The sequence below is a fragment of the Chrysemys picta genome, chromosome 15, assembly GCF_011386835.1.
Source record: "Chrysemys picta bellii isolate R12L10 chromosome 15, ASM1138683v2, whole genome shotgun sequence".
NCBI lineage: Eukaryota > Metazoa > Chordata > Testudines > Emydidae > Chrysemys > Chrysemys picta.
Window position 1 is genome coordinate 4,274,527 of NC_088805.1, and position 68,266 is coordinate 4,342,792.

The 68,266-nt window shown below is 58.7% G+C and overlaps 3 protein-coding genes and 1 long non-coding RNA gene across 6 annotated transcripts in view; 3 read left to right on the forward strand and 1 right to left on the reverse strand.

The window, feature by feature from the left end:
* The first annotated feature begins 6,373 nt into the window (after positions 1-6,373).
* On the forward strand, positions 6,374-26,738 carry LOC101945210 (2'-5'-oligoadenylate synthase 3-like). Its single transcript, XM_065568508.1, has 12 exons — positions 6,374-6,709; positions 9,725-10,094; positions 10,644-10,930; positions 11,281-11,531; positions 14,013-14,160; positions 14,944-15,081; positions 19,358-19,567; positions 21,165-21,453; positions 22,920-23,095; positions 23,359-23,609; positions 24,225-24,372; positions 25,121-26,738. The coding sequence occupies exons 1-12, from the start codon at positions 6,524-6,526 to the stop codon at positions 25,289-25,291; spliced, it is 2,625 nt and encodes an 874-aa protein (XP_065424580.1). The 5' UTR covers positions 6,374-6,523; the 3' UTR covers positions 25,292-26,738.
* A 4,038-nt stretch (positions 26,739-30,776) lies between these two features.
* On the reverse strand, positions 30,777-36,409 carry LOC135975858 (uncharacterized). Its single transcript, XR_010592900.1, has 2 exons — positions 35,999-36,409; positions 30,777-32,793 (listed from the first exon to the last, which is right to left on the reverse strand). It is a non-coding gene; the product is annotated as an uncharacterized LOC135975858 (long non-coding RNA).
* A 7,403-nt stretch (positions 36,410-43,812) lies between these two features.
* On the forward strand, positions 43,813-46,143 carry ISG15 (ISG15 ubiquitin like modifier). The gene is made up of 2 exons (XM_005314509.4): positions 43,813-44,001; positions 44,770-46,143. Exons 1-2 carry the CDS (start codon positions 43,999-44,001, stop codon positions 45,238-45,240), a joined length of 474 nt encoding a protein of 157 aa, XP_005314566.1. The 5' UTR covers positions 43,813-43,998; the 3' UTR covers positions 45,241-46,143.
* Positions 46,144-55,156: 9,013 nt separating this feature from the next.
* The window catches only part of P2RX2 (purinergic receptor P2X 2), an 18,735-nt gene continuing 5,625 nt past the window's right edge, over positions 55,157-68,266 (forward strand). For 2 of the 3 annotated variants that reach the window (XM_042847918.2, XM_065568661.1), the window contains exons 1-7: positions 55,157-55,921; positions 62,501-62,636; positions 63,667-63,738; positions 64,435-64,510; positions 64,663-64,759; positions 65,195-65,275; positions 68,120-68,258. In XM_042847918.2, coding sequence (XP_042703852.2) covers positions 55,284-55,921; positions 62,501-62,636; positions 63,667-63,738; positions 64,435-64,510; positions 64,663-64,759; positions 65,195-65,275; positions 68,120-68,258 — 1,239 coding nt within the window. In that variant the 5' untranslated portion in view covers positions 55,157-55,283. The remainder of the gene's footprint in view (positions 55,922-62,500; positions 62,637-63,666; positions 63,739-64,434; positions 64,511-64,662; positions 64,760-65,194; positions 65,276-68,119; positions 68,259-68,266) is intronic. The other variant, XM_005314510.4, reaches the window with a different exon arrangement.

Sequence of the window (68,266 nt, forward strand, 5' to 3'; positions counted from 1 at the left end):
GGACGAGGTGGCCGGAAAAGGTTCCTGTGGGAGAAGGGGTTCCTGTACCGAGAATGGGCTCCCCCAGGGAAAATGGAGTCAGGGGGGATCAGGAGGCAGCTGGTGGTACCCCAGAAGTATCGCCGCCAGCTGCTGTGCCGGGCCCATGACATTCCCCTCTCAGGGCACCAGGGAACCTGGCGTACCCAGCAGAGGCTGCTACGGAGCTTTTACTGGCCTGGGGTCTTTGTTACTGTCCGACAGTACTGCGGATCCTGTGACCCCTGTCAGAGGGGGAGGAAGGCCTGGGACAAGGGGAAAAGAGCTTTAGGACCCTTGCCCAGCATAAAGGATCCTTTCCAGAGGGTGGCCAAGGTTAAAAGGGCGGCTCTAAACCAAGAGAGCCCAAAGCACAGACCTCCAGACTGGAGCGCTGGGAGAAGACCACAGCCCAGTTGGAACCCCAGAGGTATGGGGGTGGGGAAAGGGCACAGGCCGCATAAACCTTCCCACATGCGAACTGCGAGTGCCATCAAGCACCCCCGACCTAAGGGGGGGCGTGGAACGGAAGGGGCCTGGTGTAATTCTCACCAAGGAACTGGAGGGATGCGGGGGCATCCATGGGAACGGGGGTAGGTTCGAACTTCCCCGGGTCACTGGCTAAAGTGACCCTGCTCAGTTCGGTCTCGAAGGGGGGAGAGATGTGACGAACTGGGACTGTTCTTGCTGGGGTGTGTGAATGCTGACAGGGGAGTGTGACTAGGATGGTCTGCATCGGGGGATGGGAGCCGGCCCAAGGGAACATACCTGAGCTTGTAACATGAGAACCCAGGAGGGGGTTGGAGGTCAGATGACTCCGGGGCCCGGGAAACTGAACAAAGGCTGTGGGAGGGGTCGCTGAAGGCAGAGTGCTGGAAGCAGGCTGGAAGGAGGCGGGAGAGATGGCTGGGAGGCAGAGATGGCTCTGACCCCCCAAGGGGGTGGGCTGGCATGCCCTGGGACCCCAAGCTGGACCTAACTGAGGGGGGCCCTGTTGTCTGTGCCTGCAAGACCTGTCTTGGACTGTATTCCTGTCATCCAAATAAACCTTCTGCTTTACTGGCTGGCTGAGAGTCATGGTGAATCGCAGGAAGCCGGGGGTGCAGGGCCCTGAGTTCCCCAATACTCCGTGACAGACTGCAGCCGCCTCAGCCTCAGGATGTGGACGTCCACTGGTCAGCTGCCTCCCTGCCATTAACTCAGCTCTCGCCCCCAGCCCCACGGGGGTTAGGAATCGGTGACCTGGTTTGAGAACTGCGGAAACTGAGGCACAGAGCAGTGGGGCTCGCACAGCAAGGCAGTGTCAGGGCGAGGGGCGGGAGCCGGGGCTCGTGCAGCGAGGCGGCGTCGGGGCGAGGGGCGGGAGCCGGGGCTCGCGCGGCGTCGGGGCGGGAGCCGGGGCGAGGCGGCGTCGGGGCGGGAGCCGGGGCTCGCGCGGCGAGGGGTGGGAGGCTCCCCCAGCCTGCGCCCGGCCTGCTGCATCTTGTGTCCTACAGCGCTGCCCAGCTGGGAGGTGGCAGCACAACTTGCAGCTTGTTCCTACTGACCCTGGGGGTCGGGTTGCAGGGCCAGTGGGGGCTCAGATGGGGCTGTGCATGAACTGGGAGCTAGTCCCTGGCCACCGGGGCAGCAGCACCTGGCACAAGCCACGTTCGAAGGGCAGCCAGCGACTCGCTCTGCGGAGACTGCTCTCCCTGCATCAAGAAAACAGAGCCTGCCGGGGAGCAACAGCAAAACAACTGCTGCCCCGTTCCCTGGAGATGACGGCTCGGCGAGGAGCTGCCAGGGAGACTGCTATTAGCCCCAGCGCGGCAGCTCAACCCCCGGGCGCTTGCAGATTGATCAGCCTGGGAGTCAGGGCGTCAGCAGCCACAGGCTCCCTGGAGTTCAGCTCCCCAAGGCACTATGGGAGGGGGACCACCCTCCACCTGGGGCATCTTTTCCAGCTAATGCCGTCTGAGTGACTGGGGCTGGGCGTTCGCCCAGAGGCAGCTCTTCAGGCAGGCCCGAGAATGTAGGGCTCAAAGAGGGTCATTTAAACAGAAGCTGAGATGGTGCCAAGGCCTGGGTGAGCTGCATTTCCCCAAGAGGGTCCCTGTAATCTCAATGCCCCGGCACCAAGCCTTGTTCGAGGGGGGCTGGGGCTGCACGGCAGTGCCCCGCACCCTCCACAACACGGGGCTGGCAGCCCAAGCCTGGCACCCCTGGGAAGCAGGAAATACACGTGACAAACCAGGATGTAAAGGTTAGAAAGCCAGGACGTGCCTCCCCCGCCCCCATCCTTCACTCTGCGCCCTTTGAGCAAAACCTAAACCTCTGCAAAAGAGGAAAGGCAGGGCCAAGGGACTGGCTCCCCCAGCGCCCTGCCCCCCAAACATACAGGGGTATCTCTGGGGCTGGGGATCTCTCTGGGGCTGGGATGCAGGGACAATTAGTGTAGGGTTACCATATCTCATAAATAAAAAAAGAGGACCCTCCACGGGCCCTGGCCCCACCCATTTCCCCACCCTAGCCCCGCCCCAACTCTGCCCCTTCCCTGCCCTAACTCCATCCCCTCCTCCCTCCCACTCCCAGCCAGGGGGAAAGGGCTGCCCCAGCGCTACCGGCTTCAGGATTTGCCGGGCAGCCCCCAGACCCTGTGCCCCCAGCCGGCGCTTCCCCAGCGCAGCTGGAGCCCGGGAGGGGAAGTGCCCAGCCTGGGGCGCAGGGTCTGGAGGCTGCCCAGCAAACCGTGAAGCTGGTAGCGCTCGGGCTTCGGGCAGCCCCTATGCCTCCGGACCCTGCGCCCCCGGCCGGGCACTTCCCCTCCCGGGCTTCGGTGGCGCAGGGTCCGGAGGTATGGGGGCTGCCCAAAGCCCGTAGCGCTCGGCTCTTAAACAGAGCCGAAGAGTCGGGGAGGAGCAGAGCCGCCGCGGCCGGAGGCTCTGCTTCTCCCGACTCTTCGGCTCTGTTTAAGAGCCGAGCTGCCCCAGCGCTACCGGCTTCGGGCAGCCCCCATGCCTCCAGACCCTGCGCCGCCAGAGCCCGGGAGGGGAAGTGCCCGGCCGGCATTTTCCCGGACATGTTCGGCTTTTTGGCAATTCCCCCTGTACGGGGGTTTGATTGCCGAAAAGCCGGACATGTCCGGGAAAAAACGGACGTATGGTAACCCTATGCATGGCAGAGGCCTGTAACCAGAGCTCCCCACCAGCGTCCATGGAGCTGCACAAGCTCCGGGTCACTCGGGGATTCTGCACCAAGGGGCTGACTGTGAGCTGCACCCCAGCAAAGCCCTGGCTGGGCTGGGGAGGGGGTGTGCCCACCACCCCTGTGATAAGTGAGGGAGGGTCCCCAAAGCCCTGGTGAGCAGATCTTCCCTTCTCTCGCTCCGCTCTCGAGGAGCCGCCTGCCCAAAGCATTGCTCCAAAGCACTGGTTCTCAACCGATTTCCCATTGTGGGCAGCACACGCGGCTTTCTGGGGGTTCTATGGGCTGCAGCCACACAAGATACGCGCTCCCTGTATGGCCCTGAGGATGGCACATGGGCTGCAGCCGGGTGCTGATTGGGCTGCAAGCGGCCGGCGGGCTGAGAATCACTGCTCTAAAGAGCCACAGCGTGCTCGCTCCACGTGGGGCTGAGTTAGCTGCCCCTACAGCACCCTGCCAGAAGAGGGCAGTCATGACCCGATTGCACCCTCCTGCCCCTTCTTCAACCACACAAACGTTGGGGTGGATTTGGAGTTGAACTGAGAGGCTAGGCAAGCTTCGCCCACAGCAATGCCATGCCCCTCGTGGCTGGCTTGCAGCACCCCTGCCACACCAGCCTGATCCCCAGCCCTGCCATGCAGCACGCCCTGCTCTGCCAGCCCCCCCAACGCACCACACACCTGCTCTGCAGCACCCCGTGCTCCACCAGCCCCATCGCCTCTGGCCTGCGCTACACGGCCCCTGCTCTGCCAGCCCAGGACCCCCACCCTAGTGCTGGCTCTCAGCTCCCACAGGATTTGAAGTGGCTGGTATGTGAAGCCCAGCACCTGACCTAGCCCATGGCATCCCTCAGTGGCACTAGCATGTTTGCATCAATCTCCTGTCTGCAGACAGACTCCCCCTCCCCCGTTACAGATTCCCCCCCCCCCCCCACGTGCCCCAGGCCGGGCTGAGCCCCGGTGGGGTCCCTGTCCCTTTAAGAGCGGGGCTGGGCTGAGCCGAGCCGAGCCGGTGGAGGGTGGCTCTGCTCCCGGCTGCAGCCTGATGCCGGAGCCTGGGCTGAGAGCCAGGCTCGTCTCCTGCACCAGCTCCGGGAAGGGGCTTTTCTGCGGCTCCCCCAGTCCGAGCCGCCACACGGTAGGGGCGGGTTGCATGCGGGCAGGACCCGGTGGGGCCGAGGGCTGAACAGGCCCGGCAGGGCGGTGCGGGGGCTGCTGGAGGGAAGCTGGGGAAGGGGTGGCACGGCCTCAACCCCCTGGGGCTGCCTGCCCGCGGAGGAGGCAGAGGGGCACAAGCCGCAGCAGGACCCCAGCCCCCGGGGGAGGGGATCTGGGGCCAGCCCAGGGAGGCAGGAGCAGTCCCGGGGGTGCTGGGCGTGTGCAGGGCAGAGCCCGGGAGAGCCCCAGCCCCGCGGCGGGCAGCGCTGCAGAGCAGGAGCCCGCGCTCCCCGGAGGGCGAGGGGAGCCCCAGGCAGGGGGAGCCGGGCCGCCCGCACCCACCGCTCGGGGCTGCTCCCACTACCGCTTTCAGCCGGCGCGGCTGCCCTATCAGCGGCTTTTGGGTCTTTAAAGAGCCGTCCGGGGGGAATCCCGGACCCTAAATCAGTGGGGCCGGGGGTCTCTCTGGGGCTGGGGTGCAGTGACAGTGGGGCCAGGGGTCTCTCTGGGGCTGGGGTGCAGTGACAGTCAGTAGGGCCAGGGGTCTCTCTGGGGCTGGGGTGCAGTGACAGTCAGTGGGGCCAGGGGTCTCTCTGGGGCTGGGGTGCAGTGACAGTCAGTGGGGTCAGGGGTCTCTCTGGGGCTGGGGTGCAGTGACAGTCAGTGGGGTCAGGGGTCTCTCTGGGGCTGGGGTGCAGTGACAGTCAGTAGGGCCAGGGGTCTCTCTGGGGCTGGGGTGCAGTGACAGTCAGTGGGGCCAGGGGTCTCTCTCAGGGTGGGGTGCAGTGACAGTGGGGCCAGGGGTCTCTCTGGGGCTGAGGTGCAGTGACAGTCAGTAGGGCCAGGGGTCTCTCTGGGGCTGGGGTGCAGTGACAGTCAGTGGGGCAGGGGGTCTCTCTGGGGCTGGGGTGCAGTGACAGTCAGTGGGGCCAGGGGGTCTCTCTGGGGCTGGGGTGCAGTGACAGTCAGTAGGGCCAGGGGTCTCTCTGGGGCTGGGGTCTCTCTGGGGCTGGGGTCTCTCTGGGGCTGGGGTGCAGTGACAGTCAGTAGGGCCAGGGGTCTCTCTGGGGCTGGGGTGCAGTGACAGTCAGTGGGGCAGGGGGTCTCTCTGGGGCTGGGGTGCAGTGACAGTCAGTGGGGCCAGGGGTCTCTCTGGGGCTGGGGTGCAGTGACAGTGGGGCCAGGGGTCTCTCTGGGGCTGGGGTGCAGTGACAGTGGGGCCAGGGGTCTCTCTGGGGCTGGGGTGCAGTGACAGTGGAGCCAGGGGTCTCTCTGGGGCTGGGGTGCAGTGACAGTCAGTGGGGCCAGGGGTCTCTCTGGGACTGGCGGCGGTATGGAGTCAGCACCTGGGCCCAGCTGTTTCCCCAGGGCAGTGACACCTCCCCCTGGCTGCTTGGTGGGAACGTCGCTTTGAGCAGCCAGAACAGGAGGGTGTTTTCTTGCCCAGCTGAACATGCTGCGGGGCCCCAGCCACCGTGGCTCTGCCATGCTCCTCCTCGGGCTGCTCCTGCCCCCCACCGCCTCCCGCGCCCACTGCCCAGGACGCCAGCAGCTGCCTGCAGCTCCCAGAACCGAGCCCCTGGAGATGACGCGAGTCCAGGCTCTTCGAACGCTCGGAGGCGGCAAAGGCCTCGGACTCCTGCCCCGGCCCTGGGGGTCGCACCCTGGCTCCACTGCTGTCAAACCCAGGCGCCCGTGGATGGGGATGGACCTGCTGGAGTTTTAGCTGAGTGAGGACAGGATCAGGCCCTCCAAGGACGATCCAGACGGTGCCCTGTGTGATCAGGGCCCAGGCGCTGGGGGAAAGGGTCATTTACAGGGCTTGGCTTGGAGAGGTTCACTAAGCGATGGGACTTCTCCCCCAGGCACGCTGAAGTCCACATTGCCTTGCGTCATCTGCCTCCGGAGAGCAGCTCTCAGCGGCCAGTCTGCACTGAGCCGCAGCGGGAAACGAAACCGACCGGGGAGCCAGGAATCACAAGCAGGGCGTGCCAGGGCAAAGAGCCAGCTGGAGCTGCCGTGAAGCGACGGGGCCCTGCAAACGCCTGCAGCCGGGGCCACGCTCACACTGCCCTCCCCACTGCTCCTGCTGTAGACGTTGGCTGCAGCCCAGGCTCCCGCAAGGGGCTCTAAGCGGCGAGGGCCGGGCTAGGCCGGCTCCCATGGCTCCGGATCTCTACGAGACGCCCGCTCGGAAGCTGGATAAGTTCATTTTCGACGCTCTGCAGCCCGACAGCACGTTCCTGCGCCAGGCTGGCCAAGCCATCGACACGATCTGTGAGTTCCTGAAAAGAAACTGCTTCGCCGACCGGCCCCCGCCCCGCATCAAGGTGCTGAAGGTTGTGAAGGTGAGTGGTGGGGCCTGTTCCAACTGCTCCTGGCACGACGGCTGGGGGGGGGGGTGCATCAGGTGGTTGCTTCGCACAGGGTGCAGGCCAGTGCCAGGCAGGGGTGACATGTCCCGAGTGGCGAGGCCCAAGGATCCCTGCTATTGTGTGTGCACGTCTGGGACGCAGGAGAGGGACAAGCCACCGAGCCACCAGGTGACCAGATGGCTCGGCCCTTTCCTTCAGGACACCCCAGAGTGAGGCCAGGCCAGGATGTGGGGCTCGGGGACTGGCCTTTGGGGCCCCAGAGGCAGGGAACCATGCTCAAGTCAAGGTGGAGAATGGGCCAGGGTGCGTCTGGGCAGGGCGCTCCGGAGCCCCCGTGGGTGCTCTGCTGAGTGGCACTGACCCCACCGGGGATGCTGAGGATCTGGGTGCCTGCAGAGGGACTGCTGGGGCTTGCTGCCAGGGCGTGTGCAGCAAGGAGCAGAATGTTATGTGGTTACATGGCAAGGAGCGGGCAGCGTCCGGGCCAGGCTGAGCACCAGGACGGCCCCTCCAGCGGCTGAGAGCAGGATGGCCGTGCTGAAGGGAAGGGCAGGCCTTCCCCGGGCAGCCCACAACATGCCTGGGTTACCAGCTGGGGGCCACTTCCCCTGCCAAGAGCACAGGGTGGGGGGAGAGGGAGGCTTGCCCAGGTGGGAGAGAGCTGGTGGGGACCTCGCTGGGGACTGGAGCAAGGAGCAGTGAAGGGGGGTTCTGTGGCCAGAATCTCTGGGGAGAAGATGGGGAAGGGGGTAGGGTGGCATCTGCATCATAGAAACCATTACCTGCTTTATTGCTAGTGACAGTCCAGAGGAACAGGACCTGGGATGCACCCGGATCTGTGTTCTAACTGATCAATCCCAAGGCAGGTAGTGTGCATTCTGCTACAGTCAAAATCAGATGAAGGCACAGGGTGAGCAGCTCCTTGAACAGCTATCTAGAATGTGTAGAAAGAGTTGCTTTATCATGGGGGGTTTTGATCCGGGGGGGGAGGGGCACATGCTGCAGGGCTCATGCTGCCATGGGAAAAACATCCTTGGAGTTGCTAATCATTATAGCTGAGAACTTTCTAATGCAAAAAGCATCACAGTCAGCTCAGGGGGATTCTATATTACACTTCGTTCAGTGATAATTCATCTTTATTCTTCAGAACTAAAACCTGATGGTTACCTAGGTGTGACGAACTGGGACTGTTCTTATTGTGGTCTGTGAATGCTGATGGGGAGAGTGGCTAGGATAGTCTGCACTGGGGGATGGGAGACTGACCGACTGAGAATACCTGAGCATGTAACATGAGAACCCAGGAAGGGGTTGGAGGCCAGGTGACACCTTTGCCCCGGAAACTGAACAAAGGCTGTGGGAGGGGTTGCTGAGGGGAGAGTTTCAGAAGCTGGCTGGTGACATGGCTGGGAGGTAGACGGGGCTTTGACCTCCCAAGGGGGCTAGGGTGCCCTGAGACCTCAAGATGGACCTAACTGAGGGGGTCCTGTTCTCTGTGCCTGCAAGACCTGCCTTGGACTGTATTCCTGTCGTCTAAATAAACCTTCTGCTTTACTGGCTGGCTGAGAGTCATGGTGAATCGCAGGAAGTCGGAGGTGCAGGGCCTTGTGTCCCCCCACACTTTGTGACACTAGGTGCAAGTGATCATGATCAAATTTAATTTGCTCTGTGCAAACAAAAGATAGTCCCAACCAGTATATAGACTTGGTGCTTTAAGAGGGCCAGTTTCCTAGAGCTGAAAACAGTACTGAGCAAAATTGAATAGGAGGAAAAACGTAAACATAAAAATATGAATGATAATTAGGAGCTGTTTAAGGATGCTTTATTACATGCCCAAGGGATCTGCAATTATGTTCAAAGCCTTCTTTGGTTAAAAAACCATCATAGTTGAGAGGGAAGGTAAAAGGAGCAATTATATATATTATATATATAAAATAGCAATCAGTACAAACTTGTAGTTAGGAATTGCAGACAATTGATAAGGGAAGCTAAAGGTACCAGTGAAAACTCTATGGCCAATAGGGTTAAGGACAATGAGAAGGAATTCTTTAAATATTTCAGAAACAAATCAAATCCTAGCATATGACATAGGTCCAATACTAGATAAGGACAGTAAAGCTGTCAGTCATGATGCCTGACATCAGTCCCAGACAAAATCAGGGAAAGATTGGTATGGAGCACAATCAGTAAGGAATTAAGGAATGGCAGAATATATAATGCCAGTCAACATGATTTTATGGCCAATGGATCTTGTGAAACAAATCATGGCTAGATCCACAACGGGATTTAGGCATCTAGCTGCTGCGTTAGGCACCTAAATACCAAATTTAGATCCTCAAAACTGCTGCTGAGTTACTGCCTAACCCTGTAGGTACCTGCATTCCCAGGAGGGACTGAGAGTCTCACCGCAGAATACCCTAGAGCCAGTGATTTGGGCTCCCAGGGGGATCCCTAGGTGCAAGGCCCTGCCCTGAATTAAGCAGCGTGGGGATCTGAAACAGGCTCTCCCACTCTGGGGGAGTGCTCCTCCTCCTCCAGGGGGGTTTTGAGTGGGCCCCGTTCTAAGAGATGGGTAGGCGGAGACATGATCATGGGCTACACGTTCCTCCCTGGGAAGAGATTTCTTATAGCAGATGGCTCTTGAATCTAGCAGAAAAAGGCAGAACCAGATCCAGTGTCTGGAAGCTGCAGCTGGATAAATTTGGACTAGAAAGAAGATACCATTTTTTTAACGGGGGGGGGGGGAGGAGGTGTCATTAACCAAAGGGACAGCTTAGCCTAGGACATGGTGGCTTCTCCGTCACTTGAAGTCTTTCAGTCAAGACTGGGTGTAGCTCAGCCAGACGTGATGGGCTGGATGCAGGAGTCCCCGGGTGCAGGTCTGGGGCTGCGTTCTGCGGGGCTCAGACGAGCTGCGCAGTGGACGCTGCAGGAGGGGCAGGGGAGGCAGGCCCAGCAGGTGACGTGGGACTAACTCCCCTCTCCCGGCAGGGTGGCTCCTTGGGCAAAGGCACGTCCCTGAAAAGCAGTTCCGATGCCGACCTCGTGGTGTTCCTCAGCTGCTTCAAAGGGTACGACGACCAGGAGACGAACCGGGCCGGGATCATCAAGGAGATCGAGAGGATGCTGGAGAAGTGCCAGCAGCAGAGGCACTTCGAGGTGTTCATTGAGCAGTCCCGGTGGCCGAACCCCCGTGTGCTGAGCTTCATGATGAGTTCCAAGACGCTCAATGAATCCATCGAGTTTGACGTGCTGCCAGCCTACAACGCCCTGTGTACGTCCTGCTGCCCCTACTCCGCTAGCTGCCTGCTCTCTGAGCGTCTCCAAAGGCAGGGATTGTCCTTGGGGGGAGAGTCTGGGTCCTGAGCCCTGGAGAGCCGCGTTTGCTGGGTCACGAGTGTCACAGTCGCTCCACAGATCCCTAGATCTGTGCTACCCCGCTCCCTGCAATGTACAACGCCTGGAAACGGGTGTGCAGGGGAATAAAAATTTGGCCGCTTTTGGAGGGGCACTTTCTGTGCCTCCCACGGCCAGAGGAGCTGGCTCTCCACCCCCCACCCCTGCAGCTCCTTGGGCTGGCGGAGCCGGCTTCTCCCCACTGTGGCTGGTAGAGCTGGCACACACACCCCGGTGGCCCCAGGGCCGGTGGAGCTCGCTCTCCCTGCCCCGGAAGAGTTCTATACCCCCGCTGATTGGGGGGGGGGCGTGCCCCTGCTTGCCCCCCTGCACACCCCCCCACCCTGAAATGAATGCAGATGCCCTCCCCCAGGCGCTGTGCCTATTCCCAACAGCTCAGGTGTCACGCGAACTCCTGCAGGGGTTGGACGGGCACTCGTGCTGCACCGGGTGGCATGAGAGATAGTGGCAGACCAGGCCTCTGCCCCCTCACCCTGGTCCTTCTGCTAAATAGCCCCAGGAGTGGTCCCCCTGCATTACCAGGGTCCAGCTTTGCACTGCAGGTGCCACGCTGAGGTTAAACAGAGATGGAGCCCAGCCTGGCATGCACCTGTGTGTTTATGTTCTCTGCCAGCCTCGGGTGCCAAGCCTTCCTCCCAGGTGTACGAGGAGCTGATCCAAAGCTGCTCCCGGGGGGGCGAGTTCTCCACCTGCTTCACCGAGCTGCAGCGGGATTTCGTGGTGGATCGCCGCACCAAAGTGAAAAGCCTGATCCGCCTGGTGAAATACTGGTACAAGCAGGTACAGCAGCCAGGCCAGGCTTCCCAGAGCCCCTGGGGCGGAGGGGGGTGGGGGGGTCACGCTTTCCTCTCCCAGCACCCTCCACTTGCCCTAACTGGCACAGCAAAGCCCCTTCTCTAAATGCTTTTCCTTCTGAGTCTGAGACGGGTGAATGGTGCCCGGACGGAGCTGGCACTGACAGGGCACTGTGGTGAGGAAGCTCACTGTGCCTGAGCCCCGGCTGGCACTGACAGGGCCCAGCTGCGGGGAGCTCCCCCTGCCCCAGCCCCGGTGCCGTTTGCTGTGTGGATTTAGGGGCACGAACTGGGCACTGAATCAAGGCTCATCTCTGTTCCTCTTGTCAATGCCAGCACATCCGTCCATACAAAGAGTACCTGGGAAAGGGGGAATCCCTGCCCCCCCAGTACGCGCTGGAGCTCCTGTCTGTCTACGCATGGGAGCAGGGCAGCAGGGATCGAGCTTTCGACATGGCCGAGGGCTTCCGGACGGTGCTGGAGCTGATCCGGCAGTACAAGCAGCTCTGTGTCTATTGGACCATCAACTACAACTTTGCAGATGAGGTCCTGGGAGGGTTCCTGCACCACCAGCTCCAGAAAGCCAGGTCAGCTTCCCTCCCAGGCCGATGGTTTCCCTCCACATCCTGCCCCATGGCTATTCCCACCCATCTCTGTGCCCCCACCCGCCCCACTCCTGCTCCGGGCCCCCAGGGTGGTCCTGTCCAGGTCTGCGCTGGGAGCGGCCGGTGGGACCATGAAACCCCCAGCACGGTGCGTGGACGTGACTAGCGTGCTCCCACGTCTAGGCTGCTGGCTCCAGCTCGGGGTATGTGCTGCAGGCGAGCCGTGCGGTCCCAGGCACAGGGAGGAGCTGACACTGGGACTGTTCCAGGGGCACCTGCATCTCGGCTCCCCACCCTGCCAAGAAAGGCTGCCTGGCTCAGGCTACAGGGGGAGGGGCGACTGCAGCACGGCTGAGCCCAGAAGGTCAAAGATCAGGGGACTGGCCCCCAAATCAGGAGATGGGGGTGTGTTTGTTTCCTGATTTTGAAACCCCCACAGGCTGCGCTGGCAGCCCCATCCGTGCTCAGGGAGCCACCCACGACAGGAGCTCTCGCGACCACACCCACTCGTGACCAAATGACACAGATTTGTAGCCGGTGCTGCCCATGGTGCGGGGAGCTCGCAGCTCCTCCCCAGAGCAAAACCTTCCAGGCAATTCATGCTGTAACCCCCCCAACCCCCATCCCTGCAGCTGCCCCCCCCCCCCCCCCCAGCAATTCAGCCTGGCTTTTACCTGGGGCTCCTCCGATCCCAGCACGGCCAATCTCAAAACTCCTGAGTCAGATCCCCAAAAAAACCATGATTTTTTTTTTTTTAAAAAAGATGCGACTGTGATTTTCGATCTGTCTTCTGAGTGTCGCCCTCGGCCCGCCCGCCCTCCCTCCCCGTGTGGGTCTGTAGAGAGGTTAGCTGGGCCTTGCCTCTCTCTGGGGCGGCGGGGACCCCCACCGCCTCACTACGTTCGGGAAGAGCTCTAGCAGGGTCTAGTCTTTCTCCGCAGCCTTCGTGAGGGCAGCAACGACACAGCGAGTCGTCAGCCCAGGCCCTAGGCAGGGCAGGGCAAGGGTGAGTCGGGCGTTCAGGCAGGGGCTGAGCAAGAACAGGATAGACACAGTGGGCCCAGGCCCTGGCTCCGAAGGCCTGAGAGGGGGAGAGGGGCACCCGCGAGGTGGGTGGCAGGGGGGACGCAGGCCCTCCCACTCCACTGCGTCCCAGCCCAGGCCCTAGCACGGCAGAAGACCCGCTGCTGCGTCAGTGGGGATCCCGGCTGCAAGACACGGACAGGGGCTCTGGGTGTGCTGCAGCCAGACTTGGGTCGGCTGCCCCCGGGCTACTTCCTGACTCCCCCTCTAGAGGTATCTGGGTCGGGGCAGTGTCCTCATGGGGGTCCAGCACCAGGGGTTCCTCGGGATCGCTGGTGCAGGGTAGGCCCAGCCAGCCCTTGGGTCCACCCCAGGTTACTGGGGGTTCCCAAGCGGGAGCTAGGCCAGAGGCGTCTGGTCTCCCCAGCGCCTGCCCTCGCAGTGAGCTCTGGGGTCGGGCCTTTATACTTCCTGCGCCACGCCTGACCTCTGGGGGGCGGGCTCAGAGCTCCCTGGCTCCGCCCACTGTGGTGTCTGGAGGGGCTCGTCTCTCTCTGGGGCAGCGGGGACCCACACCGCCTCACTACAGGGTCCCAGGTGGATTGGGTCAGGTGAGTCTGGCCCCTGCTGCAGCTCTCACCCCACATCTGCCCATCTCCTGCCCAGCAATTGAGCCCCCAACCTCCAAATCAATCCTGTCCCCCCACCCCCACATGCGTTCTGCCCTTGCCTGCCTCCCCTCTGCTCCTCCTGGAGCTCTTCACCAGCCTCTCCCAGGCCAGGTGGGGAGCTGCAGTGGGATCCCCTGCCCCCTTCCAGGCTGTGGGGGGCTTTAGGGGCTTTTCACCCCCCTCTACCCCTGCCCAGAGAAAACAGTCTTGTCCCCACTGGGAGCAGAGAAACTGTCCTGTCCCCATTGCTCACAGGAGGGGGAGGAGGGGATGGAGCCTCCCTGAGGTGCTGGGCTCCCCCGTCCCCTCCTGTGAGAAATGTGTCGGATGCCCCCCCAGGAGGCGGGGCAGTGGGGAAGGCAGCCAATCAGAGCTGCTGGGTGGGGCTGAAGTGATGGGAGGGTGGCAGTGAGGTTGGCTGCAGCGGGGGGGTGGGTGAAATCCCATCCCTGCAGAATGGGCAGCGCGGCCGCTGGGAATGAGGCGGGCGAACGCCGCTGGGCTGGAGGAGCAGGGGGGTGAGGCCCCGATAGCCCCTGTGGGAGGGGAGAGGGCGGTGCAGAGGGCTTGCACTCGGGACCCCGGAATGGGACGGGTGGGGAGAACCTGGGGCGAGCGGAGGCCCAGCCCCTCCCTGCTGAGAGACGTGTGACCGACAGCCAACAGCGCCTAGCAGGACGGAGCCTGTGGGCCAGGGGGCAGCGCGTGCCCAGCCCCCTGCAGCCCAGCCGGTCAGCACCGCCACTCTTCGTGTCTCGCTCCATTTCAGGCCCATCATCCTGGACCCGGCGGATCCGACGGGGATCGTGGGGGAGGGGAGCCGCTGGGACCTGGTGGCACAGGAGGCTGAGTGCTGCTGTCACCAGCAATGCTGCATGGACCTCTACGGCGTTCCTGTGCAACCCTGGGACGTGTCGGTGAGCACGGCATCACCATGATGTCTCTGATTGTGTCCAAGGAGCTCACAGACCAGGCCCCCTCTGCACCCCTGTGCAGCACAGGCCCAGCCTGGGGATGCCCCCACCCCTGCAGAGTGGGGAGATCCATTCACCCTGGCCCTGTGCTTCCCCGTCTCTGCCCAGCTGGTGCCCTCCCGAGGCCCTGTCCGCTCAGTGGCATTGGCTTGGCCAGGCAGTCACTCCCTGACCGCGTTCCCTGCAGACAGGCGGTCGTCGGGCTGGGGAGCACCCGTCAGGGTGACAGCGCCATCTCGCCAGGGGAGGTTGGGTGTGAGCCTTTCCGCTCTGCCCCACACCCAGACCCAGGGCTCTGGGCACCCTGCAGGGAGGCTGCTGCAGATACAGCCTCTCTCCTGAGGTCAGCCAGGCCCTCTCCCTTCCCCGTCCCTGCCGCCCCCCACCCCCAGCAGCTCCTCCATCCCCAGAGACCTAACACGGGGGAGGGAGGAGCAGTGACCTTTTAGGACCCAGGGCCCTGCCAAATCTGGGCCCAGAACTGCCAAGTCTGGACACCTTGATCCCAGCAGGGTCTGGCCAGGAGGTGCCAGCACCCTGAGATGGCTGCTCCCCTCGAAAATCAGCTCTTCTCCCTGGCTGGCCGGGCTGCCATCTGCCCTCCGTTATCCCCAGGGTCTCCATGCTGCAGCCCTAGGGGCCCCTGCTGGCCCCTGAGACCTGGCGCAATGGGGGGCAGTCGCTGGCTCTTTACTGATCCCCAATATCTGTGTGCTCCTGTTCCAGCCTGAGCAAACCCCCAAAGGGAGCAGGGGCTTTGAGATCCACACCGGAGCGCAAGAACATCCAGTCTCAGCCCCTCCGCCTGGGCCAGCCTCCACCAGTAACGAAGCCATGGCGGTCCAGCAGCCGTCCTTCTGCACCGTCCTCTGAGACACCTCTCCAGCCCTCCCTCCGGGGACGGCTCCGGCTGGGGGGCAGAAGGAATGTGGACAGGAAGGGGGGGAATTCTGGGGGCTCGTCCATTCCTACTTGTCATGCTACCTTGAGCCATGGGAGCTGGGCTGGCCTGGTCTCATCTCCAGGAGGATGTGGCCAGTTCCCGTAGTCCCCATGTGGCATGGTCCCCCTGCCCGTGAGTGGATGGGAACACTGGAGCCTCCCTATCCCAACACCATCCTGCGCTCCTGGGCAGTCAGAGGAGAGACCTCCCCAGCTGTGGGCAGCTCTTGAGAGTGAGCCAGGCCTGGGACCATTCCACCGAGTACCCCGCCCCCATGAGCATTACGTCCTCATCCCACCCCCCCAAGGACAGGTCTCCTGTGCAGCTCCAGCCCTGGCCTGGTCTATTCCCGTATCTGTCTGCATTCACCCGGATGCTCCCCGTGAGCCTCATGCGACTCTCCCTCTGCCGAGCCCACCTGCCTGCCAGGCCCTTCCGACAACGACAGGATGGCGCGTCCTCCCCTAGCAATGGACAACAGTGCGGCCTCTCTCTGGGTTGGCAGCGAGGTGAATTATGGGATAGGTGAGGGAATCCTGGCATTAAATCCCAGACTCCCTACAATGCCAGGGGGTGTCAATACACAGCAAAACTCCCCATAAGGCAGGGAGCCAGCTGGGGTGTGGAAGATGCTGGGATGCCTACCCATAATGCACCATGCTTTAGCAATGTGGTGTGCGAGCCCCCGTAAGGTGCCCGCTGTGAGTGCACTCCACCGGAATAGCTTTTCCAGTTGCACTATGTCGACGGTCTCACCCTGGTGCGATGTGTGTAGACAAGGCCCCGGAGCGCTTCGCTCCCTGCGTTGTCACTGACACCGCGGCAGGGAGGGCGGGAAATGCTACTGACTCAGAGCGGCAGCGTTCGGACTCGCTCCACGCTGGCATGATGCCAGGGCAGGGGGGACTGGGGCCCCAGGTGCAAGCGCTGCTTCACCGGGGCTGGGGAAACAGATAAACAGGTCCAAGAGCCCGGGGACGTTATGGGGGGAGGGGGAAGAAGAATGTCAGGAAAACAAGATTCACTGGCTGCTTCTCTATTAACTTTGCACCCAGACTGGGAGTCAAATGGGAGCATCTCAAGGCCAATTGCCTCCTTTCAGAGAACAGCCCTGCCCTTCTCCCTCTGTCTCCCTGCGCCATCTCCCCGGCTGCCCAGCCTTCGTCCTCCGACTTCCACCTAAGGGCGGGGGCAATTCCACTGACTGGCTCTGTGCAGCTGGTGGGGAGGTGGCTGTGATCTCCAGGCATTTCCCTTGGCATTCAGAGGGCACTTGGGAGATTTTTCCTCCCCTCCGGTCCCTGGTGGCATCAGAGTCTATGATGCATTTTCTCTCTGTCCAGGGGTACTTCCCCTCTCTGCTGATTGCTGAGTTATTTGCCATGTTAATTGTTTACCATGTTAATTGCTTGGGGTGCGTGTGTGTGTTTGAGGGATGACTTGGGGGGGGGGGGACCATGTCCCCAGTGGGGCATATCCCTGTTTGAGTGATGTCATAATGTTTGGGTCTACTACTGTACCCTCGGAGTGCGCTGAATGGTGAGAAGTGAGTGAAAGTTCATAACATGTCACGACCTGTTGTCATCAGTGCTGGTGTTCTGGGAGCAAAGGGAGCCAGACTGAATTAGTCTAAACCAAACAGCCCCCTGACATGACTCAACTCAAGGCCGGAGTTAAGATCTTGCCTGGTAAACAAGAGAAGTGTGAGGCCAAAAATCAATCAGCCAAAATGGGTGCATCAGAAATCAGGCCTAAATAATGAGGGGCTGGGCTGTTTCACCCACCACTCCATTTGGGGGGGGCTGAAAAGAAAAGACTTTCTCTTTCCTACCCCTCGCCGTTTGCCTTCTGTTTAACAAGAGTCTGGCTTAGCCGCCCAGGACTGCACATTTTGCATCACTGCTGGGAGCCTTTGTCCAAAGAGGAGCTAAAAGCAATGCCCTAAATCGTCGGATGCTGGTACAGGTTTGCCAGGAGCGGCTGATTGGACCATGTGCTCGGTGGGTTTCTCCAGCAGTGAGGATGCAAATGAGTCAGCACCAGAGACAGAGGCTGCTATTTGTCTCTGTGCTGTGCTGTTCTCGCCCCTTGTGTGTGTTTGTCTTAAAGGAAGCAGGCTGGCACTTTAACCGCAACATCTCCCAACCAGCTCAACTCACTTTCTTCCCCCCCTCCCCAAACTGACAGTTGTTACCATCTTAGATATCATCCTAGATACATCAGACCGGGGTCTCCTAGCTACAGACTTTCTACAGCTAATGGAAAGGGAAGCAGGGACCTTGTTAAAATCAAACTGAACTTAATACTTTACATGTCAGATGCTTTAACGTTTTTCCTTCTTTTCTGGTATTCTTAATAAAAGGTGTTAACAAAACATGTACTGGTTTGTTTGCCATGGGGCTGAGCAGGCCGAGAGCCCCGAACCACACTGACCGTTTGATATTGTACAGTGACAGGCTCGTGTTCAGGGCCGGCTCCAGGTTTTCTGCCGCCCCAAACGGCGGGGGAAAAAAAAAGCGGTACTTCAGCGGCAGCTCAATCGCGCCGCTCCACTCTTCCTTCACTCCCTCTCTTCCTGTTCAGCGGCAATTCGGCGGCAGCTCAAAGAGGAAGAGAGGGAATGATGGACCTGACACCGAATTCCCAGACGTGCTGCCCCAATAGCGGACGGAGTGCTGCCCCTTTGTATTGGCCGCCCCAAGCACCTGCTTCCTAGGCTGGTGCCTGGAGCCGGCCCTGCTCGTGTTAACACCTTTGAGGCTCTGGGCACATTTATTCCATCAAAATGAATGTAACAGGGATGCCCATTTAACATGGGTCCTGCTGGGTTTCCACAGCAGAGCAGGAAAGATGAGAGGTACTTGGGGGGAGAATGTATCTGTTTTCCTGGGGGACGCTATTAGGAAGGAGTGGGCGGGGGGGGAGGGTGGCTGTATGGAGAATTTATTCCCCCTGCCAGTCTGCGGGCTTGGGGGGAGTAGGTCCTGCAGACAGCAGCACAGAGACTATGGTACTGAATGCAGCCAGCCCGTTCAGTCTGTGCTGGAGAGACGCAGGCAGCCTGTGGGGGCCAAGCCAGGAGCTCAGTGGACAAGCTGGGTGACCAGCTGGAGGCCCTGGAGAGCCTGCCCGTGCTGGGATCACCCTGACGGGCACCGAGTGGGGCAGGGACAGTGTTTGTGAGGGAGAGCTGGCAGCCTCTGGCAGCCAGAGGGGACGTAGCCCTAGGGCTGGTCCCAGCAGAAGCCATCTGGACCAGAGGGCCCCAAGACTGCCCTGCGTCTGTGAGGGCTGACTGCCAGTGTGCCCAGTAGGGCTTCCTGAACCCGGAGCCACACTAGGGTTGCCAGGTGTCCGGTTTTCGACCGGAACACCCAGTTGAAAAGAGACCCTGGTGGCTCCGGTCAGCACTGCCGACCGGGCCGTTAAAAGCCCTGCCCTGTGTTCACCCCTGAGCTGGGCCGCCCAGCCAGAGCCAGCCCCGCCGCTGCGCTGCCAGCATGGCGAGCTGAGGCTGCAAGGGAGGGGCCGGCCGGGAGCTATGGAGCCGGATGTGGCCCGCGGGCTGTAGTTTGCCCACCTCTGCTCTACTCCTGATGCACCAGCAACAGACAGATTGGGTAAATTCCCGTTCCAGGGCCCGTGAGTGAGTCCTGCGCAAGCCCTGGGAGGGGAATGCAGGAGGAGGGGAGGACAGAGTTTGGCCTGCGGACCCTGGATTACTGCTGATGATGCAGGAGGTGGAAAAACAGGGCAGGACTGTCAGAATCCAGCTGGCCTGGAACCATCTGGAACTTGCAGAGTGAAAACATGGGATCTGAAATCACTGAGACACAGTAACGGTAGAGCTGCGCGTTCACCCTGCCAGGGCCACGCGTGCCTAGCATCGAACAGGCCAGCTGAGCTCGGCACACGGGCAGCTCTGGAAGGCAGAGAGAGATTCCAGCTAACAGCCAGGAAGTGGGGCGCAGGGCGGTGGACTCCAAAGCATTCCTGAGGCAGGCAGGGAGCAGCGTGGCCCTGGGAGAAACGAAACTGATCAGAGAGCTGAGGAAATGAAAGGAGGCGAGGCCTCTGTGCAGCAACCAACCCTCTGCAGCTGCTCTTCCCCTCCCCACCCTGTGCCTGTTGCAGTCCAGAAGGGGCAAGAGACAGTCCCGCTCTGCCAGGGGCACACACAGGCTAGTCCCGGCCTAGGCAGCCCCTGTTGTCTCCTCACCACCACCAGTCATGGGGCTCTACCAGACAGCAGCTGAGGAACTCGATACATTCATCAGCAATGACCTGCAGCCCAACAGAGTTTTCAAGAACCAGATCAGCACAGCCATTCACATCATCTTCCTATTTCTGACCCAAAACTGCTTCAGAAACTCCGGCTCTGCAATGCGGGTGCTGAAGGTGGTTAAGGTGAGCGATGGAGATGGGGTGCACACAGCAGCCCGACCCTGCCTCTCCAGGCATTGGGGGGAGTGGGAAGGGGAGGGGGAACAGTCCAGAGGTGAGTCTACTCAATGGTGAGTGTACAACAGCTAGGGTGATGCTGTTGTGAATCAGGGCGCAGCGCCGGGGACCCCTCTGCCTGTGTCTGAAGAAGGGGCGAGCGAGAGGGGAGGTGGGGCTGGTTCCCAGGTGCAGGACTCCAGTGTGGGGAAATGGGGGGACAGATGGTCACTGTCAGTATTTGTGCAGGGCTGTGTCTGGGGAGAGCCAGAGGGCAGGCAAAATACCTGCAGAATTGCCCTTCCCTGAGGGAGACCCCCCCGAGCAATGGCCCCCTGGGACACGGGGCTCGGGGTCTGGCGTTTGAGGCTGCGCTGCATCAGGCAGGGATGATGCCAGGGTCAAGGGTGGAGAATGGCCGTGGCGAAAACTGAAAAACCCAGATTTGCACTAAAATCACTGTTTAGTCACTCTGGCTATGGGCTAGGCAGTGACCTCGCAGGGGCCTGGGGGAGGGGAGCAGAGACGTAGTCACTTTTAGGGTGATGGTTAGCCTCGGATGGGCCCTTGCCCCCACTCCAGCCCCCCCAGGCTGTTTTCTTTTGATCCCACAGGCCCCGTCCGGGCCCCCTAGCCATCACTCTGGCCAGCCCCCAGCCCGGCAATACGTCACATCCAGAGAATCTGTCACATTGTTTTGGAAAGTTTGCCGAGCTGCGTGCACTGAAGTTGGAAACACACAGCTCAGGCCATGTGAGCAACGCAGCGTGCGACCCGCTAGTGTAAGGAAAGTTAACAACACTAGTGACCCGTTATAAAGCTGGGGGTGGGGGGCTGTTTAGCTCACCCCTGAGTCCCCCTCCCAGCTGGGCGCACTGCTGCCCCTGCCACCCCCCTGCGGTGCTTGCACATGGTCTCCTCCAGGCTTTTAACAAGTGAGGTCGGACAAACCTCCCAGAGATATGTAGGGGTCCAAACAAAAATAACTCATTTTTGCCAGCTCCCTTCCGGGCTCAAATGGTTCTTACCCCACTGGGGACCCCTCCGCCCCTCCCCAGAAGCCCTTGCCTGGGCTCTTAAATAACAACTGGTACCAACATTGGGCCTCCGGCCCCACCCATGCTAGATCACCAGGCCCCGTCCTTTATCAGATTTCCCCTCCCAGACCACTCTGCCTCCACTGGGGAGCAGTTACTCACGTGAGTCGCCTGCTGACGTCAAATGAAGAATTGACCAAGGGCCTGACTCTGCGGGAGGGATGCGGCTGAGATCCACGGTGTAAAACCCCTGTGACTGGGACCAGAATCAGCCCTAACTCTTGGGGAAGCCCCTTTTCCCTGCTCCTCCGATGCTCAGTCCCAAGGCCAGGACTCACTTTGCCACAGCCACGGGCCAAAACCACATCCGCTCGGCCCTGATCCCACCCTGTACTCATCAGTGAGCGTGGGATGTCCCACAGGGGGTGTCTCCAGGGTGACACAGGAAGCCGCTCCTCCATGCGGGTGGGCCACAGCTGAGCGCTCTGCGGAAGGACTCAGTGGGACCTCTCTGTCTCTGTCTCCAGGCCGGCTCGTCGGGGAAGGGCACGGCCCTGAAAGACGTCTCCGATGTGGACCTCGTCGTGTTTGTCAGCTCGATTACGAATTTCCAGGCCCTGAAAGCAGAACGGAAAAAAATCATTGCTGAAATCCAGACAAGGCTGGAGGAATGCAGAGAGTCCCTGGGAAAAGACCTAGAGCTGAGCATTAAGAAAACAAAGTGGGAGAACCCCCGTGTGCTCACTTTTACCCTAAAATCGAATACCATGGATGAACATATTGATTTTGACGTGCTGCCGGCTTTCGACGCTCTAGGTAAGATGCACTGTTTTGGATTCCCAAGGCAGGAGCCGTGTTTCTCAATGACCGTCTAGTCTCTCTGGATTCCCATGGTGCGTTGCCAGAGCTGTTGCTACTTTCGAGATAGCGATGGCTCCATGTTCTCTGGGGTGTGCTGGGTTGTAAGCACGTGACACCAGGAGATTTTAAGGGGAATCCATGGCCAAACTCCCCCACTATGATTTGCAAATGTATCCCACGTGCGTAGCTTTGCAGGTGTAAATTCACGTGGATGTTTAAGCGTGTGGATGTGCCTCACCCACTGGTCAGTGTGGGTTATGGCTTCCCCTCTCTATCCACTCCACAGAGCAGAGGAGTCTGTTACCGTACGTTTTAGCTTTAGCTCACATTGTACCATGCTTGTAGTTCTGCAGGATCCCAGTTCGATCCCAGGTCAAGAAGGAGGCCATCACACATGCACACCATATGCACACCTGATCTCCTCCTTGTGCACTAGCCCTCATCAAAAGAAAGCACCATCCAGGGACTGCGTTTCCTGTACCTCCCCTAAACCGCTTCTCTTCCTCTCGCTTGTCCTGCCCAGCTGTGATTCAGAACAGAGGCACCAGCCAATAGCGGCGGAGAGCGGGGGGGTTGTTAGTCACTGTTTAAATTTACCTATTCAGGAGCAAGCAGGCAGCATTTGGAGGACACCCCCTGGCGCTCAGGGAAGGGCCTTATCTGAATGACGCCCAGGACTTTCAGAGAGTGGAGCCTGGTACAACAGGCTACTCAAAGCTTCAAGCACTGGCTCAGCTCCGTGGGAAGGAGGGGCCAAGTGTGAGGGGCAATGCATGGCCGGGGGAGGACCCGGATTACAAGCTGGACCCAGCTAAGGACTAGCACTCCCAGCCCAGCTCCCCTCGGTCCCGCTTCAAATCCTGCTCCTTTCTGGTGACAGTGCCCTCCGGTCCCCCTGCCCATCTCGCCCCCCGCCCCTCAGAGCTGCTCTGATCTGCCAACAGGCCTGAGGGGCCTCCAGAAACAATCCTCACAAGCTGCATGAATTCTCTGGGCCGGCGAGGCTGTGCCAGCCACGGGCAGTGTGCTGGGCCACGCCCCAGCCCGGCTGAGCGGGCAGGCCAAGGGTGCACCTGGCAGGAGCCCACTGTGAGGACCGGCCCCTGCCCAGGATGGAGTCTGGCCCCTTCACTTTCCCCTTCCTTTCAAAAAACCTTGGAAAAAACAATCTGAGGTGGGAGTGAGCAGGCCGAAGTGTGTCCTTCTGCCACACAAAGTAGTTCCTATGGGAAGGGGAAGAGAAAATAGCAGGGAAAGGTCAGGAGCCAATGGGCACTGGGTCTGTGATTGTAACGCCAGGCCCCACTCGGAGTAGTGGGCACAGGGAGCGGGGTGGGGAGTGGTCATGCCACCCGCAGCACTCGGGTATGTACAGTGTTTAGCTACCCTTGGCCTACACGCCTGTGTTCCTTCTCTGCTAGGCCAGCTGTACAGAGGCTATAAACCCGACCCCCAGGTGTACATCAGGCTGATGGAGAGCGATCCCGAAGGGAGCGAGTTCTCCCCCTGCTTCACCGAGCTGCAGAGGAATTTCGTCATGGCTCTCCCCACCAAACTGAAGAGTCTGATCCGCCTGGTGAAACGCTGGTACAAACAGGTACAGCAGCTGCACGGGCTCCCCACACCCCCCTGCAGCTCTCGGGGGACAGAGTCATGCTGGGAATAGCCAGCTGGAGGCCCAGCAGGCACCAAGGTACCCCAGAGAGGGCCCTGCCGCTGGGAGTTCCCACTGCCCCAGCCCTGGCTGCCCTGTCTCCCAGCCCTTCCCACCCTTTCGGAGTGGATTTCGGGGCACGGATTAGGCGTGAATGAGGGTTTGTTGCCTGTCGGTCTCACCTCTCTTCCTTTTGTCCGTCCCAGTACGTCCTTCCCCACAAAAAGAAGCTGAGGGGGAAAGAGTCCCTGCCCCCCCAGTACGCGCTGGAGCTCCTGTCTGTCTACGCCTGGGAGAGAGGGGGCAGGGATCCAGCCTTCAACATGGCCGAGGGCTTCCGGACGGTGCTGGAGCTGATCCGGCAGCACGCCAAGCTCTGTGTCTTTTGGACCATCAACTACGGCTTTGCGAATGAAACCCTGGGATCGTACCTGAAGTCTCAGCTCCGCAAATCCAGGTGTCTGCAAACACCCCCCCACCCTTGTGTGTGCATCCCGGCGCCCTGTCGCCGTGGCGATGGGGCCCTGCCCGTGATCCCCCCCTGCACAGCGGGGAGCAGGGAGCTCCCTGTGTGTGTGAAGCTGTCACTGCAGATGACCCAGACACAGCATCCTGGGGGCAAGGAGAACGAGAGAAGCCCCAGCATGAAGTGGGGCAGGGCTTTGATGCTCTGAGCGGCCAAGACACCCCGGTGCTGGGTGAATACTGGCAGTGGCAATAATGATTAACACCCAGTGTGTGGGAGAGGCTGGGGAGTGGAGCTGGTGGAGGAGGGAACAGCGGGTGGGATCCAAGAGACAGCCGGGGTCTGAGAGAGACCAGGCTTTAGAGCTCAGGGCTAGGCAAGGGCTGACAGCGAGCAGAGAGCAGCTAAAGCAAGCGAAGAACTTCTGGGCCGTCTGGCCAGGTGGCAGCAGCCACTAACTAGCCGCACCGTGGCCTAGGAAGGACCAGACGGGAGCTTAGCAGGACAGAGCCGGAGGGGTCAGGCAGCAGGGTTATGCCCAGCTGGACTCTGCCTCTGCCCGGCTGGAGTCTGCACCGTGACTCTTCGTGTCTCCCTGAATTTCAGGCCCATCATCCTGGACCCGGCGGATCCGACGGGGATCGTGGGGCAGGGGAGCCGCTGGGACCTGGTTGCAGGGGAGGCCGAGCTCTGCTGTGCCCAGCAATGCTGCCGGAAGCGCAATGGAGCCGCGGTTCAGCCCTGGAATGTGCCGGTAAGGGCAGGATGCCCTGCAGTGGCTCCTATTGTGTCTAAGGGTGGAACAGCCCAGCCCATTGGGTGTCCCCTCCCGTGCACTGGAGGGGCTAGGATAGCCCAGGGCCCTGTTCCACCTCCCCTCCGCTGCAATGCCCCCTCCCTGCAAGAGAGGCAGCAATTGCATTTGATGCCTCTGTGGCCCTCGGGGGTCTCTCCTCCCTGCGCCAGCCGTCGCTGACCTGCCCGTCTGTCCGACTCTGGGGCTGTCGGTCTCTGTCATGGGGACTTTGCTCTGTCCTACTGAGTCACACAAAGCAGTGTGCACAGAAACTGCACCGGGCTCCTTCCCTTGACTTCTCCCAGACAACCCCCTTGGCTGGGGGAGGCCAGGGGCCCCTCACTTCAGACGCCCCCAGGTCTTCCCATCTATTCAACTGCACCGTGCACCATGGTCACCTGGGTTCACTTGTGCCCCCATCTCCCTCCTTTGCCAGCTCACACAGTAGTGAGTGCTTGATGCGACCTGGACTGGTAGGGCTGGGGGCTCGGGCTTGGGCAGAGCCTTGGGGTGTGGTCAGGAGGCACCTGAAATGTCAAGATTCATTCGTCCTTGAGAAAACAATTGTGCAAATCCTTAATTGTGCCCGTATCCCACGGGCCCGTGGTGGTGGCGGCCGCGGGGACCTGGCTCTCCCAGAGCCCCCGGCTAAGGGCGATTTGTCTGGAAAGCAGTAACCCGCCAAGTCGGTTTTTCCCTATTTCAGCTGCAGCAGACACAGATTGCAGCTGAAAGTGATTTCGTGCTGCATTCTCGGACTGCGGATGAAGAATACCCCATCACTGAGAACCGGATGTTTGCACCTGGCGGCCACGCTGCCCCGGCCATGGGGCCAGCACAGCCTGCAGAGCAGGAATCCTACTGCACGCTCCTCTGACAGCTGCCTCTCAGCCCCCCACCCCGTCAGGAGCCCTCCCTGGGGCAGGGTGGGCATTACTGGGGGGGTCTCTCCCTGCTCTGCAACTTCCTCCTTTCAGAAAATGGCCCCTGGGGGCCGGTTGAGGACCAGCCCTGGTGGGACGTGACCAATCGGCTCGTGCTGCGTGCTCCCCCAGCTCCGTTCCCCCTCCCTGCTCTCTCTGGGCTTGGCTGCAGTGAGAGCCAGACCCCTGCATCCCTCCTGCCCCAGTGACAACAGGCAGCACCCCGTCCTGAGTGTGATGGAGAGCGCTCCCTGGCACAGAGGGAGCCGGGCCTATAATAACGATCCCCTGTTCTGAGCACCTGGCTCTGTCTCCGGCCAAGGGTAGATCCCCTGACGGTGACTCTGGTTCTTGCCTCGGCTGCCTGCCTGGGGCTTGGCACCCGCTCCCTGTCCGGCACTGGGTGAGAGGAGCAAGACCTGGGTGGCACTAGCGCTGCCCCAGCAGGGCCAGGTGTGGAGGGGACGTCGAGGGGTTCAGAGTCGGGGGATGGGGATGGTTCGGGAAGGGAACACGGCTCGCGTTTGCTCCTTGACACTCTGCCCCAAAGGGATGGGGCATGCGGGAGACTGGCAGCCGTAGCTGCCCCCTGCCTTCTGCTTCACTCCCAGCACGTGCCCTGGTGCCTCCCTTCTCCTTCCCCCACCTCCGGTGCAGGGGACCCGGGAAGGGGGCGGAATTGCTCTCACTGGCTCTGCGTGATGGGCACTGTGATCTCCGAGTATTTCCCTTGCCAGCCTCAGGCGACTGGTTCCTGGGGGTGTCAATCTGTGACGTGGTTTCTCCGGCCTGGGGGTATTTGCCCTTCCTGCTGCTTGCTGAGATATGTGCCGTTTTGGGGCATGTTTGAAGGACGGCTGGTGGGGAGCCACACACCCAATGGGGCAAATCCCCCTTGAGTGAAACACGGGTCTCGCTGGGTTTCTATTGGCTGGGCAGGAATGGAGGTGGGAGGGGGTTAGTCTGACACTGCCCCACAGGGACATGTTTCCGAGTGTGCTGGGGAAGGTGTTTGCAGGGAGAGTTTATCCTGGAACGTCCCCTTGGACACAGCTGGGATTTAGTGTCAAACACGTCATTTATTCCCATGAACCCAGCCGATCCGCCCCCCCCCCCCCCCCCCCCCGCAGGGAGGAGGAGCTGGGGCCTATTGCAGCTTGGGTATCGGCAACAGATTGCGAGCTACAGTCAATCCTCATTAGCGTCACTTTATTAGCGGTGACGGGGGTGAATACAGCTGTGCTTGCACCTTGAATCTCCCGGGACTGTACAGTCTCAGAACCAGGCAGCCGTTCGGCTGAGTCGGGGAGACGCACACCGTGCTCTTTCATGGAGACTTTGCCTAGGTCCTTTCTTGTATTTTTATTGTTCTCTTAACGGAAATAAAGGTCACTTGCTGTATGACGGGACAGCGGTGATGGTTTATGATCTGGCAAGAGCTCAGCTTGTCTTCCCGATACCAGGCACCTCTGGGAACGAAGCCGAGCATCTTTTTACCTGTAATTCAGCACATTTACCCAGAATCCCCAAGAGTATTGAACATGGGAAGCCATAATGCCCTTCTTACTGGTCACTTGCCCAGTGCTTAATTTGTGCCGGGGCTTGTCGGGGCTGACCCCCGGCACCGCTGGGCCTGGCAGTTCAGAGCCTCTGGCACCGCTGGACCTGGCAGTTCAGCGCCTCGGGCACCGCTGGGCCTGGCAGTTCAGAGCCCGGCACCTCTGGGCCTGGCAGTTCAGAGCCTCTGGCACCGCTGGGCCTGGCAGTTCAGAGCCTGGCACCTCTGGGCCTGGCAGTTCAGAGCCTCTGGCACCGCTGGGCCTAGCAGTTCAGAGCCCGGCACCTCTGGGCCTGGCAGTTCAGCGCCTCTGGCACCTCTGGGCCTGGCAGTTCAGAGCCCGGCACCTCTGGGCCTGGCAGTTCAGCGCCTCGGGCACCGCTGGGCCTGGCAGTTCAGAGCCTCGGGCACCTCTGGGCCTGGCAGTTCAGAGCCCGGCACCTCTGGGCCTGGCAGTTCAGAGCCTCTGGCACCTCTGGGCCTGGCAGTTCAGAGCCCCGGCACCTCTGGGCCTGGCAGTTCAGTGCCTCGGGCACCTCTGGGCCTGGCAGTTCAGAGCCCCGGCACCTCTGGGCCTGGCAGTTCAGTGCCTCGGGCACCTCTGGGCCTGGCAGTTCAGAGCCTCGGGCACCTCTGGGCCTGGCAGTTCAGCGCCTCGGGCACCTCTGGGCCTGGCAGTTCAGAGCCTCGGGCACCTCTGGGCCTGGCAGTTCAGCGCCTCGGGCACCTCTGGGCCTGGCAGTTCAGAGCCCGGCACCTCTGGGCCTGGCAGTTCAGCGCCTCGGGCACCTCTGGGCCTGGCAGTTCAGCGCCTCTGGCACCGCTGGGCCTGGCAGTTCAGAGCCTCTGGCACCGCTGGGCCTGGCAGTTCAGAGCCCGGCACCTCTGGTCCTGGCAGTTCGTAGCTTGATCCCCAGCACCTCTTTCCTTACAAATGAAGCACTGCACTGGGCGGAGCAGACCTGCCCCTCAAGGTCTGGGCTTGCCTAGCTATCTGTCTAAGGGTGCAGTGAACATTTCCTGTCCCTGCAATTTCAGGCCTGCACAATCCCATGTGATACTGTCCTTTCCGTTGATGTGATTAATTTCAGTGTGACACCCAAACCTACATTAACTCTGTGTCCAGTGAACCTGTCTATGGGCCACCTTAGGGGAATTCTAGGCTGTGATGAGACCGTCCACCACTGAGGGCAGTAGTGCCTAGCGGTCAGCCCACCCACCACCTGGCATGGCCCTTGGAGGGTTCGGAAGAGTCCAGCAGAGATACATATTGAGCCCTAAGGGTCCTGGGAATGAATGGTGCTTGGGGAAGGAACCTGGCAGAGAAGCTAGGGCGAGGCTCCCCTCTCACCCAGCCAAGTGGGAAGGCGTTGGGAGCTGGGGAGCAGCATGAAGGCTGCCTCGTCCCACCCTCCCGGCAGGCAGGCGCTGGCAGGAGAAGGCTGCTCTGCGGAGCCCTACAGAAGGGAAGGCTACTTGGCAAGGGGGTTCAGCTGGAGGGAGCTGGCAAAAGCCTTGCAGCCAAGCCACAGGGAGGGACCTGCTGCTTTAAGGCGGGTCGGGCTGGCTGTCCAAAGCCAAAGAGGCCGGCTCCGCAGCAGGGCTGGGGGAAGCTCCTGCTCGGAGGAGGGAAGGACTGACTAGTCGCAGGCAGGAGCTAGGGGAGTTCTTCATCGCAGCCCAGGTGCTGCAAGCTAGGCTGGGAGCGGCGGATGGGGATGGGTCACTGCCAGAGAAGTGGTGAGGAACCACAGATCCCAGGCGGGAAGAGCAGCATCCAGAGGTCTGGAGACAGATGTCAACAAGCTGGGCAGAAGGTGGGAGCGGCCCAGGGAAAATGGTGACAGGATGCAAGGAACAGTCCTTGGCGCCTAAACGGGCCCTGGGCTGGAAGCCAGAGGAGAGGGCGGGCGGGCCCAGGTGCTCCAGCATTCCCCACGGCAGGGGGAAGGTACGGGCATCAGAGGGAGAAGAGGCCAAGTAGGTTGGGCCCCAGATGGAGGTTGAGGACTGGGATCAAAAGCCACTAGATTTTGGGGTTTCCTATTGGGACCTTCCTGCTAACCTGGAAGGGAACTGGGCTGAGCAGTGACCTGGCTGGAGGGCTAGGCCAGACACGACAGAGTGTTGTGGCACCAGAATGACCCCAGGGGGCACTAGACTGAAAAGAAGCCCTGTAACACCACACCCAGACCCCAGGGCGGTGCTGTGCGGGTGACAGGCGCGACGGCACAGCCTTGTAAACCAATAACCAATTCCCTTGCGCGTCTCATTTACCTTCCCTCCAAAAGGCAGCTTTGGGCATAATCTGCTATGAGCCCTTTGGCAAACCCCGTCTAACCCCCTTGACACTGGTCTGTGGGGCACCTAGCTTGTCCCTGCTCTGACGTGCTTTCTGTGTCCGGCACTTTGCAATAGAGACCAGTCACCCTCCCAAGAGACAGCCGGCTGCCGCGAGTGACTGCGTGCAGAGCCACCGCGCGGCTCAGAGGGGCGCGCAGGCATCGCTCTGCCCTCCAGACCCTGCTTTGGCTCCCGTTTTGCCAGGGACTTCGATTTCAAGGCCCATTCCTTGCAAACGACACAAGTTCTCAAACACCTGGGAGGAGACAGCCTTGCTCCTGGGCATGGGGGCACCTTCCAAGGGCCAGAGGAGCCCTGTTCCTCCTGCCGTCAAAGCAGGGTAACGGGGGGCAGAGACGTTCTCTCTGAGCAGCGGGCTGTGGGGGTGGCAAGGAGACAGCCAGCCAAATGGGTGCTCCTCTGGGACGCCTCCCTGTGCCCTTCTCTCCCCATGGTGACCGAGGGCTTTGGACTGTGGCAGCGAGTGCCATGGCTGGTGCCCTCGCTCCTAGTTACTGACTAAGGGAGGGAAATGATACAGCAATTGTCCTTAGGCCCAGCTTGCAGAAATGCCCCCTGGAGTGGCTGGACCCCGCCCTTTGGGCCGGAAGAAACAGTGAGGATTGGAGGAGGAAAGTCAGACACAATCCTGGTACAGCGAGCTACCAACTGTACCTCCCTGTGTCAGCCTGCTCCCTGTGCCTTGGCAGGAGCATTCACCCAGGGAGGGCAGGCCGTATTTCCATCTCTGTCTGCCTTTGGGAGCTGCTCTAAATTCCCCTGCGGCTGGGCAGCCCTGCCACAATCCTTCACTGCCAGCAGTGCCCCGCCGTTGGGCAGCGCTACCCCCTGCGGAAGGCAGGATGGAGCCACCTCTGCTCGCCAAGCCCTTCCGGCAGGCTCTGTGCAGCCAGGGGGAGCCCTGTGCCCTGCACCCAGCCTGCAGGAATCCGCGTGAAGCAGGGATGAATTTGGGCCCCAGAGCCCTTGGTGCCCATGCCCCGGTGCAGCGCCTCCAAGCCCCTAGTGGTGTCACTCACAGTTGTGTCATGCCCAGGCAATGCCACAGAGGGCCTCACTGCCTCGTGAGACAGTATTGCACCCGTGTGCTTTCAGTGTCACCTAAACGGGGTGGCATTAATCTCTAAGAGCCGCCTTGCTGCCCTTCTCTAACCCATCCAGGCTCTCGTCTTCTCCCAGCTCGGTGACTGCAGCCTCCCTGGCCTCCAAACGCCAGCTTGCCCTGCTTAGACCCTTCCCAATCCCAAGCTCCTCTTCCTAGCTCATCCCTGCCACCACCTCAGCTCTCTCTTTGCGTCCCCGCCCCCGGGGAGGCTGCTCCAGAACCGCACTCCTCTGATGGTTAGAAACCTACTTGGAATTTCCAGCCTCAGTTTACCCCTGGCCTGTTGATCCCCATTTGTTCTGTGCCAGCTTTGTCCTGTAGCTTCTCCAGCTTGTTGCCAGCACAGAGGCCCGAGGACAGCAGCAGCGGGTTCGTTGCCCGGTGTGCTTCGCGCCAATAAACACACCAGGGGGAGAAGCAAACAAAGTTTATTTGGGATCCCAAAGCGGTGCAAGGAGACAGGCACGTCTCAGATCAAGCACATTAACAGAAACAGTTTTTCTTCTTTTATACATTTTGCAGTTAAGCCTCACCGCCCCCCCTTTCCCCTCTAGCCCTCCCTTTCTCCCCCCCATTCCTCCCTCTACCCCTCCCGTCCCTGGTAATAGTTAAGTCATTCTTGGCAGCTATAAGCCTAGCTTGTTAGTAACTTCTTTAAACCGTTATCTTATCCTTTTTCCCTTCAGCCAGAAACATGCAGGCCTCATTATTACCGCTTGAGCAGGGGGTTGCACACAGATAACTGGTTGCTTACATATTCCAATTGCACCTGGCTTTTGAGGTTGATTAGAGTTTAAACATGGAAGGATAGAGTTTGGTTCACTTAGGCCTAGTGCAGGAAGGCTTCATTGACATTAAGTGGCCTTCCACCCTCCCAAGTTACCTAGGGTGAGGCCTAGTGACGTCAACAACTCCCTCCTTTGAGAATACTCAACAAGCTTTTGGCTGAGTTTTCTCATATTCTGTGGACAAGATATGATTAAGTGCTATGAAGCTGGGGTTTTCAATGAGAGGGTATGCCGGGATTTTTGGGGAACGGGGGCACAAAGCTTACGGAGGAGCATCTTAAAACAAGCAATTAGGAGGAGGGTGACCAGGCACAGTACCACACCTGTGAGGAGGAGACGCACAAGGCCACCCCCCAGTCCTCCTAGATTGGGCAACCAACTTCAAAGGGAATCGAAAACCGTGGGTTTCCTTTCCTGGGCCTCCCACTGCTCGAAAGCCTGTTCGGCCGACAGGACATGCTTGTTAATGTCCTGTGAGTTTTCCGGGATATAAGTACAACATTCATTCCCAATAAGGGCACACACCGCGCCCTGGGAGGCTAAAACATAATCTAAGGCCTGTCTGTTTTGCAGGGACAGCAACCGGAGCTGGTATAGCTTTGAGTTAAGGCTCTTTTTTATGGCTAAGGTCTTATTGGCATACTTGGTGAGAAACACAGAGAGCCTGCGATAAAATTGGGTTAGCCATCCCACCCCATAGGATGGGAGGAGGATCATACCCAACCTGTCTTCTTCCTTAATGGGCTCTGAGGTGGCATACAAAGATTTACGCTGCCTGGGATGGCCAGGGGTTGTCCCTTAATGCATACTGGGATTCAATGGTACAGTTTTGTGACAAGGGGGTACCCGAGGTATTTCTTCCCCTACTGAACCATCCCCAGCAGATATTTGACCAATTTTGGGGGACCACCCTCCAGGGTAATCCTGCTGCGTGGTGCGGGATTTGGGAGCATACTCAGCAGTTAGAGAGGTTAAACTCTTGGGCAAAGCAAACCTTCAAGGACTCATATGTGTTTGTTTCCAAGTTAGTAGGGATCCCTTTCCATCCCACATGTGCCTGGCGGGAAACAGGAGGTAACGAGAGGAGTGTCCCTATGGCAAAGAGTACCACTGTGGCAGACCCTGGACCTGAACTCATGCTGGGCAGGTGACCCTAAGGCCTAACAATTACAATTCCCCAAATACCCACAAAATAACAATTACCAATAGCAGGCAGACTAAAGGCAAAAGGGACCAGGCCACCAGGTTAGGCCGGCCCTGTGAGAGTAAACACAACCAACGCTCAGAGTTCTCGCGGGGAGTGCGCTGCGACTGTCCAAAGAGACCACAGGACATTCCCAGCAGATCTTATTGTTTTTTTGAATAACAGTTTAAGTCCCAGGTCGTCGCTGGTAGTCCTTTTCCGTAGGCTGGACGGTCCACCGTTCAGGAGCGGGCACTGCCTTCAGACGGGAGTGATGAATCCAGTTCTTGTGTCCCTTGACCTTTGCTGCTGTGTGGGAGACCAGCAGGACGGTGTGGGGTCCCTTCCACTTCTCTTGGAGAGGCTTGTCCTTCCAGGTCCGAACGAGAACGGAATCGCCTGGCTGCAAGGAGTGGACAGGGGCATCCAGCGGGAGAGGCTGCAAATCTCTGGTATACCTGTGGAGAGAACAGAGAACAGCAGACAGACAGCACATGTACTGAGATAAAAAGCCACACCCCATTTCCCACTCCCCTGCCAGAACCGGTGTACCGTTCATAGGCCATGCCCTTCCAAACATAATCTCGAAGGGACTGAGCCCTAACCTGCCCTTTGGGAGTGCGCGCATGCGGAGCAAAACAAGGGGTAAGGCATCAGGCCACTTAAGGGAAGCCTCTTGGCAGACCTTTGAGAGGTGCCGCTTAAGTGTCTGATTTGTGCGTTCCACTACCCCACTGGCCTGCGGTCGCCATGGAGTGTGGAGCTTCCAGGGGATCTGCAGGGCATCCGATATCTTTTGAATGACTTGGGATGTGAAGTGTGTTCCGTTGTCAGATTCCATCCACTGGGGGAGTCCGAAGCGGGGAATGATCTCCTTGACAAATTTCAGAGCCACCGTTTTGGCAGTGTTGTTATGGCATGGGAAGGCTTCAGGCCATCCGCTGAATCGATCCACCAAGACGAAAAGGTATTTGAATCCTTGGGTCCGGGGGAACTCAGTAAAGTCTATTTGCCAAACCAGCCCTGGGCCTGGGGTAGGTTCCAGAGTGGCTGGTGGCACTGACACTCCTGGTCGAGGGTTGTTCTTTTGGCAGACTAGACATTCAGCCTGTACCTGGGAGGCCAGGGGTGTAAGAGTCTCCCTGCCAGCGTATAATTCTTTGTTTCTTCACCAGGGTCAGTTCTTAATGTCTTTTGTAGTCAGGAATTCCTGGACTTTGTGGTTTCAATGAAGCAAGTGTTCCTTCTTCTCTTTTCCTGAAACAGTGTGGTTCAGCATCATACAGGGGAGAGGTTACTAGCACATCACCCTGTCTTTAAATAGGCTTATCATCAGTTGGAGAGTCCTCCCGAGGTGGAGGGGTCTTTTTACAGTGAGAAGCCTGGGTCCAGATGGGCAGTCCTTGGTACTTCACAGCGGTGTTGGTGGTTAACAGGACTTGGAAAGGGCCTTTCCAGTGTGGAGCCAAAGCAGTTTTTCATTGATGGACTTTACGTAGACTCAGTCTCCTTGTTTCAATGAATGGCAGGGCTGCTAGGGTCTTTGGTTGGCACGTCTTTTATCTGTGAGAAAAGAAACCTAACACATTTCATTAATGCCTGACAGTGTTTTGCAGATCTCATAGTTGCTTGGGCACATTTAGGCCCCCCTTTTCTTGATTGTCAGCCAAGTCTTAGCTGTGAACAATGTCCTTGGATGGTGCCAGCATCTTATCTTTGGACTGAGCTTGCTAGCTATATTTTTTCCCTCAGTTAACTCGTTCTGTTCTTTTTCCTTCTCTCCTTCTTGGCTTCTTTTAATTTACAAAGGAAACTTCCACTTTTCACTCATACACCTTTTCCCAACAATGAACACATACACATTGCCATTATCCAGCAAAATAACTTCTATACAGAGCTTTGGAGCAACAAACCAGGACGAGCACACCCACTTTTGAGGAGTCCAACAAAGTTCAGGAGGCTCACAGTGGCTTTAAGGCAAGGGGTGAGACCCACAGCGGCAATTAACAAGTCATCCACATATTGCAGGAGGAGGACCCTGTCCTCATTGTCCCACTCCTCCAAGTCTCTGGCCAGGGCCTGGCCGAAAAGGGTGGGGGAATTTTTAAATCCCTGGGCCCACACTGTCCAGCAAAGCTGCTTTTTAACCCTCCTTTTGTCCTCCCACTGGCTCCACTCTGAGGCTTGCAAGGCTGAGGGCTCAATTGCAAGGGTCATTATCCAAGCATTCTCGGGAGGTAAGATGAAGATTATTTCATCTTGGGTGAAATGCAGGGTGGCTCCTAAGCGACAAAGCAGGTCCCGTCCTAGTAGAAGTGTTGGACAATCGGGGAGGTAAACCAGTTTGTGAGATAGAGTTCTGTTTCCCAAAGCACATTCCGCTGGGGCATATACTGGGCACTTGGTTCCTTTCCCTGTGGCACCCACCACAGTGAGGGACTCTGACACAGGCAGCTGCAGGGGTTGATTTACGGCGGTTCGTGCAGCTCCAGAGTCTATTAAAAAGTTGATGTCCAAGTCTCCCACCCGCATTTTTACTCGGGGTTCCGGGGGCAGGATAGTCCATCTCCCCTGACACCCCTATTCCTGATCCTCCGCTGCCATCATAGGGGTACCTTCCCTTTCGGGGCACTCATTTTTTCAATGTTCCTCCTTCTGGCATATGGCACACTGGTTGCGACCCAGACACCTTTCCTGTGAGCCAGGGCGCCCACGTCCTCTCATTCCCCGGCCCCTTCCACCTTCCTGGAATTTTCCCCTGCCACCGGCCTGTACTGCTGCGACCATCATTTTCGCTTGCCTCTTTTCCTTTTCTTTAGACACAACCTGATTACGCTCCACCTCAGACAGCAGGGTCCGCATAAGGACATTACAATCATCCCAGTCAGGCTTACAGCTAGCCAGGCACCCTTCAAAGACCGAGATAGACTTGCTTGGGTTCGTAGAGAATTCCCCTGCCTGTGCCTTAAAGGCTGCTAGGTCCACCGGGTTAAAAGGCACATGGGTGTAAACCTGCATAGTAGTGGCCTGATTCCTATCTGAGCCATGTCTGGACACCACAGTCTCAGTGATCAACGGATAAAATTCCACCGAGGGGGCAATCTCTGGGACCTGAGACACCTTGTCTTTATATGGTGGGGGTGTGATAGCCGAAGGGGACACCGGACCTGCCATTACAGCTGGGGGGGGGGTTCTGGGGACTAACAATAGCTACTACCGAACCTGTCGGAGTCAAATTACACTTTTGCAAAAGATCTGACCTATCTCTTAGCAACATAAACAACTGTACATACATATGTTCATTCCATTTACCCGTTTGCTGACAAAACAGAAGTAATTGAAGGATCGTGTTATAATTAAGTGATCCTTCCGGTGGCCACCTTTCCTGGTCCTCTAGCTGATATTGAGGCCAGTCTACTGTACAGAACCTTTTTAATCTACTTTTAGTTATTGGATTTGCGCCAAACACTTTCCAGTTCACCAGAATGCATTCCAAGGGTGTACACCTTGCCCTGCCTGCCATACTCTGTCCCTGCCCCATAGGGAGACACTGGGCGTCCCCAGGTCATAACAGGTAGACACTGGGCGTCCCCAGGTCATAACAGGTAGACACTGGGCGTCCCCAGGTCAAGACAGATAAAGTCCCCACTGGACTGTTCCTACCTTATCCAAGGGTCCGGTTCTGCACCGTCGCCCTATCCACGGGACCGGTTCCCCACTGTCGCCCGCAGCTGCTTCTCCACTACTCGAGTGTGTTGCACCGTTGTGCCCTCCGGGATTGACCAAACCACGTCTTCGCCGAGGCCCCCGGTAAAGTCACCGGTGCGCGCTGGGCGTCGGTCGTCACCGCAATCTGTCGACCTCCGAGAGGGTTCCGGGCAAGGCTAAATTTCAGCCTCGAGCCCCACGTTGGGCGCCAAAACTGTTGCCAGCACAGAGTGCCCGAGGCAAAGCAACAGCGGGTTCGTTGCCCGGTGTGCTTCGCGCCAATAAACACACCGGGGGAGAAGCAAACAGAGTTTATTTGGGATCCCAAAGCGGTGCAAGGAGACAGGCACGTCTCAGATCAAGCACACTAATAGAAACAGTTTTTCTTCTTTTATACATTTTGCAGTTAAGCCTCACCCCCCCTTCTCCTCTAGCCCTCCCTTTCTCCCCCCCATTCCTCCCTCTACCCCTCCCATCCCTGGTAATAGTTACTAAGCAAATAAATCTGTTAGTCTTTAAGGTGCCACCAGACTCCTTGTTGTGTTGTTGTTGTTGTTTAAGCAAATAACGATTACATTTAAGCAGTTAAGTCATTCTTGGCAGCTATAAGTCTAGCTTGTTAGTAACTTCTTTAAACCGTTATCTTGTCCTTTTTCCCTTCAGCCAGAAACATGCAGGCCTCATTATTACCGCTTGAGCAGGGGGTTGCACACAGATAACTGGTTGCTTACATATTCCAATTGCACCTGGCTTTTGAGGTTGATTAGAGTTTAAACATGGAAGGATAGAGTTTGGTTCACATAGGCCTAGTGCAGGAAGGCTTCATTGACACTTAGTGGCCTTCCACCCTCCCAAGTTACCTAGGGTGATGCCTAGTGACGTCAACAAGCTCCTCTCCTCCCTGGGGTGCACCCCCCCTCCCCAACGTGTCTTCAGAAAGCAGTCAGAGCCCTGCTCAGCTTTCTTTTGTGACTAAACAAGCCAAGCACGTCCAGTCTTCTCTTGGAAGCTAGGCCCTGCGTTCCCTGCCCGTCCTAGTAACGCTTCTCAGCACCTGGGCCAGCTGGAATTCATCTTCCTTGAACTTGGGTGACCAGAACTGCACATGGTATTTCCAATGAGGCCTTACCAGGGCCTTGTGCAGGGGCATTAAGACCTCCCTGTCTCTGCTGGACACACCTTCCCTTGGTTGGGGTGAAAACAAGCAACGGGGCAGTGGACTGAGCGTGAAAATGGTAGCTGGGGGTGCTACAGTTCCTGGGAGAAATACAGGATTTGCTAGAAGGCAGTGTAGGATTGAGCTGCTATCTGGGGAAATACGGTACAGAGACAACCAGTACAAGGCAAAATGAGGGATTCGCTGGAGAATCTGGTGCTGAATCCGTTAGATTGAGATTAAAGGTGGCAGCAGAACCACCCTGCCCTGCACCGGCCCCCTCATGGCGGGGGTGAGATTTGCATCTGTGAAGAGTTAGAACAGGGTCCGAGTGCAGCAGCCATTAGGGGTGCCCACCCATCAGCACCCTGCACACGCCTGAGATGGGCAAGAGCCCCAATCTACTGAGAAAGGGACCTTCCGGCCAGGGACTTCCCATGCTCCCTCCCACACTGCTGGGAGCGGATCCAACCACTGGATTCCATGTGCTTTACGCCTCCAGAGTCTGACCAGAGTCCGGGCACTGCCCCTGCCTGGCCTCTCTAGGCACATTCTCGGGGCGCAGCTCTTCCGTCTAGCTGCACCCCTCGGCTCCAACTGCCCATCCCCTGGGCCCAGTGCTGACCCCCTTTTCCCCGACTCCCTGGTAGCTTCCGCACCCCCTCTCCCAGAACTCCAGCGGTGTGGGCGCCCTGGTGAACTCTTCAGAGCACAGGATACTTTGCACAGGATTCGGAACCACCACTGAGCTCACGAGCAACGCGCACATCTAATCAAAAACAACCAATAATGAACCCTCTGCACGTTTCCCTGCCTCACTTTCCTCACCACTCCGGAGCATTCTCTGGGCTGGGGTCAGACTCCTGCAGGACTGTCCGGTGTCTTTCTAGTGCTCCAGTCCGGAACCTTGCCGCCTGTCTGTCTGTCTGTCCGGCTTTCCCTCCAGGCCACCTTGCATTGACCAGGACCGGTTCTGCAGCTGAACAGCCGCTCTCTGCTCCAGACACTTCCTGTCCTTTCCCCGCTCTCCCGCCCAAAGCGGCTTGGGACTCCCCATGAGCGGCCTCCGGGGAGACCCTCTTCAACCGGCTTTAAGCACCTCTCCCTGTCGCTCCCAGCACAGCCTGAGCCACCCCAGAAGCTCAGGAGATCACCCCCCCAGGAGGTGTGTTTGTCAGCCTGTCTCTGGGGTGTAGCACTCCCACACACAGCCCCGGGGCTGGGTGACAGTCAGTGTTACCCAGACCCCAGGTTTCCTGGGGCAGGTGAGTCTGGCCTCTGCTGCAGGATCCCTCACCCCACATTGCCCCCCACCCCACCCCCCGCCCAGCAACTCAGCCCATCCCCCCTCAGCCCCAGACACTTCTTATCTGAGAGTCCAGACCCCCCACCACTGCCGCATCCAGGCCAGTGCTGCACCGCTGTCACGGAGTATTGGGGAACTCAGGGCCCTGCACCCCTGGCTCCCTGCGATTCACCATGACTCTCAGCCAGCCAGTAAAGCAGAAGGTTTATTTGGATGACAGGAATACAGTCCAAGACAGGTCTTGCAGGCACTGACAACAGGGACCCCCTCAGTTAGGTCCATCTTGGGGTCCCCGGGCATCCCAGCCCAGCCCCCCTTGGGAGGTCAGAGCCATCTCTGCCTCCCAGCCATCTCTCCAGCCTGCTTCCAGCACACTGCCTTCAGCGACCCCTCCCACAGCCTTTGTTCAGTTTCCCGGGCTCAGGAGTCACCTGGCCTTCAACCCCTTCCTGGGTTCTCATGTTACAAGCTCAGGAATGCGCCCCCGGGCAGATCCCATCCTCCAATGCAGACTATCCCAGCACACTCCCCTGTCAGCATTCACACACCACAGTGAGAACAGGCCCAGTTCGTCACATCTCTCCCCCCTTCGAGACCGAACTGAGCAGGGTCACTTTAGCCAGTGACCTGGGGAAGTTCGAACCTACCCCCGTTCCCATGGATGCCCCCGCATCCCTCCCATTCCTTGGTGAGAATTACACCAGGCCCCTCCAGTTTCACGCCCCCCCTTAGGTTGGGGTTGCTTGATGGCACTCGCAGTTCGCATGTGGGAAGGTTTATGCGGCCTGTGCCCTTTTCCCACCCCCATACCTCTGGGGCTCCAACTGGGCTGTGGTCTTCTCCCAGCGCTCCAGTCTGGAGGTCTGTGCTTTGGGCTCTCTTGGTTTAGAGCCGCCCTTTTTACCTTGGCCACCCTCCGAAAAGGCTCCTCTATGCTGGGCAAGGGTCCTAAAGCTGTCTTCCCCTTGTCCCAGGCCTTCCTCCCCCTCTGACAGGGGTCACAGGATCCGCAGTACTGTCGGACAGTAACAAAGACCCCAGGCCAGTAAAAGCTCCGTAGCAGCCTCTGCTGGGTACGCCAGGTTCCCTGGTGCCCTGCGAGGGGAATGTCATGGGCCCGGCACAGCAGCTGGCGGCGATACTTCTGGGGTACCACCAGCTGCCTCCTGATCCCCCCTGACTCCATTTTCCCTGGGGGAGCCCATTCTCGGTACAGGAACCCCTTCTCCCACAGGAACCTTTTCCGGCCACCTCGTCCCATGGTCTGTACCGCATTGAGGTCGGCCAGGTCCCTTATCTTCCGCAAGGAGGGATCTCTCTGTAACTCGGCCTGGAACTCAGCAGCTGGGACGGGGATGGCCACCTGCTCTTTCTCACCCGCTGGGTCCGAAGCTGCAGCCTCCCTGAGCCACGTCCCTGGGCGTTCCCTCCCCACCAGGTTAGGGTCCTGCACCTCAGGCAAGGCACCCCCCCCAAGGCCAGGGCGCAGTGCCCCTCGCCGGCTCTGACCGCGGGTCACAACTAAGGCGGTCTGGGGGCTGCTTGGCCAGTCCTCTAGGTCCCCCCCCATCAACACCTCAGTGGGCAAATGGTGGTGCACTCCCACGTCCTTGGGGCCCTCCTTGGCCCCCCATTTCAGGTGTACCCTCGCTACGGGAACCTTGAATGGGGTCCCGCCCACCCCGGTCAGGGTCAGGAAGGTGTTGGGCACCACCCGATCTGGGGCCACCACCTCGGGCCGGGCCAGTGTCACCTCTGCGCCCGTGTCCCAGTAACCATAAACTTTCTTCCCATCCACCTCCAGGGGAACAAGGCACTCGCTCCGCAGGGACAGCCCCGCGCCAACCCTGTAAACGGAGAACTTTGAATCCGGGGCATCTGACCCCCCAGAGAAGCTAGCCTGGGGCTCTCCTCCCTCCTTAGCAGGTGGTACTCTGCCAGCCCCCCTTCCCTGGGAATGCTGCCTCTCGCCGGGCTGGGTCTCTACCCAGTCAACCCTCTGTGGGTTCGGCCTGCTCAGTCTGTCCCTGAGCCTGGGGCACTGGGCCCGTATGTGGCCCTTTTGGCCACAGTGGTAGCAGCCCATGTCCCATGGGACCCCTTGAGTGGGTCGGATGGTCCTGATGCCGGATGTTCCCCTCTGATGGGGTTTTTCTGTATTTTCCCACGGGGAGGTCCCATGGTGACTCTCTCTCTGCGTTGTGGTGGGATTGCTCCTTTGGGACTCCTCCCTTTTATCTCCTGACCGGCTCTTTACGAACTCATCGGCCAGCCGGCCTGCCTGTCGCGGGTTCTCTGGCTTTCTGTCCACCAACCACAGCCTCAGGTCAGATGGGCACCGCTCATACAGTTGCTCCAGTACCAGCAGTTTGACCAGGTCCTCCTTCGTCTGGGCCCCATCAGCCCACTTGCTGGCGTATCCTTCCATGCGGGCGGCTAGTTGCAGATATGAGATCTCAGGGGTTTTATCCTGACTCCGGAACCTTTCCCGGTACATCTCAGGCGTCAGCCCAAACTCTCGTAGCAGGGCCTTTTTGAATAGTTCGTAGTCCCCTTTCTCTGCCTCTTCCAGTTGGCAGTACAATGCCACGGCTTTGGGGTCCAGTAAGGGGGTAAGGACCCGGAGTCTGTCCGCGGGATCAACCCGGTGCAGCTCGCAGGCCGTCTCAAAGGCCTCCAGGAAGTCATCCATGTCCTCCCCCTCCTTGTATGGGGCCATGATGCACTTATCAAAGCTCCGTGCAGTCCTGGGTCCCCCCTCACTCACCGCAGCCGGGGGTTCGCTGCCCTTCAATCTCGCCAGTTCCAGGTCATGCTGACGCTGTCTCTCATTCTCCTCCCGTTCATGCTGTCTCTGTCTCTCTTCATGCTGATGCTGTCTCTCTTTCTCCTCCCGTTCACGCTGATGCTGTCTCTCTTTCTCCTCCCGTTCACGCTGATGCTGTCTCTCTTTCTCCTCCCGTTCACGCTGACGCTGTCTCTCTTCATGCTGTCTCTGTCGTTCCCGATCCTCCAGCTCTCTCAGTTTTAGCTCTTTCTCCCATTCCAGCCAATTCCGCTCCACGGATGCCGAACGTCGCCGGGAGGCTCCTCTGCTGGCCGGCGAGCTTCGCCGGGGGGATCCCCTGCTGGCCGGGAGGGTCACGGCGCCCTCGGTATTTGCTGGGCTCCTCCCCACCCTTCCCCTAGGCATAGGAAGGAGGGGTCTCGGGAAGCCCTCAGCAGCCGGCTGACCACTCCCAGCTGGGACAGACACTGGTGCCTGCGCTGCATTTGCCAGGCTGCTTCCCTGAGACACAGGGATCAGTTCATTCGCGCGATCTTCCGCCTCCAGCTGGGCAATGAGCTGTTCTTTGGTGAGCCTCCCAATGCGCAGCCGCCTCTGCTTGCACAGCTCCACCAGGTCGCTCTTAAGCCGCTTGGCATACATCTTCCTGCTGGCCACTCACCGGCCTGTGTGCTCACAGCTCCCCACAGTTCCCAGGGGGACCCCTAGTGTGCCAGCCCTTCTCGAGGTCACCGCCTCTCTGCCAGGGTCGAGCTGCAGACTCCTCCGCCCCTGGGACCACTCGCTGCGATCCCCCCGGGGGACCCTGTTACTGCAAAAGTCCTTCTCGCTGGTCACACACTCCCAGGGGTAATAACCGTCTCTCTCCCACTCTTCAGCAGGCCTGGTCCCCGTCAATCCCCCTTCGTTTTACTGCTCCCCAGTCACTTACTGCAGGAAGCGCCGTCCACGGGGTGCAGTAGATCCCACCGCTGCCACCAGTTGTCACGGAGTATTGGGGAACTCAGGGCCCTGCACCCCTGGCTCCCTGCGATTCACCATGACTCTCAGCCAGCCAGTAAAGCAGAAGGTTTATTTGGATGACAGGAATACAGTCCAAGACAGGTCTTGCAGGCACTGACAACAGGGACCCCCTCAGTTAGGTCCATCTTGGGGTCCCCGGGCATCCCAGCCCAGCCCCCCTTGGGAGGTCAGAGCCATCTCTGCCTCCCAGCCATCTCTCCAGCCTGCTTCCAGCACACTGCCTTCAGCGACCCCTCCCACAGCCTTTGTTCAGTTTCCCGGGCTCAGGAGTCACCTGGCCTCCAACCCCCTCCTGGGTTCTCATGTTACAAGCTCAGGAATGCGCCCCCGGGCAGATCCCATCCTCCAATGCAGACTATCCCAGCACACTCCCCTGTCAGCATTCACACACCACAGTGAGAACAGGCCCAGTTCGTCACAACCGCCACTCCCTGACACACACTGCTCCCCAAACCGCCCCATGGCACGCGCCCTCCCTGACACACACTGCTCCCCAAACCGCCCCCTGGCACGCGCCCTCCCTGACCCACACTGCTCCCCAAACCGCCCCCTGGCACGCGCCCTCCCTGACCCACACTGCTCCCCAAACCGCCCCCTGGCACGCGCCCTCCCTGACCCATACTGCTCCCCACACTGCCCCCTGGCACGCGCCCTCCCTGACCCACACTGCTCCCCACACCGCCCCCTGGCACGCGCCCTCCCTGACCCACACTGCTCCACACACCGCCCCCTGGCACGCGCCGCTCCCTGACCCACACTGCTCCCCACACCGCCCCCTGGCACGCGCCCTCCCTGACCCACGCTGCTCCCCACACCGCCACCTGAGACGTGCCGCTCCCTGACCCACACTGCTCCCCACACCGCCCCCTGGCACACGCTGCTCCCTGACCCACACTGCTCCCCACTCTGCCCCCTGAAGCTGGAGGGATTATATCCCTTATTAAACAGCCATACTGTGCCCCCATTGAATGGAAGTGGGATGTTCTCATCATCTCTGGACTGACTGAGCCCCTCCTGACCCTGGCTGTGTTGCCAGCTCCCGGCTGTCTTGTGGCAGGGAATTCCCCGGGTTAACGCGGCACCGTGTTAAAACAAAACACCCCCAGGGCTTTTTCCCTGTTAGTATTTAGGACATGGTTATGGTTGATTAAACACTGAGCCACCTCCTCCTGTAGACACCCGGAGAGCCCCGGTGGCTGCGGGCTGGGGGGACATGGGGGTCAGGGGAGCACACGTTCGCACCCCCATTTCTTTTCTTTTCTAAAGTAGAGATGCAGCCAGACCCCTTTTGGATCCAGATCTGGATCACGCCCCAAAGGGCTCCGTTTATGGCCCTGGCCCAATGGCGGGTGTGGGTCCCTGGTCCCCCTGTGACAGCCCGGGGCTGGGTTCGCTTCCCCGGGGTGACGTGTGGGGCTGGGTCCGGGTCCCTTGCCCCATCGCTTCCCAGTTTCGTTTCCCGGCGGCAGCGGCGGCGGAGGAGGAACGGGGGGGGCGGGAGAAGGAAACCGAAACTCAGCGGCCGAGGCTGGTTTTGATTCTCGGTGCGGGGCGGCCCCGGGTGACGCGCTGGCGGCCGGGCTATAAATGAGGAGCGGGCGGCGGAGCCGGGCAGAGCGGGTCGGACTCGAACTCGGGACGCGGCGGATTCGGAACCAGGGAGACCCCGGCAGGCTGCAGACATGGTGAGGGGCGTCCCGGGGTCGGGGCCGGGGCCGGGGATCGCTCTGCAAGTTCCGGGCTCCGCGGGAGGGCAGCGCGGCAGCTCGGGACCGGAGCCCCCCGGGATCACCTGTCCGCTGGGGCCCCACCCCCTCCCGGATTTTGGGGGGACTCCGAGCGCGGGGCCGGGTACAGCCCCCCGCTGCCGGCTGCATGCCCCGCGCCGAGCCGGTAGCAGGGGAAGGGACCGATCGGCACTTCCCGGGGTCCCTTGGCACAGGAAAGGCGGCTGCCGCCTGTATTTACCGCCCCCTCCCAGCCCCGTCTCCGCTAAGCTGCCCCTTGGTCAGTGACCCCACAGCCCTTGGGGAGCCCCCTGAGCTGAGCGCCCCTCGCCCCTGGGGCAGCCCCTGAGCGCTGGCTACTGCACCCCAGCCAGGACTGGGCTCCAAGGGGTCAGCACAGCCTCATCCCGCCACTGCCCTTTGGGGGGGCTGGGTTTGGGTCCCCTTTCAGCCCAGGGAAAGGGATCTGGTGAGCGTTCACAGACCCCCCGTGCGCTGGCATGGATGCTGGTGCGGTGGGTGTGAACATTGCTGTGCTGACAGGGACGCATTTCCCTGCATCTTGCACTGGGGTAACGACTGCACCCCGTGCCAGGCACTGGAGGGTGTATAGGGGCGTGACAGGGTATGGGGACTGTAACAAGCCCAACCTGCTTCCCTCCTGGGGGTCTGAGTCCCTGTGGGCTCCCCCTGGGTTCTGACCACTCTGGGCCCTCTCCTCCCCAGGCCCTGTGGCTCAGCGTGAAGCTGCTGAGTGGCGAGACGCACCGCTTGGAGGTCACCAGCACGACGACCGTCTCGGCGTTCAAGGCCCAGATTGCCAAGAAGACGGGGGTGTCCCCGTACCAGCAGAAGCTGGCCTGCCAGAACGGGGCCTACGTGGAGCTGCGCGATGGCTCCCGGCTCTCCGACTACCAGCTCAAGCCCGGCGACATCATCCTGCTGGTGGTAAAGAGCGAGGAGCCCATCACCATCTTCGTGAAGAACGACAAGGGCAGGACCGGCACCTACACTGTCCTCCCCTCCGACGGGGTCACCCAGTTCAAGGGGCGGGTCCAGCAGCAGGAGAGCATCCAGGCCGAGCAGTTCTGGCTCAGCTTTGAGGGGAAACCGCTCGAGGACGGCCACAAGCTGGGAGATTACAACATCGCACCCCATTGCACCATCTTCCTGCACCTGCGTCTGCGGGGGGGCTGAGCCCTGGGGCCCGGCCTTCCTGACTGTCCTGCTCCCTTCCTCTTTTCCTAGCTAGACCGTAGCGTCCCAGACATCCTACGCCGGCTTTGGACTCTCGGATGTGAAGCTGTGTCCGGCTCCAGCACTGGCTGGGGTGGGGGGTGACGCAGAGGACTCGGAGAGGGTCTCAGGGAGCATCATGTTGACGCTGGGTTGCCCACAGCACTCGCACCCCGTTGTGCACGCGCTCACCAGCTCCTCATCCATCCGTGCATCACCTTCCAGTGCAGCATGGTCCCGCTGTGCCAGGCCATGTGGCTGACCTGGGCCCTGCAGAGCGACTCTGTTCCTTCCAGGGGGCACAGTGGGGCCGGGCTCCCTGCCACGGTGGAAATCTCTCCTGTAGGAGGTTTGCTCAGTTAGCTCCTCCATGTGAATGACACCCCCCCCCCCAACGTGTCTGTCATGCCATGTGTGTAGCGAGTTGTTTCCTTGCTAGAGGTGTTGGTGTGGTTCCCCGGCAGCGCTAACCCTAGCGGAAGAGCGCGCTGGCCACTCCCTTTGTCACCGATTGAATTCAGGGGTGACGCTTGGATGCCAACATCACAAGAAGATGCAGCACAACGCCCTGCTCCGCCTCTTTACGGGCGGTGCCGCTGCGTCCTGTGATGTCCCATTGGGGTGGGGCTAAGGCTGTAATGACCACGGGGGGTAGTGGCCTGTGAAGAACAAAAGGAACCGGTCTGATTAGACTCTGGCATTGGCTGTAAGGATTTCGGTCTTCTTTGTCACAAGACAGTATTTGCGTTTTCGGAACTGTGATTGATGGACTCAGTCTGTGATTGTATTGCACACTAGGGCGCTTTGCTTTGTAAATGCAGGAGCATGATGATCTAAGAGGATCAATAAACAGGTTTCCTCAAATCCTGCCCTGCTCCCGAGTCCCTTCTTTTCTCTGCTGACTCTGATCCATGCTGGTAAACCCTTCCAGGTGATCCGCCCCTGTGCACCGAGCCAAGCTCTTACCCTACGCCCCCAAACACTGGCCTCACCCCAAGAGGAGGATACCCCCAGACCAGCCAGCTGTGCTGCCCTTTGGATGAGAGAGAAAGGAATTACAGCTGAGGTGTATATAAGGTTGTGACGAAGTGGGATTGTTCTTAATGTTTTCTTTGAATACTGAGTGGGGAGTATTGACCTGGGAAGGCTGCAGGGGACTGTCTGCATTGGGGGATGGGAGACTTTCCTTGAGGGAAGATACTTGAGCAGGGGGGAGGAATAACTCAGTGGTTTGAGCATTGGCCTGCTAAACCCAGGGTTGTGAGTTCAATCCTTGAGGGGGCCACTTGGGGATCTGGGGCAAAATAAGTACTTGGTCCTGCTAGTGAAGGCAGGGGGCTGGACTCAATGAAGGTCTCTTCCAGTTCTAGGAGATGGGATATCTCCATTCATTATATTATTACGTAACATGAGAACCAGGAGGGGCGTTGGAGGCCAGGTGACACCTCTGCCTGGGAAATGGACAAAGGCTGGGGGAGGAGCGAGGGGGAAGCTGAGTGAGATGGCTGGAGGGAGAGTCTCAGTTTGGAGCTGGCTGGGAAAATGGAGGGGAGCCCAGATGGGGTCCTGGCCTCCCAACAGGGCTCTGGCCTCCATGCCCCTGCAAGAGGGACCTAACTGAGGGGCCACAAGTACTCCTGTTCTTCTTCTAACTGAGGGGGTTTCTCTGCCAGTTGGAGCCTCCAGAACCCTGCCTTGTTGAGCCAGACATTCCAGCCTGCTGCAACACAGACCGAGGTCTGGTCCATGCCCCCAAACCTGCAGACTTTAACCAAAACCTGCTCAGCAGGCTATCTTCTCCAACACCCAGCTCCCAGTGGGATCCAAACCCCAAATAATCCGTTTTACTCTGTATAAAGCTTATACAGGGTAAATTCATAAATTGTCCACCCTCTATAACACTGATAGAGAGAAATGCACAGCTGTTTGCTTCCCCATGTATTAATCACTTACTGTGGGTTAATTAATAAATAAAAGTGATTTTATTAAGTATAAAAGGTAGGATTTAAGTCGTTTTGAGTAATAACAGACAGAACAAAGTTACCAAGCAAAATAAAACAAAACTCGCAAGTCTAAGCCCAATACATTAAGAAACTGATTACAGATAAAATCTCACCCTCAGAGATGTTCCAATAAGCTTCCTTCATAGACTGGACTCCTTCCAGTCTGGGCCCAATCCTTTCCCCGGTACAGCCCTTGTTAGTTCCAGCTCAGGTGATAGCTAGGGGATTTCTCATGACTGGCAGCCCCCTTTGTTCTGTTCCACCCCCTTTTATAGCTTTGGCACAAGGCTGGAATCTTTTGTTTCTCTGGGTCCCCACCCTCCTTCTAAATGGAAAAGCACCAGGTTTAAGATGGATTCCAGTACCAGGTGACATGGTCACATGTCCTGTGAGACCCCAGCCTTCATTCTTCCTGGCCTGACTCACAGGAAGGCCTGCAAATAAACAGAGCCATTTACAACCATTGTCCTGGTCAATGGGAGCCATCAAGATTCCAAGCCACATGGCCCACACTTTGCATAATTACAATAGGACTTCAGAGTTATATTTCATATTTCTAGTTACAGATCCAAGAATGATCCATTCATACAAATAGGATGACCACACTCAGTAGATTATTAGCTTTGCAAGGATGCCATACAAGAGACCTTTTGCATAAAGCATATTCCAGTTACATTATATTCACACTCATAAGCATATTTTCATAAAACATATGGAGTGCAATGTCACAGGTGGGAAATCCCGAGGTGGGGAGTGTTAGCAAAGAGAGTGGGAAATCCCCCGGGAGGAACTGAAGGGGGGTTCCCATGGGAGAGGATAGAGGGGTGGAACTTCCCATGGGGGAGAGACTGGGGGAATCCCTGTGGGGCTTAGATGCTGGGGGAAGAATCCCAGGTGGGAGCGAAGAGTGGCGGAAAGGGGGATTTTGCCCCTGCCAGAGGACGACTGGACTGGCTGCTCAGTGCCTGGCGACGTCTCTCCCCTGGCTAGGGTTACCATGTCTAACAAATAAAAAAAGAGGACCCTCCACGGGCCCTGGCCCCGCCCATTTCCCCACCCCCAGCCGTGCCCCAACTCCGCCCCTTCCCCGCCCTAACTCCGCCCCCTCCTCCCTCCCACTCCCAGCCACGCGGAAAGGGCTGCCCGAGCGCTACCGGCTTCACGGTTTGCCGGGCAGCCCCCAGACCCTGCGCCCCCGGCTGGTGCTTCCCTAGCGCAGCTGGAGCCCGGGAGGGGAAGTGCCCAGCCGGGGGCGCAGGGTCTGGAGGCTGCCCGGCAAACTGTGAAGCCGGTAGCACTCGGGCTTCGGGCAGCCCCTATGCCTCCGGACCCTGCGCCCCCGGCCGGGCATTTCCCCTCCCGTGCTCCGGCGGCGCAGGGTCCGGAGGCATGGGGGCTGCCCAAAGCCCATAGCGCTGGGCTCTTAGAGCCGAAGAGTCGGGGAGGAGCAGAGCCGCCGCGGCCGGAGGCTCTGCTCCTCCCCTGACTCTTCAGCTCTGTTTAAGAGCCGAGCCGCCCGAGCGCTACCGGCTTCGGGCAGCCCCCTTGCCTCCGGACCCTGCGCCGCCGGAGCCCGGGAGGGGAAGTGCCCAGCCGGGGGCGCAGGGTCCGGAGGCAAGGGGGCTGCCTGAAGCCCATAGCACTTGGGCAGCTCGGCTCTTAAACAGAGCCGAAGAGTCAGGGGAGGAGCAGAGCCGCCATTTTCCCAGACATGTTCGGCTTTTTGGCAATACCCCCCAGACGGGGGTTTGAGTGCCAAAAAGCCGGACATGTCCGTGAAAAAGAGGACGTATGGTAACCCTACCCCTGGCCAGGCAGGTGCATGGAAGCGGGAGCAATTCCCTGAGAAGTGGGAGTGTGAGACCCTCTGTGAGCCCTGCGGGACTCCCTCCCCGCCCTATGGCCAGCAGGGGGGCAGCTTATGTTTCCCCTTTAAAGGACTTTGTCAATCGTGAATGAGGTGTCCCCCTGCTGCCACCACCACCCACAGCCCCATTGATCCCCATGCCGCCTGGCTTCACCAAAGTGCGTCCCCTCCCTGCTCATCCTGGAATGCACCCTCAGATCTCACCGCTTGGAGGCAGAGACCTGTGTCCCAAACCCTGGAAGTCAGAGGATCTGGGCTCAATTCTTGTTTTTGTCCAAGACTTTCTACGTATCCCCTTTGGAATAATGCCACCGCCATGCTCTTCTATAGCCCCTTTCAACCCTGGAGCTCAAAAGGGTCTACAAAGGGCGGTCAGTAGCATTACCTCCATTTTACAGATGGGGAAACTGAGGCACAGGGTGGGGAAGTGACATGCCCAAGTTCACCAGCAAATCAGTGGCAGACCTGGGCAATAGAACCCACATCTCCTGTGTCTCAGGCCAGTACCCTACTCACTAGACAGCACTGTCTCCCTGAAAGGCACTTAAACTCCCCGTGGGTGTAGCTGTCAGATGGGGATGCTGCTGCTTTCCCCAGGGACGCATGTGTGTCATGTTCCCCTCTGTGCCCGGACCACAGGGGATGGGAGTCTGATGCCAGAGCCTGGCTCTGAGACTTTCAGCTCACGAGATCACTGGTTCAACCGTGGCTGTTGGCCAAGATAGCAGCCTTTACACTGCCCTGCCTCCCAGCGGGGTGGTGAAGCTAAGAGGCTCAGCGACCATGGTGGTGATGCCCCCACTAGTAGATGAGGACGGCTTTTGATACTGTCTCCCGTGACCTTCTCATAAGCAAAATAGGGAACTAGAGCCAAATGAACTGACTATAAGGTTGGTGCACAACTGGTTGGAAAACCGTACTCGGAGAATAGTTCTCAATGGTTCACAATGCAGCTGGAAGGGCCTGTTGAGTGGGGCCATCTTGAGCCTGGCTCTATTCAATAGCTTCGTCAGTGATTTGGACAATGGCGTAGAGAAGTACCCGGATGAAATTTGAGGGGCTGCCAAGCCGGGCGGGGTTGCAAGCACTTTGGAGGACAGGATTAGAACCCAAAATGATCTGGACAAACTGGAGAAATGGTCTGAAATAAACAGGATGAAATTCAATACGACAAATGCAAAGTGCTCCACTTAGGAAGGCACAATCAAGTGTACAAATACAAAATGGGACCTGACGGCCTAGGAAGGAGTCCTGCAGAAAAGGATCGGGGGGTCGTAGTGGATCACAAGCTAAATATGAGTCAACAATGTAATGTTGCAAAACAAGTGAACATCATTCTGGAATATATTAGTAGGAGTGTTGTAGGCAAGACACAAGTAATTCTACTATTCTGCTCAGCACAGATAAGGCCTCAACTGGCATATGGTGTCGAGTTCTGGGCACTGCACTTCGGGAGAAGAGCAACAAAAACGATGAAAGGTCTAGGAAACACGACCTACACTGACAGATTGAAAAACCTGTCATTGTTTAGTCTGGAGAAGAGAAGACTGAGGGGGGCCGTGAGAACAGTCTTCAAATACAGCAAAGGTTGTTATCAAGAGGAGGTGATCAATTGTTCTCATCCACTGAGGGTAGGACAAGAAGCAATGGGGTTAAATTGCAGCAAGGGCAGTTGAGTTGGACCTTAGGAAAATCTGCCTGTCAGGGTGGTTAAGCACTGTCAGGGATGGTCTAGATAATTCTTAGTCCTGCCTCAGTGCAGGGGACTGGGCTAGACGACCTCGCGCGGTCCCTTCCAGCCGACATTGCTATGAGTGGCAGGAGCGTGCGTGAGGTCACAGCCTGATGACATGTTCCCAGCTAGTCACACGGTCAAAAAAGAGCAAAACAAACAAAACCGCTGCAGTTGCCAATGGCGCTTTCAGGGATATGGGGCCGACGACAGAAAAGTCCTGGGGCTCCATGTCTAGACCAGGCAGACGCACTTAGCCAGACCCCAGTCTGTTCCATTCATCATACTTCGTCCACACCCAGCCAACCAGGGCCGGCTCCAGGCACCGGCGGAGGAAGCACGTGCCTGGGGCGGCACATGCTAAGGGGCGGCATCCGTCCGTCCTTGGGGCGGCACCGTCCGAGTGGCTTCTTTTGGCTTTTTTTTTCTTCGGCAGTTCGGGCAGCTTTGTTTTTTTGCTTGGGGCGGCAAAAATGGTAGAGCCAGCCCTGCAGCCAAATCACACCCGGCCACCCTCGCTGTCCCTCAGCACCTCTCCCTAACCCTCACCCAGCCAGACCTGAGATCTCCTTTCCCACTTGTTCCTAAGCAGGCGTGTGAAGAGAGAGGGCAGGAGGCCAGTTACTGCTGTCCCGCATGCCCCAGAGCCCCACTGAGACGGCAGAATTCTTTCCATGCCCAGATTAAAGCTTCCGGTTTCTTCCTTGGTGGCTTCCACTTAGGAATCAACATGGGGGAAATGCCCATTAATGCCTAATATCGTCTTGTCAAGAACTCCCTGCTGCACCAGATCTAGCCACGCTTCAGCTCCGCGAAGGCCGGTGTTGAGAGCCAGGGCTGAACTGAGCTCTCTGGGGTCCAGGCGGTTCTGAGGCAGGGCCCTTCGACACATGAATTGTAACGCGACTGGCGAGGATTTACTTGTCCGTGCTCGGCAGGTTCCTTCAGTTCCCGAGCATCAGTGCTGTTCTTCCGGGGAGGCTGCCGGGTATTCTTTGGCCACTGAGGTCCTTCTTTAAGTGAAAACTGAACTAAACCCTAAATCCAGGGGTCAGGGTGCCAGCATGGGACTCCAAAGACCTGGTTTCAATTCCCAGCTCTGCTACAGACTCACTCTGTGACCTTGGATGTGTCTCCCTGTCCCAGACCCTTGGGGGATTTAGGCTCCGAACTTCCAATGAAATCAAAGGATGTTGGTGCCTAAATACCTTTGTGAATTTGGGCCTCTGTGCCTCAGCTTCCATCTGTACCAAGGGGCTAACAGCCCTGCCCTGCCGCACAGGGGGCATGTGAAGATAACTACAGTAAATACCGTGGTGCTGGTAGGGTTGCCAACTGTCTAATTACACAAATCCTGCCCAGCCCCTGTCCCGCCCCTTCCCTGAGGCCCCACCTCTTCTCCGAGCCCCCACCTCACTCCATCCCCCCTCCCTGCGTCGCTCGCTCTCCCCCACCCTCACTCACTTTCACCGGGCTGGGCAGGGGGTTGGGGTATGGGAAGGGATGTGGGCTCTGGACTGGGGCTGAGGGGTTCAGAGTGTGGGAAGGGGCTCTGGGCTAAACCTGGGGCAGGGGTTGGGGTACAGGAGGGGGTGTGGGGTGCAAGCTATGGGAGGGAGTTTGGATGCTGGAGGGGGCTCAGGGCTGGGGCAGGGGATTGGGGTGCGGGAGGGGGTTCAGGGTGCGGGCTCCAGCCGGGTGGCGCTTAAATCAGGCAGCTCCCGGTCAGCCATGCAGCGGGGCTAAGGCAGGCTCCCTGCCTGCCACAGCCCCACACTGCTCCCAGAAGCAGCTGGCATGTCCCTATGGCCCATGGGGGTGGGCTCTGCATGCTGCCCCTGTCTGTAGGCACCGCCCCCGCAGCTCCCATTGGCTGGGAACTGCGGCAAAGTGCTGCGGAGTTGGTGCTCAGGACGGGGAAGCGTGTGGAGACCCCCTAGCTGCTGGGGCCATAGAAGTTGCTGAGATGTGACGCTGTGCTCGGTACCTCCACAGTACCACAGACATACGTGCAACTATCAATAAGATGCGGGAGGAGCAGGTGTGCGCATGAGACCGAGAGCCAGGCCAAGGGCCCTGTAATCCTCTAGGCCAGAGGTCCCCAAACTGTGGGGCACGCCCCTAGGGGGGGCACAGAGGAATGTTCAGGGGGCTGTGGCTAGGGGCTCTGTTGCTGGTCCTGCACCCAGGTCTAGGGTGACCAGATGTCCCGATTTTATAGGGACAGTCCCGATTTTTGGGTCTTTTTCTTATATAGGCTCCTATTACCCCCCACCCCTGTCCCGATTTTTCACATCTGCTGTCTGGTCACCCTACCCAGGTCCTAGCTGCTGGCCCATGCTTGGAACCCCGGCTGCCAACCTTGGCCCCTGGCCTCCGCTGTGCTCCTGGCCCAGCCCCCACCCCCTGCTCCCAGCTGTGGCCTCAGCCCCCTTACCTCTGTCTGTGTCCCCCCCTCCCAGAGCCGCAGCCCCGCTCCTGACTCCGGGGGGGGGGGGGCACGAAGTAAAAAGTTTGGGGCCCACTGCTCTGGGCCATGAGCTGTTACCGCTGGGACATTAACCCTTTACATGACATTAACCCTTTACATGCATCGCACTAGCATTCCATTTATTATCCCACTCGGGGAAGGTTTTGTGGGGCAGGTTGTGTGAAAGCCCCAACACAAACTAAAGCTTTGTAGAGACGTGTAACCCCCTCGCCAGGCCTGTTAAGCCCTAGAGCCATGAAAACTCCCAGGGCAAATGCCACTCGCGGCGCCCCTGGCCTGGAGTGCTGCCAAGTGCCCCCTGCAATCCCCCTAGAGAGCAAGGGCTGAAAGGGAAACACTCCTGACCCCAAGGGCCGGAGAGAGTCCAAGGCAACAGGGACTATTGTGGCCATCTGGTCTGAGTAGCTGCATCGCCCAGGCCAGAGCCCTGCCCTCAATCAATTCCAGCTTGCGCTAGAGCAGATGTTTAAAAAAAGCCGATTTCATTTCAAACTGGCCAGTGATGGAGACTCCACCCTGATTTAGGTTAATTACCCTCCTCGCCGTTACAAAACCAGGCCTTATTTCTAGCCTGAATTTCTCTAGCTGCAACTTCCAGCCATTGGATCTTGTTCTACCTTTGCCTGCAAGCGTGAAGGGCCCTCTGGTGTCGAATTCTGCCCCCCATGTAGGTACTGCTGGACGGTGATCAAATCACCCCTTAAACTTCTCTTTGACAAGCCAATAGCTTGAGCTCCTCGAGTCTGTCACTAGAAGGCAGGTTTTCCAAGCCCTTGCTCATTCTTCTGGCTCTGCTCTGACCCCTCTCCCCTTGATCAACTCTCGGCATGAATTGTGGCCTCCAGCACTGGACACGGGATTCCAGTTCACACCAGTGTCAAATACAGAGATCACAGAACCTTTCTGCTCCTACCCCAGATCCTGTTTATACACCCCGGGATCACATTGGCCCTTTTGCCCACAGGGGAGCACTGTGCAGCTGATTATCCCCCAAGTTAAAGTCCCCTGTCTGGAAGTTTGCTCTGCTTGCCTAGTTCTTAGAAGTATGATGTTGCATTTGGCCATATTAAAACAGATACTGTTTGCTTCTGCCCAGCATACCAAGCGATCCAGATTGCTCAGTATCGGTGACCTGACCTCTTTGTTGTTTAGCGCTCCATTAGGGTATGTCTACACTACGGGATTACTCCGAATTATTTACCACTCTGTTAGGGTATGTCTACACTACGGGATTACTCCGAATTATTTACCACTCCATTAGGGTATGTCTACACTACGGGATTACTCCGAATTATTTACCACTCCATTAGGGTATGTCTACACTATGGGATTACTCCGAATTATTTACCACTCTGTTAGAGTATGTCTACACTACGGGATTACTCCGAATTATTTGCCACTCCGTTAGTCTTTGTGTCATCTGCAAACGTTCTCACTGATGATTTTATGCTTTCTTCCAGGTCACTGATAAAAATGTGAAATAGCACAGGGCCAAGAACCAATCCCGGTGGGACCCCACTAGAAACATCCCCACTCAGTGATTCCCCAGTTCAAATTACATTTTGAAACCTCTCATTCCGGCCGTGTTTAATCCACTTAATGCGCAGCATACTGATTTTCTGTTGTTCTAGTTTCAGGCTCAAAATATCTTTTGGTACCGAATGAAATGCCTGACCGAAGTCGAAGTGTTTTACCTCAGCCCTATTACCTTTACCAACCAAATGCGTCATGTCATCAGAAAAGCTATCAAATTAGTTGAACAGGCTCTATTTTCCATTAGCCCATGTTGAGTGCCATTAATTACACCCCCCTCCTTTCATTCTTTATTAATCGAGTCCCATCACAGCGGCTCCATTCTCGTTCCCGGAATCAATGTCAGGCTGACAGGCCTCTACTTACCTGGGCCGGCTCATGTACCCACAACGCCAGTTTTCGTCCACTCCTCTCCCGGGATTGGGGATGATGGAGCAGCCCGTGTGTGTGGAGCAGGATTATCTACTCTGGCCACAAGGGGGCATCAGTGCTGCAGAGATGGGCAGCTGCGGGCACTCCAGGGGATTGATTCCTTTAGTCCAGCCCTGGTCTGGAGGGGAGGATGCCCAGCGCGTACGGTGCCCTCGTCAGAGAGCGGCAGGGGATGGGTGGTGCCGCTCAGTGAGGCTCAGAGCACGAACCTGCAGACAGGGAGAGAAAGGAGATCCCAGTATAAACCAGTATAACGGCAGCTTCAGCGCGGGGAGGAGCCGTGGAGATCCCAGTGTAAACCAACACAGGGAGGCTGCTGCTGTTGTAGGACTGGGACCCTCCCAGTTCTCCCAGGATAAGGCGAGGGAGTGGCGATCCCAGGCTCAGCCCAGAGGCTTCCCTAGACGACCCCCCCTTCCACAGATGGAGGAGCCCCCGGCGAGGCGGCCCAGGGCCGTGGGCTGCTGGCGATGCTTCTGGGAGTTCTGGAACTACGAGACCCCCAAAGTCCTTGTGGTGAAGAACCGCAACCTCGGCATCATGTACAGAGGGGTGCAGCTGCTCATCCTGCTCTACTTCATCTGGTAGGTCCCCGGCTGGGCCAGCGTGTGGCTCTGGGAGAGATGGGGTGGGGAGAGCTGAGGGGGCAGGCAGAGACACGCCAGCCTCAGCACCTGCACAGAGCGCTGAGTGGGGGGCTGGATCCTCTGCTGCACGGGAGCCATTCGCTGATTTACACCAGAGAAGGATCTGGCCCAAGGGTTGCCGTCCAACCCTTTCCTGTGCGGCTGGGTTCAGGCAGGGACAGAGTGGGGTTAGATGCAGGAGGGAGGGGACGCCAGGTTCTGTCCAGCCCCACTGCCATGAGGTCCTGCTGGCCCACGATGGAATTGGGGGGGTCTGGGATTAGGACGGGGTCCTGCACCAGGTACTTCGTTAGCTGGGTGAGCCACAGAGGTGCAACCAGAGAAAAAGAGTTGGGGGGACACCAACAGGGAGTGTTTTATTCAACACAGCAGAGACAAGGCAGGAGGGCAGCGTAGCCAGCCCGGCCTGGGCACACTGCTGGCCCCAGCCCTTTGCAATGTGGTTAAATCTTGCATCACGTTGCACCTACCCGTTCCCACTCCAGAAATACGAGAGCTGGTGAATAAAAGGCAATTATGGTTTGCAGGAGACGTTGGGGGGTTTTAGTTTCCCATTAGAATGTTTTGTTTTCTTCCTCTCAACGACAATCCCAACCTGAAACGTTTTCCATTTGATCAAAACATTTTTGATAAAAATGTAGTTTTCAAAAATCATGTCTGGTAAAAGAACATAAACAAATCGGTTTTGGGTAAAAAATATTGCCTTTGGAAATCAAAAACTGAGCATTTGTACCAAAAAGGAACCCTTTTCCCCAAACATTTTTTGGTTTTCATACCCCCCAGCCCAAAATTTCAACTCAAATAAAAATGTGCACGGGTTTGGGTTTGGGGTTTGGGTTTTTTGCCAAAAAAAATATTGTCCGACTCTAGTAAAAATGTAGTAAAACGAATTGTTCTTTTTCCTTTTCCCTCTTTCCTTTGCTCTGCTCTGCCTCTCACACTCCAGTGCCCCCTCAGTTGCCTTCTTCTAGATTGTTTAATAGTCGTTTTCTCCTACTGTCCTGTCTATGTTGTGGTCTCTTCCTCCCTCCTTTAACTTTCCACTCTCTTTTCATAGAATCCTAGAATCTCAGGGTTGGAAGGGACCTCAGGAGGTATCTAGTCCAACCCCCTGCTCAAAGCAGGACCAACACCAACTAAATCATCCCAGCCAGGGCTTTGTCAAGCCTGACCTTAAAAACCTCTAAGGATGGAGATTCCACCACCTCCCTAGGTAACCCATTCCAGTGCTTCACCACCCTCCTAGTGAAATAGTGTTTCCTAATATCCAACCTAAACCTCCCCCACTGCAACTTGAGACAATTGCTCCTTGTTCTGTCATCTGCCACCACTGAGAACAGCAGAGCTCCATCCTCTTTGGAACCCCCCTTTAGGTCGTTGAAAGCAACTATCAAATCCCCCCTCATTCTTCTCTTCTGGAGACTAAACAATCCCAGTTCCCTCAGCCTCTCCTCATAAGTCATGTGCCCCAGCCCCCTAATCATTTTTATTGCCATCCGCTGGACTCTCTCCAATTTGTCCACATCCTTCTTGTAGTGTGGGGACCAAAACTAGAAGCAATACTCCAGGTGTGGCCTCACCAGTGCCGAATAGAGGGGAATAATCACTTCCCTCAATCTGCTGGCAATGCTCCTATTAATGCAGCCCAATATGCCATTGGCCTTCTTGGCAACAAGGGGCACACTGCTGACTCATATCCAGCTTCTCGTCCACTGTAACCCCTAGGTCCTTTTCTGCAGAATTGCTGCTGCTTAGCCAGTCAGTCCCCAGCCTGTCGCAGTGCATGCATGCTCTCCATGTGTCAGTATATAATGCCTGCATCTGTAACTTTCACTCTATGCATCCGAAGAAGTGAGGTTTTTACTCACGAAAGCTTATGCCCAAATAAATCTGTTAGTCTTTAAGGTGCCACCAGACTCCTTGTTGTTTTTGTAGATACAGACTAACACGGCTACCCCCTGAAATTTGACCTCAGAGCTTCATCGCACACGATGACTTCCACTCTGAGGAATTACGAATGAGAGGCTCAGTTCCGTCCACACACCTAACGCCCAAATGTATAAGACAGAAATTCATTAACCGGAGTCGCCAGTAACTGTCACCGAAATATCGGGTCCACCTAGCTGAGAGCCAATAACAGCCAGACAGGGATAAGGAAGAGTTGCTTTATTCTGCAGAAGAAAGGAGAGCCTTGCACCTTGGTACAAAGACTCTGTCTTACACACATTTTACCATTCCAATCTCTCTATCTGTTGCCTGCCCGCTTGGGCCCGATCCTGCTTTTCTCGCTGAACGGTCCCTTCCATGGGCACCGTTTTTTTCACTATCAATTTAGCAAGGAGGGTGGGCTTCTCAACTAGCCCCCACCCTTCCTGGTCTCTTCTCTTAAACATTCTTACTCACAAGGCTACCCGAGTCCTCCCTCGTGAGGCTTGCCACTTGGGCAAAACGCATGGCCCATTGGCATTTAACGATTCAATTTTCTCTTGTGGCAAACACACTGCTCTTACAGCATATGCAAACACAAATGGTTAAATTCTGACAAGTCCCTGAAGGACCGGTACTTGCTTAGCCAGTGCTTCCTTTTCTGCCTGGAAGTCCTGTCTCAAGGCTTGCAACTTGCCCTGGGTGTAGGTTTGAGTTGCTGCCTGGTTCATGATCTATGCTCTTAGTTGCTCAATTCTAGTTATCAAGTACACAACTCTTCCCTTTTCTCCAACTTCTCTATTGCCCAGTCCTGCTACGACTGGGGGTAGATCCACCTGACACCCTTCCCGGTCAGCCGGGGTGGAGAGAGGAATGCTAAACCCCTCTCCGGTTCTCAGACTTACTGCGGCTGAGAGTAGTAGGCACACTTTCATACTCACACACGTACGTCCAGACTGGCCACGTCTGTGTATAACGTTCAGAGAAGGTGCTGTGCAATCTCCAACTTGCTTCCTCTCTTGGGAGGGCAGGTCTTTTACGCCCTGGGGTCTCCTGGGGCGTCTTTTCAGAGATTCCAGTCCAGGCCGGCTACCTGTGGCTTCTTCAGCTTCCCCAAACCACGCCAGCTCCAGGGTCGCAAAGGCAGACTGTTGGATCTCACTGGACAGTTAAGCTTTGCAAATGTAATCTCAGCACTGTAACTTGTATTGCCTTTGGTTTGACTATGTCTATATTTTTTTCACAACCAGCTGGGGCTGAAAGCAGTTTTTCTTTGTACTTAGCCTGGTCTGCATTGATTCTTGACCTTGAACGCAGATTAACTTTCTCTTTATCTCTGGACCAGGCTGAATTTCAAATTAACCCGTTCCTTTCCTCAATAGACAAATTGCTCCCATTGTGTGTCAGAGGCTTTTTGGTGATTAAAAGCTCCTCTGAGATGTATGATCTTATCTAGATTGAAGGTACCTTCTAGTGGGCATTGTTTAGATGAATTTTCACACGTGTAATGATTCCAATTCTCTAAATACCTGCAGGTTTTAGGACCATAATGGACGTACATGAAATAAGCTGGGGTTCCCTTAGGGGGTGAGAGGGAATCCTTAGACTGTCCCCCACCCATTTTCCAATCACACACACAGGGAGGAGGATGCCCTGTCCGCGCTAGCGGCACATAAACTAAGGATCTCTCCCTACAGGGTATTCACACAGGAGAGACTAACGAGGATGGCCACGACCCTCCTACACCTCCCTTCAGCAAAGAGCATCGGCTAGTCTCTGAGAGACGGCGCCGCTTACTCTGTTGCATCCAGTGAGATGATCAGACTGTCAGTGGCTCACACAGAACCACGATGCATCACACTAGGAGGCGGTAACAACCCCTCTTGAGGCAGTAACAACACCGGTGCATACCCATGCATCTCTCATATGCATATGGGGTGGCCAAACTAACAGGTCCCCAGAACCGCATACAACTACCGTATTGGGGGCGGCAAAACAATTCCCCAGAACCGCTCTGCATCTGATCTTGCTGCACAGTCAATAAGTTCGGATGGCGTGAGCCCAACAGGGACAGACGGCCCCACGGACAGTCCTCCTCCGACACCCCAATAGAGATTTCAAAAGGTCTCCTACCTCTATTGTGGCACCACGGGGTTCGAAGGGGAACGATCCGTAGCAGCTGCCGGTACCTCTGCGGGCGTTGCCATCCCGGACGAGCCCCCAAATTGTCGGAGAATAAGAGAGTTCTCACTTTTTGTTTGGGTACAGCAAGTCAGATACTTTATTTTCTCTTTATCAATTGCATAGAGGGAGAGAGCTAAGCAGGTCTCTCAACAGGTAAACAATTACCACAAGCATTTATACCTTTTGTTACAGACAATAATGAGCAACAGCTGCATTTTGTTTATACATAGGTCATTCTGATATCTTGTTTTGCTCACTAATGTAGACTCTTAGTCTACAGTCCATATTATCTACACAAGGTCGCAACAACTTCTCACATGGTTCTTTCCCACTCGCCTCACACATTCCTCGCTTCTCCAAATCTCACGTTATTAGGGTTACAGTTAGCCTGACTCTTGCTAACGAACTGTCATACATTGCATCCCCTTCCTGTCAGTTCTTGCTCTGCTTCCACAATACCACTTTCTTCTCTCTCTGTTAGTCCCGGACCCTTCCCCTCTCTCTCATCCCCCATTCCCACTCTCTCTGTACTCTGCCCCTCCTCACTTCCCTTTCCACTAAAAGCTCTCCCGTCCCATCCCATGCACTCTCCTTCCCCACACCCACTCGCTATCCTCCTTCCCACCCCCATGTCACGCGCGCACATGCTGGTGAATGAGATCTCCCAGCAGGGCAGTCGCACACACTGCCCAGCTGATCTGGAAACGATTTCCTCACGGCATAGTTCAGCCCAGGGCCAATGCAGTTCTCGGCCTCGCTGCCGAGTCTGCTCACCAGCGCAAAGCATGGCAGGGACGGAGTGTGTGAGCCGAAACAGAGACCCACCCACCTCCGCTCCGAGAGGCACCACCCAGCATCTGTTAACTAGAAATAAGTCTGGATCCCGGCTGAGCGAGCCAGGATTCCTGGTGACCTGCAGGCGAAAGGCTTCGCTAGCAGGGCCTTGAGACATCCCGGCCTCAAGAAGCACTTACTATTACACTGCCCAGAGCGACGCTTGCTGTCTAGCCAGCTCCTGAATGCAACCAATAGGCCATGGCCTGCGGGGGGCCCAACACAGCCGCTATTTGGGAGGTGTAGGTAGCGGGATTCCAGGATCCCGTTCCTGGCTCTAGGCTCAGATTCAGTTTCTCAGTCAGTGCCATAAGGTCCCATCTGGCCTGGGAATCTATGAAAAGCTCCAGGCCCAGGGTCAGTCAGACGCAGTCTTTCAAAGCCCAACGCCCTTCCTTTGTTCCCTAGTCTCTGGAAACCCAGCTGGAACCAGTATCTGCAAACCTCGCCGGGGCGGATCCAGTCTGGAGGAGTTTTCAGTGTGAACCCCTGCCCGGGCCTAGTTCCTGGAGCTGTCCCTGGCCCCAAAGATCCTGCACTGGGTCTCCCGTTTCCATGCCAGGACCCCTCCGGGACCCCTCCCAGCTAGGTGGGATCCAGCCGCCCCCCCCCCCCCCCATTTAGCAATATGGGTTGGGCAGGGTGGTTACAAGGCTCTGATGCTGGTTTGTAGTGCCCAGAGTAAGAATGCCAGGGCCAATGGTTCCACACAGCCCAATCAAGCACGTACGTTGGCACATTCCTTCTGTGAGGCAAAGGGGTGAGACTTTCCCCCGACTTAGAGAGACCTGGATTTTCTCCCTACCTGGGTGAGGTTGCACCTTTCACCTTTCACTCCCTGGGCGAGTGGCAAGGGCGGCGCAGGTGGGCTCGGTTAATAGTGAGGGTTATGAAGGGCACAGAAGCACTAACGGCAGTTTGAGGCTAGAGCCGTGGTCTCTTGGCTTGCAGGCCGGCTCCTCGCCCAAGGCTAGCGGGTACCTCGTGCGGGGAGGGTCTCTCTGCAAAGACCTGGGATTTCCCCTGCCACATGCGTGAGCGTCACCCAGAGGGATGAGCCCTGGTGGGGGTGTGCGGGATCCCCCAACGGCGACAGACCAGCCACCCCCTCTCCTGGCTTCTCTCTGCCCCGCTCTCCCCCGCACGGCATCGCTCACTTGCTCACCCCCTAAGACCGTCACCGCTCCCCACACAGCCGTTCATGCTCCCCAGGTTCTCTCGGCCCCTGCACTGGTTTCCACTGGCCTCCTGTCTCTGACTGCTCCTTCTGGTGCTCACAGGCTGACGGGTGATGGGAAGGGGCTAGTTCCCAGGAGCTGCCCAGCACCAACAAGCCCTGGGGCGGGGAGTGGATAATGCAGCAGAACAGGGAGGATGGCGGGGGGGGGGGGTGTTGTTGCAGGGGAGGGGGAGAAGCCCTTGCGTTTGGGATTCCCCAGCCATAGGGCAGGCAGAGGTGGGGGGATACATCCCTCGCCCGGCGGTGGGGACCCAGGGGGCAGCGGGGGCAGTGCTGGGCTCCAGATCCTGGGAATGGGGGTGTATGTCCCTGACAGCTCCCTCCACCCCCAGGTACGTGTTCATCATCCAGAAGGGCTACCAGGAGAGCGAGACAGGCCCCGAGAGCTCCGTGCTCACCAAGGTGAAGGGCATCACCCGCTCACCCAGCAAGGTCTGGGATGTGGAGGAGTACGTCAAACCTGCTGAGGTGAGGCTGTGACGCTGCCCCCCCGCTCTCAAGGCTGTGATCTGCCCCCCCTTCTGCGAGGCCCTGACATTACCCCTCCACTGCAAGGCTATGTCACTGCCCCTCCCCCATGCACTCCCACAAGGCTTTGATGTGGCCCCCCACTCCCCCCTGGGAGGCCAAAGCACTGCCCCTCCCCCACTCCCTCCCCATGAATCCCTGACACTGCCCCTCCCCCACAGCCTTCCCCCCCCTCCCCCACAGGCTGTAATAGTTCCTGCCTGATACCAGGTCCCCCTGGAAGCAACCAAACCCTGACAGCCCCCAGACAGGCGGGAGGGGGCTGCTCTGGGCACCTCGCTAACGCTGCCTGTGCCAATGCCGTGTGCCAGTGCTAATAACAGCGCGTCGCCCGCATGTCACCAGCACCCCCAGGGCCCCCACTGAGCTCTGCACGGAGCCAGGGCCCGGCACAGAGCCCCCGTCCCTGCAATCCCCCCCCCTCCCATTGCACCCCCAGGCCCCCGCTGAGCTCTGCATGGAGCCACGGCCCAGCACAGAGCCCCCGTCCCTGCACCCCCCATTGCACCCCCAGGCCCCCGCTGAGCTCTGCACGGAGCCAGGGCCCAGCACAGAGCCCCCGTCCCTGCAATCCCCCCCCATTGCACCCCCAGGCCCCCGCTGAGCTCTGCACGGAGCCAGGGCCCGGCACAGAGCCCCTGTCCCTGCACCCCCCATTGCACCCCCAGGGCTCCCTGCACTAGGCTGATCCCCATGTGGGCGCTGACTTGCCTGCTTGCCACAGGGAGCCCGTCGAGACCCCGCGACCCCTAGGTCAGTGTGCCCTGGGGCCAGCCCAGCATGGCTCCTGGCCGGGAAATGGTGAAGCGACTGGCCCAGGCGGGGGGCAGGATTTACGGCGAGGCAGCTGGCTGAGGCTGGCCGGGCGGACGCCCTCCAGCGATCTCACTCACTCCATCGCCAGCCGGGCACCCCAGTGAGGGCTGGGGGGGCTCCATGGAAAACGTCTCTCTCCCTGTCGGCTCTGCAGGGCGGCAGCGTGTTCAGCATCCTCACCCGGGTGGAAGTCACCCGCTCCCAGACGCTGGAGACCTGCCCGGAGGTGAGGGAGGCAGCCGGGGCTGGGTGGAGGGCAAGGCACAGCCCGGGGGTGGGGAATGGAGGCAGGGGGCCTGGCTGGCTGGGAGCAGCGAAAGGATGCCGAGGAAGGAGACTGGGGATGGAGAACTGGCCCACGACAGCCCCAGACCCACACTCCCATGGGCAGCACTTGGAGGGCCCCTAGTGCAGACAAGGGCTCTGGAGCCCCGGTCCCTGCCCGCAGAGCTGCACCAGGGATTGCTGCCTGCCCGGCCCTGCCCAGCCACTGGCTGTGTGCCAGTGTGCCCGTAGCCTCCGGGCCGGGGGTGATTGACTAGCAGGAGCACAGCGGCTGGGGGGTACCTAGGCAGCCCCAGGCCGGGAGAGGGAGCGATGACAGTTGCGGCATGTCCTGGAGCCAGAACTTGGCCTCTCTGGCTCCCTCCGCCTCGGCTCTGCCCCAGTTCCACACCTGGGTCTGGGCTGATCTCGCTCCACTCCCTGCTGCTGGCATAATAGCGAGTGCGGGGGGCAGAGGCCACCCAACGCGAGGGGCATCCCAGGCTGCAGGGGGTGGCTCAGGTGGGGGTGAGAGGGAGGGTGCTGGGTAGGGGGACTGGCTCGGTCCCTTCGCTCCCCTCCCCCAGCTCTGCCCTCTTTGCAGAGCCCCAGGGGTCCCGCCCCTCTCCCAGTGACACCTTGGTTTCCGCCCCTGCAGAGCCTGGAGGTCCCTCACGCCACCTGCAGCTCCGACAGCGACTGTGTGGCTGGGGAGATGGAGATGCTGGGGAACGGTGAGTGAGCAGTGCCGCTGGCGGCCTGGGTGGCAGCATGGGCATGGGCCAGGGCCAGCCGGAGACTGGCATTCAGCCGCCCCAGGGCCAGAGGGAGGGCGAGGCCTGCTGCCCTCAGGGGACGCGCTCAGTCCATCTGTCTGTCCCTGCAGGAGAGAGGACGGGGCGCTGCGTCCCCTATTACAGCGGGCCGGGGAAGACCTGTGAGGTCACCGCCTGGTGTCCAGTGGAAGACGGAGGAACGGTCAGGTAGAGAGGGGCTGCTGGAAGTGCAGGGGGACCCACGGACAGGGGGGTGTTCATGGCCCCTGGGAAGGAGACACAGCTGGGAGCCCCTCACCCTTCTCCTGCCCTGGGATGCCACCTAGCCCTCACCCCAGCACCCAGCTCCAGTGGGACACCCCAGAGGGAGACGGAGCTGGGCAGGGAGGGGGTGCTAGGTTGGGGGGAGGCAGGACCCCCCTTCTCATCAGGGGTGAGTTAGCACCGGGAAAGGGGGCTGTCAGCAGTGGGGGAGACACACCCTCACGGTGGACCAGGGACCCCCACGTGCTTTGGGGTGATGGGGTTCTGGCTGGGGGTGGGGGGCTGTCACTTGTGGGGGTGGGGAGGACGATGCCCTGGGCTCGGGGGAGGAGGAACTCCCTGCCCAGGGAAGGGCTGACACGTTTCTGCCCTCGCCAGCGAGTCCCTGGGGAAGATGGCCGCGCAGTTCACCATCCTGATCAAGAACAACATCCAATTCCCCCGCTTCGGATTCTCCAAGTATGGCTCAGCAGGGACCCGCGAGTCTCACCCCAGCCGCCCCCCTCGGGGGAGGGATCACGGGCTGTGCCCATCAGGAACAGAGCCGGGGCGGGGAGGAGGGAGCAAGAGCACTGGCACATGGGCACCGGGGGGGACATTGCCTGGGTGCTGCTCTGGGGGTGTGTGAAGGGGGGTGTGGTTTGTGTCAGCAGCTGGCTGAATGATGCCAGTTTGGCCATTGCTGCCATTGTGGTCGGGCCGGGGCACCGCAGACCAGCACACACCAGAGATGAGTCTGTAGAGCATGGCTGTGGGTCTGTGTGTGCATGGGGGTGGTTGTGTGAGTGTGTGTGCACATGGCTGTGGGTCTGTGTGTGCACCGGGATGGTTGTGTGAGTGTGTGTGTGCACATGGCTGTGGGTCTGTGTGTGCATGGGGGTGGTTGTGTGAGTGTGTGTGTGCACATGGCTGTGGGTCTGTGTGTGCATGGGGGTGGTTGTATGAGTGTGTGTGCACATGGTTGTGGGTCTGTGTGTGCAAGGGGGTGGTTGTGTGAGTGTGTGTGCACATGGCTGTGGGTCTGTGTGTGCATGGGGGTGGTTGTATGAGTGTGTGTGCACATGGCTGTGGGTCTGTGTGTGCATGGGGGTGGTTGTATGAGTGTGTGTGCACATGGCTGTGGGTCTGTGTGTGCATGGGGGTGGTTGTATGAGTGTGTGTGCACATGGCTGTGGGTCTGTGTGTGCAAGGGGGTGGTTGTGTGTGTGTGTGTGTGCACATGGCTGTGGGTCTGTGTGTGCATGGGGGTGGTTGTGTGAGTGTGTGTGCACATGGCTGTGGGTCTGTGTGTGCATGGGGTGGTTGTGTGAGTGTGTGTGTGCACATGGCTGTGGGTCTATGTGTGCAAGGGGGTGGTTGTGTGTGTGTGTGTGCACATGGCTGTGGGTCTGTGTGCGCATGGGGGTGGTTGTATGAGTGTGTGTGCACATGGCTGCGGGTCTGTGTGTGCATGGGGGTGGTTGTGTGAGTGTGTGTGCACATGGCTGTGGGTCTATGTATGCAAGGGGGTGGTTGTGTGTGTGTGTGTGCACATGGCTGTGGGTCTGTGTGTGCATGGGGGTGGTTGTGTGAGTGTGTGTGCACATGGCTGTGGGTCTGTGTGTGCATGGGGGTGGTTGTGTGAGTGTGTGTGCACATGGCTGTGGGTCTGTGTGTGCATGGGGGTGGTTGTGTGAGTGTGTGTGCACATGGCTGTGGGCCTGTGTGTGCATGGGGGTGGTCGTGTGAGTGTGTGTGCACATGGCTGCGGGTCTGTGTGCGCATGGGGGTGGTCGTGTGAGTGTGTGTGCACATGGCTGCGGGTCTGTGTGTGCATGGGGGTGGTTGTGTGAGTGTGCACATGGCTGTGGGTCTGTGTGTGCATGGGGGTGGTTGTGTGTGTGTGCACATGGCTGTGGGTCTGTGTGTGCAAGGGGGTGGTTGTGTGAGTGTGTGTGCACATGGCTGTGGGTCTATGTGTTTGGGCACCTGCATGGGGGTGTATTTTAGGGTTGCCAGGTGGCTGGTTTTCGACAGCAATGTCCGGTCGAAAAGGGAACCTGGCAGCGTCCGGTTCCCTGCAGTAAGAGCAGCAGCTGCGGTTGGAGCCTGGAGGAGCTGCTCTCTGCTCAGCTGCTGGGTGGCAGAGAGGTAAGTGCCGGCGCTGGCTGCCGGGGGGCGTGGGGGAGAGGAATCCTGTCCACCCCCTGCCTCGCTGTACCCCATTGGGCAGGCTCCACGTCAGCTCCTCCCAGCCCCGCTCTGCAGGCAGCAGGTGAGTCCCAGGAGAGGGGGCAGTGAGCGAGGAGGGAGACGTGGAGAGCAAGCGAAGGAGGATGGGGGGAGAGGAGTGAGGGGGGGCGGGGCCTCAGGGGAAGAGGTGGGGCAGCGGCGGGGCAAGGGTGTTGGCTTTTCAGCAATTAGAAAGTTGGCAGCCCTAGTGTGTTTGTGCATGTGCACGGGTATTGGCAGCTGTGGGCCCCATGGGGGTCATGAGCAGGGCCGGTGCAAGGAAGTTTAGCGCCCTAGGTGAAACTTCCACCTTGCGCCCCCCCCCAAGCCCTGCGGCAGCTCCCCACCCCTCCCCACCCTGAGATGCCCCCCCTACGGCAGCGTCCCCCCCCGGGGAGCCGTGCGGCAGCTCCCCACCCCAGCTCACCTCTGCTCCGCCTCCTCCCCGAGCCCTGCGGCAGCTCCCCAACCCCCCTCCGCCCTGAGGCACCCCCCCCCGTGGCAGTTCCGCGCCCTCGCCCGGGGAGCCGTGCGGCAGCTCCCCACCCCAGATCATCTCTGCTCCGCCTCCTCCCCGAGCCCTGCGGCAGCTGCCCACCCCCCACGTGGCAGCTCTCCCCCCGCCCGGGGAGCCATGTGGCAGCTCCCCCCCCGCCCGGGGAGCATGTGGCAGCTCCCCACGCCAGCTCACCTCTGCTCCGCCGTTGCTGCTCCACTTTTCCCGCCTCCCAGGCTTGAGGCGCCAATCAGCTGTTTGGCGCCGCAAGCCTGGGAGGGAGAGAAGCAGAGCGGGGCGGCGAGCTCAGGGGAGGAGGCGGAGCAGAGGTGAGCTGGGGCGGGGAGTTCTCCTGCATGCCGCCCCCCCCTTACTTGCTGCAGGCGGCCCTCCCCGCGCCCCCCTGCCCCAGCTCCCTCCGCCTAAATGCCGACAACAACCGGGGTGGCCGAAGATCCGGCTGCCACAGTCGCCGCCGAAGAAAATGTCGCCCCCCAAATGCTAGCACCCTAATAGGTTGCACCGGCCCTGGGGTCTGGGTTCGTTCACGTACATGGGGGGTGAGATACTCAGCAGCTCTTGGCGTGTCTCCTCAGAGGGAACGTGAAGGGTGATAAGAACGGCTACCTCAAAAGCTGCACCTTCAACGAGACCACGGACCTGTACTGCCCCATCTTCCGCCTGGGCTCCATTGTGGAGCAGGCAGGAGAGAACTTCACCGCGCTGGCCGAACAGGTAGCCTG

What these genes read in the sequence shown, in the direction of transcription:
- LOC101945210 (XM_065568508.1), top strand. Translation starts at nt 6,524, where the DNA reads ATGGCTCCGGATCTCTACGAGACGCCCGCTCGGAAGCTGGATAAGTTC. An exon ending in CACCAGCTCCAGAAAGCCAG is followed by an intron (nt 11,532 to 14,012) that starts GTCAGCTTCCCT and finishes GCTCCATTTCAG; the next exon opens with GCCCATCATCCTGGACCCGG. An exon ending in TCTCAGCTCCGCAAATCCAG is followed by an intron (nt 23,610 to 24,224) that starts GTGTCTGCAAAC and finishes CCTGAATTTCAG; the next exon opens with GCCCATCATCCTGGACCCGG.